We start from the raw sequence: 68,616 nt of genomic DNA, 5'->3' as shown, positions 1-68,616 counted from the left end.
TCCGGGTGATGCCCCGTCCGAGCACCTGGGTGGTAGAGTCACCCCCTGGCCACGCCTGCTTCTGTCACCAGGCAGAGAGCACTCGGGGCTTCCGGCAGAGGTGGAGGGCTGCTGGCCAGAGTGCTGAGGCCCCTGCTGGCCAGTGGGAGACCCAGCAAACGGGGGTGGAGAAGGGTCGAGGAGAGGACTGCCCTGCTAGGCAGAGGCCTGGAGCTGAGGCTGGGTGGAGAGTCAGGTGGGGGGGCGGGGCGGAGAATCGGGATGCTGGTTGTGTAAAGGATCAAAGTACATGTATTGGGTTTTGGTGCACACTCCTCGTGGGGTGAGCGAATGATCCAGGGCTTCTAGGAGGGGTCTTAGGCCGGAGATGGGCTCTGATGCTCAGCAAAGCCCAGGGAGTGGAGGTTGGGGGAGAGGACTGTCCCTGGCATCTCTCCCATGCTGGTGGGCAGACCCTGAGGACGCACCGGCTCCGCCTGGTCACAGGCCTGGGGAGCAGCCTCCCGCGCTGGGCGCTGGGCAGGGTGGGAGCTTGTGCAGAGCCGGTGGAGCTGCGGGATTGGGGGGGTGCCTGGGCACACCCCGTCCCTGTGTTCATCCTTCCCTTTGCCAGGGGCGTAGGGGGAGCCCTCCCCGACCCGGCCACCCCCTGCTGGACGCAAGGCTCCAGAATTGGCATTACCTTGTGTGGGTTACTCCGGTCACAGTGATGCTGCGTAACGAATCATCCAAACTCCGCAGCTCACCGCAGACAGCGTGAGCCTCTCGCTTACCAGCCTGACTGGGCCAGGGCTTGGCGGCTCCCAGCTGAGCGCATGCAGGGCTCCAGGCCGTGGGCTTACATCGGCTCTGGGCTCTGCCTCCCTCCCCGTCCAGCCCGGTCGCGCTCTCCCCTCAGCGGGTCTCAGGGGGTCAGACGACGCTCCCAATAGATAAAGCCCAGAGGCTCAGGGTCAGGACACACACTCCCCTCTCCACCGCCCTCCATCGGCCAGATTATGGGGGGAGGGTGCTTGCCACACGGTGGTGGTCATCTATATTCACCTGCCTACTCTAGGAAGGGCCCCCGGGGGTCCCCAAGATCTCGACAGGCCCTCCCTCTGATGACGTGTCACAGCCCCGCGTGGGGTGCTCATGGCCGTCTGTCCACGAGCCGGCTGTCCTGAGGGCAGGGGTCACCGTGATCCACAGTGGATGCAATACGCAATACGCTTTGCGAGGCGTGAGGGGGAGGTGGGGGGGACACCGGGATGGGGGACCTGCCCCTCTGCCCCTTCCCCGGGGGCCCAGCACTGGGCAGCGCCTGCTCTGTGATGTCCTCCTCCCCTGCTGGGACCAGCCCTTCCTCTGCGGCTCCTCGCACCTCGGGCTCCCTGACGAGAGCCTGGGAGGTGTGGGCGGGGTGAGAGGAGAGGGGAGGGGGCACCCCCAGAGCGCACCCGGAGCCTGAGGACGCAGCACCTGTGGAAGGGGGGGCCCGGAGCGCGGAGCTGCCCCCAGCACGGCTCTGCAGCATAAAGCAGCCAGCTTTCATCCCGAAAAACGGGGGCCCGGCTCGGAACACCTCCGGACGCCTTTATAGAGCGAGTAATTGCTTAACTGCAATTATTTTAGGAGGTTTAACGAGGCTGCATGGGTGCTCTTTAAGAATACCTCTTCAGCTTAAAAATTCCGCCCACGGCCCCCTGAGGATGGGGCCAAGCGGCCTGCCTCCTTCAAGACTCAGCTGTGCCCCAAGGCGGGGTGGTGGGGGGCGGTGGGGGGGTCTCTGGAGGGGCTTCTGGCAAGGCAGTCAGCCCTGCCCAGGGAGGCAGAAGGACCCTGTTGCCAAGGGAACAGCCTCCTTTGCACTCCGAGGAGGCTGGGCCCCTCCTGACGAGGATCCGCTGGACCAGAACTCAGTTGGGAGAGCGGGGATGAGGAAGAAGACGGAGGGACGGAGGAAACAGTGATCGCCTTCACGTCGGGCACTTTTCTGAGTCCCCACTTCCTTAGGAAAGAGCCTTTCCTGTGGTTCTCGCAAGGGTGACATAAGACACCACACGTGAGACGCCTGCGTGGGGACCGGTGCCTCCTCCAGGGATGCTCGCCAGCCCTCACCGGCCCGGGCCGGTTCATCTTCCCGCTCGGCCGTGAGGTTGGCGACACCAGCTTCTGGAAGAGATGCCCTCACCCATCGAGGTGCAGTAGACACAAGTGAGACCCGCTCAGCCGCCCCCAGAGGTCTGTCACCTGATGTGCGCGTGGGCAGAGGCCTGGAGAAGGCTTCTAGGGAACAGTTTATGTTTGCAGAGTCAACCCCCCAAACCGTGAAAGGCAGCGTGTGAAGCGACAAAAGAGATGATCAGTAAGCACGGTTTAGTGAAAGTTATTTAAAAACGTGTCACAACTGCAACATGTCTGCACAGGCTGGCGCGTCCTCACGTGTGGACTGCTGGCTGCAAAAGGCGTTTGGGGAAAAGGATGGCTCGGGGTCCAGCTGTCTGACCAGGGCTGTGTGGTTTGGGCTCTGTAGCGACCACGCTCCGGCCACGTGGTCAGGCCACGGCCGGGTGGGCCACGGCCTCGGAGAGCGCATCCTCTCTCTCCAGCCACCGGGGCCGCTTAGTAAGGACAACAGTGATGAGGGCAGCTGAACCGGGCTGGCGGGAGACCCTACTGCGTCAAGCTCCGAGAATAGCATGGTTCCCACTCCTGTTGGGGCTTCCCTGGTGGTTCAGACGGTAACGTGTCGGCCTGCAGTGCTGGAGACCTGGGTTCCATCCCTGGGTTTGGAAGATCCCCCTGGAGAAGGAAATGGCAACCCGCTCCAGTACTCTTGCCTGGAAAATCCCATGGATGGAGGAGCCTGGTAGGCTACAGTCCATGGGGTCGCAAAGAGTCAGACACAACTGAGCGGCTTCACTTTTTCATTTTCCACTCCTGTTTGATGGAGAAACCGAGGCACAGAACAGCTGAGCAACAGCGGAGGGGCTTGGCCTGTGGTCAGTGGCACAGACCGGCTTCAGGCTGCAGCCATCGAGCGCCAGGCCCACAGTCTACCCATCGGTTATCCTCCTTTGCTGACTCCCCCAGCCCCCACCAGCCAGCTCCCGTCCCCCAGGCCAGAACTCTCCTTCGAGAAGGACATGGCCGTGGACCCCAGAGTGAGGCTGTCGGGGAAGGCTCAGGACAGCCTCTGAGCGGCCCACAGCCTGGGGCAGCCCCTCCATGACTCTGCTCCTTATAGACGCCCTAGAAGGAAAAATACGCCTTCCCTCAGCTCCTTGACCCCAGGACGCAAAGAGGATGGCGGAGGATGGAATTAGTCCAGGCTTATGGCCTCGAATTAGTTACCGTGGACTCAACTACTCATCCCTCCCTTGGAGGGCAGAAAGGCCAGACAACACGAAAACCAGCCTCCAGGCAGGCCGGGTCGACAGGAGCAGGCTTCTCCCTGGTTAAGTGCTTTTAAATCAAAACACTGAAGCCTCGGCCTTAAGCCCAGCTCATGCGGCTTGAGTCTCTTTCCCTCCAGGGAGCGAGACTCGCGGTGGTAGCAGGAGGCACCGTTCTCCACGGCCGCTGACCCAGGGAGTGTCTTCTCTGGGTGAGCGCCATGTGCAGGCTTTGGGAACCCCTGCTCAGAACTGGGTCCTGGTGCCATCCCCCTGCCAGCCTGTGAGCTGGGGCAAGACCGCCCTCCCCCAGGCTGCAGACCCTCGCTTCTCCCCGTGAACCCAGAGGAGGGTCTCTGCAGTGGCCTATGCTCGGACCTCAAGGATGCTCGTGGCTTTGTTCCCAGCGGGGCCAGCTCTGGTTGCTGTCCAGGCTCACCCCACAGTGAGGGGCCCTGGGGCCCTGGCAGCAGGGTCAGCCACAGGCCCACACACTGGCCACGTGCCTCTCTGTCCCCCCACCCCATTGTCCCTGAAGGTGGCAGTAGGGGGGCCTTGCCACCGGAGACCTCTTGGGGAGTCCAGAATCTCTCAGCTGGTCTCAGGGACCTCACCTCCTCCAGCATTTATACCTTTCACCATGTAATTAGAGCCCAGACATGGCTTTTCCTTTCAGTCGTAGCATTGACTGGGGGCCAAATGGCCCATCACGGGTCTCAGGAGGCTCGTCCCCTCCCAGAGCCCGCCCCTGCTGTGTCCACGGCCACAGCAGCTCAGGGGGCGGGGGTCCTGATGAGCTTCACATTCATTGCCTTTTCTTATGTCTTCCACAACTTCTGCAGTGGGACCGGCTTGTTTTCACAATCAGGAAAGGAAGAAGCTGGACACAGCATCCTGCCTGCCCTGAGCTGTGCAGAGGAGGCGGGCATCCGTGCATGTTTCCTGCATCTCGAGCCGGTTAAGGCCCAGGGCTCCTCGCCAGCCGTGGTCTCAGGGCCCAGCCCGGTGTAGGGAGGACCCCCAGCCCAGGCCGAGCGGCTTCCCGTCTCCTCCCGGCCCTGGGGGCCGCCGCACTCCGCCTGGCTCCAGCTCCCTCCATGAACTCGTTGGAGGGAAGGGGGAAACCTGGTTCTCTGGCACGAGTCTGGCCGTCTCCTCATACCGCCGTGATGTCCGGGAAACACACGTGGGGCGCGCTGGCCTCGCCTGGCCAGCCAACTCTCCTCCTGGGCCCCCGTCTGCCCACACAGCAGACTGCCACATCCTGTCTCCACATTGACCCAGGAGTAGTGTCCAGCCTCTTGCGGGGGTCCCCGTCCCTCCACGGAGGAGGGCCCTCCCGCTCACAGGAGCCTCAGGACGGTCTGACTTCAAGGCCAGAGTCGGAAGTCATGTCCCTCCACCCCTTGCTTTCGCCCCAGCGCGGGCATCTGGGTAGCACCTCAGCTGTGTTCCCGCCCCCAGGCAGGGGTGGGCATTCATGAACGCGGGGGAGGAGTTTTATGATTTCCCCCCAGAAGAGCCCGTCTGGTCAGACTCCTGCTTCCACGGCCTTCCACCCTGTGCAGGGCTGTCTGTGCACACGCGCTCCGTCCCCAGCCTGCCCCCAAACAGCTTCTCCATGGTGGGACCGAACCAGCCTCCGCTCTGCGTGGACAGAGCTGGGATGCTCTTAATATTGTTGCCCCCTGCGGTGCCTGGGCTGGGGTGGGAGACCCCACCACATCTGCGGCCCCCAGAGGAGATCCAGGCAGTCACAGGGGCTCCCTGGGAGAGTTCTAGCATCACTGGATCCTCCGTTCACACCTGTGAGACAGGCAAAGCGAGCATCATCACGCCGTGAGGTAGTCAGCAGGCTTTACAGTTCAGTTCAGATGCTCAGTCATGTTCGACTCCCTGCGACCCCATGGACTGCAGCATGCCAGGCCTCCCTGTCCATCACCAACTCCTAGAGTTCACCCAAACTCATGTCCATTGAGTCGGTGATGCCATCCAACCATCTCATCCTCTGTCGTCCCCTTCTCCTCCTGCCCTCAATCTTTCCCAGCATCAAGGTCTTTTCCAATGAGTCAGTTCTTTGCATCAGGTGGCCAAAGTATTGCAGTTTCAGCCTCAGCATCAGTCCTTCGGATGAACACCCAGGACTGATCTCCTTCAGGATGGACTGGTTGGATCTCCTTGCAGTCCAAGGGACTCTCAAGAGTCTTCTCCAGCACCACAGTTCAAAAGCATCAATTCTTCAGCTTTCTTTATGGTCCACCTCCTACACACCCCCTCATTCATCCATCCACTCACGCGTGCTCACAGTCACTCACTAGCACTTACACACCCACCGTGTCAGGGGCTGGCCAGGAAAGCATGGGCCCTGCTCTCTCCCGAGGTCGCAGAACCATCTATGGCTCCCAGCTCCCTGACGCCTCCCCGCCCTCCGCGGTCAGTCTCTCTTGCGTGCTGCTTGATTCCATCCCTGGCGTTTCAATCGCTCTTTAACCTCGTCTGAAGCCTTGGCTTTGATGAAACAGATTTCAAAGGAGAGGGAAATAATGTTCCATTAAAGGCACTGAAAAAATTGATTTCCGTGCGATCTCCGAGGCGGAGGTGCCAACGACTGTTGGGACTGAATGTTCATCCTTCTTGCTGGAGGTTTAGCGTCAACCCCAAGCTGACGGCCGCTAAGAGCCGCCGCAGGACAGGAAGTCGGGGCCCAGGAATGTCCGAGGCTTCGGGATTCCTGCGTGGCCGAGCCAGTGTGCCTCTTGCCGAATTCCTTTTTGAAAAGCACGAAGCTCGATCACTGATGCCCTGAACACACGGCTCCCACTCACCCGGCCCTCAGGAGGTTGGGAGGGCCTTGAAGTGCGCGGGATGCGGGGGGCACCTGGCGCCTCATCTCAGCCCCCCGAGGCCGTGCCGCCCCCTGCGCTTGCCCTCCCACTGCCTCTCACAGCACCCCTCTCCCTCAGGTTGGGGTTCTTTCTTTCCCACCTCCAGGTCAGATGCTGTGACCCTCCCCCCACCCCAGCTTCTTGTGCTGCTCGGGTCCTCAACGACCAGCGGGCACACAGACCCTCCTCCCACCGAGAAACAAGTGGGAGTGTCGGGGCCCTTCCCCTCTGCCCCCTGGCTCTGGGGTGCTCCTGGGCCCCAGGGACTGCTCGCTCCCGCACGCCTGCATCCGCCAGGGGGACCGTCTTGCAGGACATCCTCGGCCCAGAGCCTCCAGGGCGGCTGGGGCTTGAGAGCACCACCCGAGACCGCCCCACACCCCGTCGGTCCTCTGTCCCCGCCTCCTGGGGTTCAGGGTATTTCCATCTGCGTTGACACGGGAGACACAGACAGGCCGTTTACAAACGTCACACCTGGCGTGGATGCTGGGGGGTGGGGGGCGGTCTACGGGGAGTCTCTGTGCTCACTTTGCCGTGAGCCTGACACTGCTCTGGAGAGCGAGTGACGTGTGTGCACGCAGCGGTGGGCGGCCCCGTGGAGGTGGGGGTCCCCCTCTCTCCGCCCCACATGGCTCCTTCCACCGCCTCGCAGGACACAGGGTGTCCCACACTTCCGGCCACAGCCCCCTATAGCAGAGCTCCCCGTGGCCACCCCGGGCTCCCCCCAAAACCAGGGGGCATCCACGGCAGGCAGGGGTGTGGGGCAGCAGGGGTGAGGGCTGAGGCCCTGGATATGCAGCTGGCGGGTAGATGGATGTGGGGGGGATGGTTAAACAGGGGGGAGGGTTAAGTGTGTGGGTGGGGTTAAACGTGGGCTGGGGGCTTACAGAAACCTTCCCACTGCACAGTGTACAGTAGGTGTCCCCTGCCCTCCTGGGGAACACCCACCCTCCTGGGAGCATCTCTGGGCAGAGATGGTGGTACACTCTGGGGATGGTAGGATTTGGCTCCCGGGTGGTCGGGGCTGGAGCTCCAGGGAGCAGGCCCACGCCCCGGGTGAGAACTGGTCCCGGCAGGACTGGCCAGTGGGCTCCGTCCTGGGGAAGGTGAGGCCGAAGCGGGGGCCTGGGCAAGCTGACAGCTGCAGGCCTCACCCATGTGCTGGGGGGCAGAGCCCTGGGTGGGTATACTACGTGTACCAGACAGGCTTGGCACAAAGGGGGACCACAGAGGTGCTTTGGAAACCAGAGCAGGGCCAGGCCCACCCCGGATTAGCAGTGGGAGCGGGCCAAAGGCCACCGGAGCCCCCTTCCTGCCGCCCCCACACAATCACGCTTCAGACTCAGCCCTGACGAGTGTCCCCGGGCCTCCGGGCGCCTCTCCACAGGGAAGCCTGCAGGTCCAGAGCAGACGGCTCTGTACCCCCAGCTCCTCCGCTGAGGAAAATAAAGACAGTCCCAGTTCGCTCTTTCTGAAAGCTCTGCAAGTGTAGATTTGGAGAGGAAATTCGTCAGCTCAGATAATTCGTGTGCCTCTCGAGACGTCTCAGGAGATCATAAAAAGCCCTTAGGAGCCTCCAGCAGAGGACTGTGGTGGAGACGCAGACGGCGGGGCTGAGACTGACCGGCGTGGTTCCAAAGCCCTCGATCCGGGCGCAGCAAGCTGCTCCAGCCAGAGCCAGTGGGGTCGGGGGACCCTCACACGTCTCGCCACCCAACATCCAGGTGAAAACCAGCCCCGTTCCCTGCCTTGCAGGTGGATGTCTGAGACAGAGCCCCTGGGAGAGACACAGGTGGGGTCAGGGTTCAAGCCCAGGGGAGCCTGCAAGCTTCGGCTCCTCACCTGCCTGAGGCCGAAGGGGAGGGGCTTTAGGGATCAGACGAGGTGAGGAGTTTCAGTTGCAGCCACAGAACAGGTCCCCACGAGGTGAACATGACAGCCATCCCGGCTCGTAGCCACAGCCGGGACCGCCCGTGGGCAGCTCTGGTTCCCACGGCACAGACCCTCGAATGGTCACGGGGGACCGTGGGTGACCACACTTGCTATTTACTGGGTGCCAGCCTCTCTCATGGAGGAGGGATTGGCAGCCCACTCCAGTATTCTTGCCTGGAGAATTCCCATGGACAGAGGAGCCTGGCGGGCTATAGTCCACGGTGTCGCAAAGAGTCAGCCATGGCTGAGTGACTAGCACACAGACTTTCTTGGCGCCCACCGTAGATGGGGACTTGATGAACTGGATCATCGAGCCAGAGAGTAAGGGGTCCCCGTGAAAGGTCGGGATGACTGTGGTCCCTGCGGGGGGCGTCCCCCAGCATGGTGTTCCCGAGCACGTGCCTACCACGACCGCTTGGCTATGAATGCCGAGGCCAAATGCAGCCTGAGGTTTAAGGGCTCATGTTATTGAGGGTCTGGGGACGGCACAGAGACTCTGTCCCAGTGCAGGCTGCTGTCCGCTTAGGACATGTGTGACGGTCCCCCCATCACCCCAGCTCAGCAGCCCTGGGGAAGAAGATTCTGATGGATCCACTCATGCTAATCACCTTAGGGGATGGAGGGTGAGGTCTAGGCCATGCACCCACTCAGAGACCACGGGGGCGTGGGGATCAGCCACCCCCAAACCAGGGGAGCAGAGGTTGGTGACCAGAAAAGAGAGCAAAGGCTACAAACCAGGTGTCCGTTCAAGAGCCCCCCAAGTGGGAACAGGGGCCACTCCTGGAGGTGGGGGGGGGTACAGAATTTCACCCTGTTCTCAACCACAGGTGTGGGACCTACACCCAATTGTTTTCATAAAACTTGGCCCAACAACCGGGCCCCAATTTTCCCTTGATTGAAGCGAAGTCTGAGCCTTCGATGACTTCACCGGGTTCTCAGCGGACAAACCCAACTTCCTAGAAACCAACCAGTTGGCAGATGGATTTTGAGCACCACTTGTTTGCCAGGCACTGCCCTGAGCTCCAGGAAGCCCCGAGTCGGGGCTGGTGCCCTTGCGGAGCCCCCAGTCCCCCTGGAGGAGAAGGTCCAGCTGTGGGCAGATGGCAAAGAGGAGGCACTGGGGAGGGGATGGGGGCAGACTCACGGGGAGAGACGTCGGGTGCCCCTGAAGCGGGGAGCCTGGCATGGACTCTGGCGCTGGGTGCGGCTTGAGATCGTGGGATGCGGTGGTGACCGGCTTCCCCTGGGAGCCTGGTGGCCACTGCGCTGGTGTGGTCCAGTCGGCCGTGAATAGTGACCGAACACCCACCTGTTCACAGACTTTGTGCAATGGCCCAGGCGGGAGGGAACCGGAGCTCCTCAGTGGGGCTCGTGTTTTGGTGGAGACGGAGGGAAGCCACCGACAGACAAGTGGACGGAATGGACAAGAATCTCTGTAAACTGGTGCCCCTGCTCTGTGTCCCCTTCTGCCAGCGACACGGTTTATTTTTACCCTGTCAAAGCAGTTGACGTTCACAGCAGACCCTGTGACCACGCCTGACCCTGGGCCGGGTTAGAAATGAGAAAACCAGGGAAGAACATTTAGACTGTTCTGACGGTGTAAACACCATTCAGAGCTGGCCTAGGCCTGTGCTGAGATGATGTCCCCTTTCCACCGGTCCTTTGTCACAGCCCCTGGATTTTCAAGGACCCTTCCTGCAATCCCGAGGCGAATGCATTCTTTCTCCTCATCATCCACTAATTGCTCAATGTCTTGTCACTTGTCAATTTTCCCCAAAGATCTATTACAGCTTTTTTCTTTTCCTGCAGTTTTCAGTGGCATTTGTTTTTAGACATGTGCTTTATTATATCACCATTTCCTCCCTAAAAATGGTCACTTTTGTGCCATCACATCCATTCTGCAAGTTGCTTTTTCTGTAGACTTTGCTCTCTGCTCCAGTGTAGACCGGCGGCTGACTGGGCCTCCTAGGACACAGTGCTGCCCTGGGCCTTGCCTCACCCCTGCACAGAGTCGGGCTCCCCGATCCTCAGCTTCTACACCTTTTTCTGTCTTGGTCTTACTCCCTGCTTTTGCTGGAGTACACCCTTGGTTAACTTTCTCACACCAGATGCATGAGAAACACACCTTTTTCTCTCACGATTCTGAACATGCTTAGGGCTCCTTCAGGGTCTCCGTTTCCTCTGGGGCCAGTTTTTCCCACGCCGGCTCTTGCTCCACCTGCCTGGCGATCCCAGCGATGTTCCCCGTTTAGGAGGGAGCACCTGGCTGGCTGGAGTGAGTTTCCCCTGCTGTCATGTCAGAGCTGTTTCTCCTCTGGGCAGATGAGCCATGTCCCCTGGAAGCTTAGCTTTAGGGGAATGACAAGAAGCTGCTTTGGGACTGGCCTTTCCAGGAGCTGGAAGGGATTTGTGGGGGACGACTGGTGTCCCCTGAAGGACAATTTTGTTGCTAGGACACCTCACCCAGGGAGTGTTTTATTTCCTGGGGGTCCGAGCAGCCTGCCTGCCCTCTAAGTGAGGGAATGGGTGGGGCTGGGGGACAGGGGTCCCCTCCCCCTTCTCCCCTGCAGACCGTGAGCCCAGCACTGCCGTGTGCTTCTGTCGGGCATGTGGGCTCGCCCTCCTTCTGCGGCCCCTCCTGCAGGTTTTAGGCTCTGATCTCCCTTCTGTACCATCCATCAACCCATGCGCCTCTCTTCCACCGTCCAGACATTTATCGAAACCTCCCGTTGGCTGGTGACCTGTGCCGCTCCTAAGCACTCTCCTCCTGAGGGCGTGTCGTTGTCACTGTTGTTCTGTGGGTCTCAGAGGGGACGGGAGGTGAACACAGGTTCTGGTCTGCCATCCGGAGCTGGGTGTCTCCTGGGGTAACAACGCTCTCATTTCAGAGGGGAGCAGAGTCCCTTGAAGGCCACTTGGAGAATGGTCTGGAGAAGGAGACAGCAGGTGGGAGGAGGGCAGGAGGGGCTACCCAGGTGTCCAGGGGTGTGAGAGTGAGGCTGACCATGGACCCTCAACCTATCAGGGACCAAGGATGGATTGAGGCTGAACATCTTCATCTGCCTGGTGCCCGGGGCGAGGCTGGGCAGGGACAGGCAGAGAGGAGTGAAGGAAGGAGAAGAGGGTGAGGGGGTCCCAGGCCAAGACTCCATGTGGACCCTCAGCAGAGAGAACGGTGGGACCCAGGGTCGGGGCTGGGGACCACACCAGTAGGTGATGGAGAGGATGGAGTCAGGAAACCAGCCGTGGACAGTGCGGGCCGCAGGGGAACCAGGACCTCCCGAGCCCCAAAGGGTCCAGGAAGGGGAGTGGTCGGACCCCAGAGGGAGGGCTGTGGTTGTGGCCAAGGGGCAGGGCTGCACGGACGTGCCGCAGCCTCGGTTCCCTGGCTTGGCAAGCCCGGGAATCAAGCTGTCTCTCTCACCTCATCCTGTTCTCTCCAGCGGCTTCCTATTGGCCAGACACGCAGAGAAGCTAGAGTTAAGGGGCCCCTTGAAGAGGCCACATGGGTCCGAGAGCAGGGGCCGGAAGGGGATGGGAGGGCCAGGGAGTGGGGGGGGGGTATGCCAACTGGCTGGCGGCCCAGGCCCTGCTCCACAGCCCCCCGGCAGGCAGCTTGAGAAGACATGTGCAGAGCCCATGTGAAAGAAACCATAAAACACTCCTGCGAGGCACGAAGAAGACCCAAAATAGAAAGGTTAGGACGTTCCAGCATCATCAAGATGTCAGTTCTCTCTAATTTAGGGTATAAATTTAATGGGCTTCTAATAAAAATTCCAATGAGCATTTTTTCACGGAGCTACACGGTTGATGTTAACATTCGTATGGAAAAATAAACAGGCAAGAATAGCTGAGGGCGGCGAGGAGGAGGGGCTCGGGGTGGGCATTATGACACGCTGTGCAGACTTCTCCTGGAGACAGCGGGCTAATGACACGGGGGAGCCACGGAGCCAGACCACGGTGGGGGAGTCCGGTGAGTGATGAAGGACGCGTTTCAGTTCCCCGCAGCCGTCAGGATCCGTCAAGTAAAATGATGCCAGGGGAGTAGATCATTGTTTGGAAAAAGATAAAATTAGATCCATTTCTCACACCAGGCAGAAGAATAAACTCACAAGATCAAAGCTCTGGAAGCACGAAGCTTAGATATACAAATACCAGAAGCAAACACAGGTGAATCCTTCTGTAAGCAGTGTGCAGAGAAAGGCTTTCCAGCTGTGAGTAAAAACCCAGCTCCAATAAAGAAAACAGCAACACATTTGTCTGCAAAAATGGGGAGTCTTGCATGAAAAATAAGTAAAGTAAAAGACACACTAGCAGAAAACATTTGGAAATTACCTCATAGATAAAAGGCTTGATATACGAAGAATTTTTAAAAGGTGAGAAACAAAAGTGCAAAAATCACATAGAAAAAAGAGCAAACTACACAAAAAATAGTTCCCCAAAAGGGCTTTAAAAATGGCCCTCGGACAAGTGAAAAGTCACTTTGCTTCTCCATATAAGAGATAGACTGAAGCCAGGCAAGGTGCCATCTCTTATCCATCCGACTGGCAAAAACACAAAAGTCTGACAACATGCTCTGCTGGCGAAGCTGTGGGTAAACAGACAGGCTCAGACGCTGCCAATGGCAACGAACCCGGTGTAGCCCTTGTGCGTGGACAAATCCATGCGTGCATTTACTCTTTGACCCAGCAACCTCACTTTGAAGAATTCACCCCAAAGATACGCTTTCAACATCACAAAATACAGAGGCACGGGGTGTTCACTCCATCAATATTCATCGCGGCGAAGTAGGGAGAGTTAAGGTGCAAGAGGAGGCGGGGACCGCGTACCCCACACCCTCGGCGGGGTGCGGCTGGGCCCCTAGCCAAAGGTCTCTGCCAAGCACTTTGGAGTGATTTCCAGGATGTAACATTGAGTGAAAAATTTCAAGGGCAACAACAGCACAACCACGTGCCAACTTGTAAGTCATAAAGAAAGGGAACAGGAAGAAGTACCCAGATGGCCTGTGTTTACAAGAAGACACTCAGGACAAGTAAGCAAGGAAAGAATGAGATCCATCCCCTGCCAGGAGAGGGGGTGGGGGGACTCCTCTGTGAAGTTCGCCTTTGGAAGCAGGTTCTTGTTCTACACATTCAAGTCAATTCAATCAGCGAGGAGGAAAAAGGGGAAGACAAAATTGAAAGCAAACAGGTAGAAACCAATCCCCATTGGTTCAGAGGCACCCTGAAAACCAAAATGGAAACAAAAGCAAATCCAGGTGACTTTAGAACAGAGTGATGGTCTGGACACCCCGAGTCTTGGATGGGGCTGGAGACGGGGCAGGGAAAAGTGGGAGCAAATTAGAACAAATTACAGCAAGATGGGCTCTTGTCCGTCTAGTCAAGGCTATGGATTTTGCACTAGTCATGTATGGATGTGAGAGTTGGACCATAAAGAAAGCTGAGCACCAAAGAATTAATGCTTTTGAACTGTGGTGTTGGAAAAGACTCTGGAGAGTCCCTTGAACTGCAAGGAGATCAAACCAGTCCATCAAGGAAATCAGTCATGAATATTCACTGGAAGGACTGATGCTGAAGCTGAAGCTCCAATACTTTGACCATCTGAGGCAAAGAGCCGACTCATTGGAAAAGACCCTGATGCTGGGAAAGATTGAAGGCAGGAGGAGAAAGGGACGACAGAGGATGAGATGGTTGGATGGCATCACCGACTCAATGGACATGAGTTTGAGTAAACTCCGGGAGCTGGTGATGGACAGGGAGGCCTGGTGTGCTGCAGTCCATGGGGTCGCAGAGTTGGACACGAATGCGGGACTGAACTGAACTGGACTTGTCGGGCTGCTGAGAAGCTAAGGGCACACCCCCGGGGGGGAACCCTGCCAGAAAAGAGACCTAACTGTGGGGTGGGGAGGGCGCCAGCCCAGGTCAGCAGTATGAACTGAACATCTCTACAGCGTCCAGGGGGCTTCGCTGGTGGCTCAGATGGTAAAGAATCTGCCCGCAGTGCGGAAAACCCAGGTTTGATCCCTGGGTTGGGAAGATCGCCTGGAGAAGGGAATGGCAACCCACTAATGGCAGCCCAGTGTTCTTGCCTGGAGAATCGCATGGACAGAGGAGCCCAGTGGGCTACAGTCCAGGGGGCCGCACAGAGTCAGGCACGTCTGAGCGAGTACGCCTTCACTTTGACATTTTCATGGTGTCCTCGCAGTGCGTTTGTACGTGTGCTTGTGGGCCTGTCTGCTGCATGCGTGTCCGGGTACACATGTGCGCACACCTCCTCCGTCTCTCTGCCGACGGGCCTGAAAGCCTGAGTCCATGACCCCTGGCACCCAGACACTTTCTGGTTTCTAAGCCACTTTCTACTAAAAGGAAGCAGGCTTCCCAGAGGAATGGCTGATTTTAGGGCTGCGGCAGGGAAAGCCTGCCCTGAACCTGGAACTTCTTGTCCACCAGAGAGTAAAGAGGTGCTAACAAAGGTGGGATGTCACAGAGACCCCCGAGCCGGCTTGGCAGGGCACTCAGGGCCCAGCATTTGGGGTGATCTGAGCATCAAACTAACGAAGGACCCCGATAGATTATAGATGTTCACGCTGATAAAAGACACCTACCTACATTCACAATACATAGATGGAGTGATGGATTGATCGATAGATGACGATATGGATGCATCTATCCGCACAAACATACCTACAAACCTGCACACCTACCTACCTACCTGACAGATGACACAGAGGTGGGGACAGACAGGTGGACAGATGGATGGACGACAGACGAGACGGAAGACTTACTGCTTTCCTTGCACGCTGGGTGCCAACTGCTACACGTGCCGCAACTGCTGGGCTGGAAAATCGACATTTAGCAACCTAAGATTGGATCAGCACTAATGGATGCTAAATCTAGGGGGACGTTTTGATGAGACGCAGACCATTTCCAGGGTCTTTAAAGACTCTGCTTTCCAGACTGCGTATCAGTTGCAAGGAAATACAGCAAGTGAATCAGACAGTTCCTTGAGCAGCTCACCAGAAACAGCCTCACCAGTGAGAGGCAGAAGCTTGTCGTGTGCTCTCGACGTGGAAGCGGGGAGGACACGTCATCCGTGCGTTATTGCAGCCAGAATCTAATAGAGAGGAAGGATCAGACAAACCCCAAGGAGCACCGTTCTATTAAAAAAAAAACAACAACTGTAGTCTTCAAAATGTCAGTGACATGAAAGACAAAGACTACGGAAATGTACCAGATGAAAGGAAACTAAAGAGACAGGCAGATAAGTGCAATCCCTGATCCCCAAGAGACCCTGGGCGAGAGAGAGAGAGAGAGAGAGAGAGAGAGAGAGAGAGAGAGAGAGAGAGAGAGAGGGCGAGAAAGGGCGTCATCCGGTCAATTGGCAGAACGGGAGTGTGAGTGGCAACTTAGATAAGGGTATGGGAGCTGTGTTGATAATCGCACTGATGTTATGTAAGAGAAGAGCTCTGTCTCGAAGGGTGAAGGGCTGCCGTGCCTGCAGCTCGGTCTCCAACGGTTCAGAGAAAAATTGCAGGTTCCCACGGGGGTGAAGGGGGGAGGGGGAGGGGGAGGGGAGAAGAAGGGGGAGGGGAGGGCAGGGGAGGGGGAGGAGAAGGGGGAGGGGAGGGCAGGGGAGGGGGAGGGAGGGAGAAGGGAGGGGGATGGGAGGAGGAGGGGGAGGAGCAAATCGATGATGAAATAAATGGGGTAAAACATTAGCAGTGATGGAATCCAGGTAAATGGTAGGTGGCATTCCTTGTGCTACTTTCATCCTCGTAACTTACCTGCAGTTTGAGATTATTTCCAAATGAAAAATTTAAAGACAGCAGCCACCTGCTCCCCACCCGTGTCTAAGTGAGGCGCCCAAATAATACTCTGCTGTTGGCAGTCACACACACTCCCACCCAGCAACCTCCCTCTTCTAGGAACCCCTCAGATAAACAGTGCCAGAACGCGCTACCCTCCTCAGAGTACTCATCCAGTAAAAACAATAATAATCCACCACAATAATAAACCCCTTCTGTGTATACAGCACTCTACAGTTTATAAAGCACTTACCAGACCCAGTACGATCTTGATAGCAATTCTGAGAGAGACTTGTAACAGCTAAAATTTGTGTTATATTAAATCATGGTTCAAAAACATTACTTTAAAAGGGGGCTTCATAATGTTTATTTTGCTGGGCTCTGATAAGGATGAAGTGAAATCAGACAACTGTAAATACTGGGAATTCTCAAGCAGTTTATCTAAAGCAGTCCCCCGGGCCTCTTGGGATTAGCTAGGGAGCTTATGAAATGAAGATTCCTAAAAAAAAAAGAAAGAAAGAAATGCAGATTCCCAGGTGCCACGCCCAGATCTCTGGACTGGGGGCTGGCGTCTCCACGGTAGCAGACTGCCCGGAGGAAACTGGTTCAGAGCAGACTCGTGGGCAGACACAGATATGGGGTGACCCTGCCCCCTGGGCTGGAGCTCAGGGCGGGGCCAACCTCGGGCAGGACCACACACCCTGTATCCCACTCCTGCGAGGGGCCAGGCAGGGCCCCCATATGTTCTTACCCCATTTCTCCACTGGGACGTTTCGGTCGGCCAGCTGGGGCCCTGCGCACCCGTCTGCCGGCTCAGCGGGGCTCAGCTGTGGGCTCCCTGGACAGAGTCTGGGACCCGCTGCAGCCCTGGTGGAGCCTGGCTTTTCAGAGAGGGTGTTCATATCACCTCTCACCCAAGACACAGGCACAGGGCCTTTCCTTTGTATTTTATTTTTAATTGTGGTTGAATATACATGAGTTGAATACACAGGGCTTCCCTGGGCACACAGACGATAAAGAATCTGCCTGCAATGCGGGAGACCCGGGTTCCATTCCTGGGCTGGAAGATCCCTTGGAGAAGGGAACAGCAACCCACTCCAATATCCTTGCCTGGTTAGAGAATCCCATGGACAGAGGAACCTGGCGGGTTACAGTCCATGGGGTCGCAAAGAGTTGGACACGACTGAGCAACTTCACTTCACACAGATGGACCACGTCCGCCCTTGTTAAATGTACAGTTCACCGCGGTCAGCATCAGCTCCAAGACCACGCCCTGCTCCCAGTCTCTGGGGTTTGGTTTCAGCGGCGCCAGCAAGCTGACACAGCGGTACAGAGTTGGGGGTCCCTCCGCACAGACAAGGGGTCAGGGGAGCGCCAAGCCGTAGGTGTGGCTGGGGAGTGAGTGTCTGATCACTCAGGCCGGAGTGAGGTCATCAAGGAGGGGGCGAAGGACTCGCCACGCCAGGGACGGGTGTCTGTGAGCCCTGGGGGCTGGGACAGAGGGGCTCTCTCATTAGAGATCGGACCTGAGCTTTCGGAGAGAAAACGATTCCACGGTCCTGAATTCTTCTGCGTCTCCCTAATGCCAAGGACTGACTGCCACTGGCTGATGTGTCCAAGGGCTGACCGCCACTAGGGGACGTGGCCAAGGGCTGACCGCCGATGGTGGACGTGTCCGGGGTCGCCCTGTTCCAGCTCATCCACTCGCTCTTCTGCTCAGCATTGATTGAGGTTTTTAGATTGAAGCACAGTTGACCTGGGCTTCCCTGGTAATTCCTGGTAAAGAACCGGCCTGCCAGTGCAGGACACGTGGGTTCGATCCCTAGATGGGGAAGGTCCCCTGGAGAAGGAAATGGCAACCCACTCCAGTATTCTTGCCTGGGACATTCCGTGGACGGAGGAGCCTGAGGGCTACAGTCCATGGGGTTGCCGAGTCAGACACGACTGTGCGGCTGAGCAGCGGCAACACTTGTCTGAGGATGTTGTGTTCATTTCAGACGCGCGGCACAGGGATTCAGCTACACGTGTCCATCTCACATCGGGTTTGGGGCCTTCCCTCACCTCCAACAGTGTCCGTCTTACCTGGAAGGTCTGCCATGTCCGTTCCAGTTGCTCTGTTCACTGGGGAGCTGGTTAGTTCTCGATCGCGGCATCCCCCTTCCTCCTGGTTCCTCCCCGCCGCCTCCTGACTTTGCACCTCTAACCACCATGGTGACGGCCGGCTCTGTCCTCACTGCCCGCTCCGGGGAGGGCTGACAGCTGTTAAGATGGACACACATCTCGGGGCCTTGGTGAGAGTGAGGTAGGAGCTGGGGATCCCAGGGTCCGGGGCTCTTGAGCAGGGGCTGGTCTTCTGAACCAGTGACCACTCTTCTGAACCAGTCTGAACCAGTCACTGGTCTTCTGAACCGCTGGGCAGGGGCCGCTCCGTTGCGCTTCCTTTTCTCCCCCTGCCGACCCCTCTTGGCCTCTGGCCCCTGGAGGCGAGCTCCGCCCTCCCCGCTGTGTGGGGAGGAGAGCTGCTGGGCGCCTGGCAGTTCCTGAAAGGGCCCCCTGCCCCCTCCCCAGGCGCCGTGGGGCGGCCTGAGCGCCCGGCTCACGGCCCTTCTCACCTGGCCGGACCTTCCTCACCTTCCCTGGTCCTCTATGGCAAAACCTGGAGGAGGGCTGAGTGCTGGGCGGGGCTTCCGCCCTCGGCGTCTGGTCCTCGCATGGGATGCACTCGCTTGGTGAAGGCAGCTTTGCCATCGTCTGTGAGACTGAAGCAGGAGGAGGCGGGGGAGAGGGGGTGCAGCCTGCTTCTTGAATCAGAAGTCCCTGGATGCCAAAGGGAGGAGGTCACAGCCGAAACACTTCTGTGTGGTCATTCTGCTCTGGACCTCCCAGTAAGGAAAAAAAAAAAAAAAAAGGGACTTCCCTGGCGGTCCAGGGGTTAAGACTCCATGCTGCCCATGCGGGAGGCATGGGTCCCTTCCCTGGTTGGGAAACTGAGATCCTATATGCCGTGCAGCGTGGCCAAAATGTGAGAACATAAAAGTAATAATAATAAACAGGTGTGCACACAGCAGTCCTAAGAGGTGAGCATTTTGATTCCTACTTGGCCCCCCAGTGACACGTAGCAGAGGAGAGCCTGTTGCTATAAGGAAGATCAGGATTTGAGCTTGGGTCTCACAGCGTGATGGGCCTGCCATGTGAGCCCAAAATCCATGGTGCAGTCTGCAGGGCCTGGGTGGGGCTACTGGTCTGGGCAGCCCTGGTCTGCCCTGTCCATCTTCCCAGCCGCCCACCGTGGACGTGATCTCGTTTCACACCGCTCAGTTCAGGTCAGCTTTCTCCGCCTCGACGAGCACGTCTCCTGGGCCGCCCTGTGCCTCACCGCGGCTGGGGCGTTGATGGTTGAGTGGGAGGTCGGGCTCTGCGTCCTGGCGGCTGCTCCCAGGCCAGAGGGATGGGCTGAAGGCGAGTGGACGTGTGCCTGTTTCTGAGAAATGTTGGAGATCTTGTCTGCTCTTCCTTTGGGGTCACCTCGATTCTACCCTTTCACCACCTGACTTGTCCTTCCTCAGACTGGTGGTCTCTGAACCATCCCTTGAAAGGGCAGCTGAGACTGGGATGCACAGGGCGGGGGTTGGTCCCCAGAGCAGGGAGAGGAGTCCCTGCTGGACACACGGGAGCGTCCACACCCACCTCTCCAACCACATGTCTGTCCCGAAGCAACAATGCCAGTGATGAAAGAGCCGGAAGCGGGTGAATAATGAGACAGTGGATTTAGTTCTGAGGCAGAAAGCCAGCCCTACACGGAGGCGCGGAGCAGCCCCCGTGGGCAGGGACCTGGCCGGGAAGGAGGTGGGGGTCCAACCTCGCCCACCTCCGGGGCTGTGGGCACGGCTCCTCAGGCACATGGCGCTGGGCCTGCTCAGGCCGTCACATGGTGATGAGGTGCCGTGTGCCCTGCACTGGGGGGGCCCCCACCCTGATACAGTGAGGGAACCACGGCTTCGGGCGGTGAAGCGGCAGAGCCAGGCCCCAGTCCTGCCCTGTGATTCCAATCTCTGCCCGGAGGGCCGCCAAGACCACGTTCTAATACATGAAGGGTACGTGTCTGTGACCCTGACCTTCCACCACCAGAGACAGCTTCGCACCAGAGACCCTGGTTCTGGAATCTTTCATGTGCCAAACGTCACTTTCTAGGTGGCGGGCCACAAAGTTAAAATGAATGCATTTTCCTTTAACGAAACGTAACCTTGGATCAAGGTCCAGGACGGAGCACCCCTGGTCCCTGGAAACGGGGCGCAGTCAGAAAGGGGGGATCCCTCCCTTGTCTCACAAGATTCCCCAGCGGCCAGGACCCACACCCCTGGATGGCGACCTGCTTCCCGTGAAGGAGACTGAGCCAGCCCTTGGGAGGCGATGGACGCACGGAGACATACAAACCTACAGCCTCGCGCGTCTCAGCCACATCTGAGCAGCGCCTGGGAAGCAGCGAGTTCCTCTGGGGGCACAGCCTGGCCCGGGCACCACTCAGGCCTGCAGGGGCCTCGAACTCTCTGCTGGTAGGAGATGGAATTTTCATGGGCGTTTCTGATGACTGGTCCCAGGCTGGGATCTCGCAGGACATTCTGTTCGGAACACGGCCACAAGTGCAGACTTGCACGTGGGCATTAAGTCTCACCCCTGGCCTCCACGTGCCAGGCTCCCCGGGTCCCCCCTCCCCCTGAGTACCAGGCTGTGCCAGGCCTCAGACATGCTGTGCCCTTTAACCCCCTCCCCAGCAGCCTGATGAGGTTCAGGCGTGGTCTGAGTGTCTGTTCCCTCACAACTCAAACGCTGAACTCCTACCCCCAGCCTGAGGGTATCTGTGGGTGGGCCTCGGGAGGTGGTCTGACTCTCCAGCTGTGGGTGGGATCCATGTCCTTGTAGAGGAGGCTGACAGAGCCCCTCAGTCCCCCAGTCTCAAGAGGACGTGGGGAGAAGGGCCAGCAGTAACCCAGGAAGATGGTCCTCACCCGGACGTGACTGCACGCGCTGATCCCTGGCTTCCAGCGGCCAGAACCGTGAGCAGTAAACGTCTGTGGTTCATGGGGCCACCACGTCTGTGGGCTTTTGTTACAAGCGTGCAGACAGACCAAGTCAGGGGCGGTGAATGGGATGACCAGGGCGTCCCTGGTGGCTCAGATGGTAAAGAATTCTCCTGCAGTGTAGGAGAACCGGGTTCGATCCCTGGGTCAGGAAGATCCCCTGGAGAAGGGAGTGGCAACCCACTCCAGCATGCTTGCCTGGAGGATCCCATGTACAGACCATGGGGTCACAAAGAGTCGGCCACGACACGACTGAGCGACTAACGCCTTCCCACTTTCACGGATGACCTGGAGGGCATGGGCAAGTCACGCCGCGGCTCAAGGCCACTCATCCTTCGTGTCAGGCTGTGGGGAGGAGCCCCACGTCCAGCCGGACCCTCTGGGGTTCACATTCATCCTCCGGACTCAGGCCTCAGCGTGTCCTCCCCAGAAGACTCAGTCCCCAGGACCCCCACGCTGGTCACTGCAGGAAGCCACGGTCTCCCCGGCACCCGTGCCCTGATCCTTGAATATATTCGTCTGTGTGGAGTCCCCCAGTGCAGTGGTTTCCATGGAGACCCACTCCAAATGGCTTAAATAGACACGGGCGCGGGTTTTCCAAGGCCTGCACGCAGGCCAGCGCGGACGCAAGCGTCCCCATCCACGGTGGGTCCTGCTGACCTCTCTGGAGACACTGGAGATGGGGGGCGTGGGGGGAGGGAGGAGGGGGCTGGAGGAGGGGGGCCAGGGGAGCCTGGGAGCCTGGGGTGGAGGTGAGGCACAGAGGAGTCGGTCCCCACAACGTGTCACTCTGGCGATGCTTGCGTCGAGTTTCTGGCAGGCAGCACGTGTGCTGTCCTGGACGCTGCCCGTCCACATGGGCTTCCACCGTGACCCCAGCACGTCCCGTCCTGAGAGGGTGAGGCCCCGAGCCCAGGCCTCCCACCACCATCACCCCAGCCGCCCCCAGAGCCACCGTGTTTGGGTGGGGGGCGGGGATCTACCTCCTTCCGGCCTTTGAACACTGTCTGAAGGGTTATCGCCATACACCGACCCGTCCTGTTCTGACCTCAGTCCTTGGCCCACCCTGGCTTCTCAGGCCAGGCCATCTTTGATGCTCTCTGCCTGGCTCCCAGCAGATAGCGGAACGCCTGGCGTGAGTTTGACGGTCAGTGTCAGGGACCACGGGATGGCCTGGGTGTAGGAAGGTGGGGCCTTGTGGTCCAGGGAGGCGTCCGGTCCAAACCGGCCCGAGGGCCTGCCCGCTGCTGCCCAGGGAGCAGCTATGGACCGCGCCCCTCCGCCCTGCAGCCCTTACCTAGCGGCTGGGCCTCGGCAGGACGCAGTCAGAGGCCAGCGGGGAAGGGCGGGCGTCCAGGGAGTGGACGGCGAGGTGCCCACAGACCTCGCACCCTGTGACCCAGCCCACACTGCACCGCCGTTTGCCCCTCGGGAGATGAGAGGTGGGAGGTCGAGGGTTGCCAGTGTGGACGGCTCCCGGGGCCCAGTCCGTCTGTCTGTCTGTCTGGAGCAGGGGCCGCGCCGGCCAGGAGCTCAGTGCTGATGCTGTGAGGCCTGTGTGCAGCTGGGGGGCCGGGCAGGCACCCTGGGTTGTTGAGCATGGATGTGGGGAGATGCCGCCCTGATTCCTCGCTGCCCCCAGCAGGCCAGCCAGCGTCTGTGAGAGCTGGCTTCCCCCACACTTTCGGGGACATTCACTCTGTCCACTCGGATGTTCACTCTTTCCGCTTGATGACTGGAGCCTGTGCACCGGTGAGCAGGCTGGTCATCCTCATTGACCCGCTCGCCCACTCATGTGTCCATCCAACAGTCTTCCTGAAGGATTCCACCCTCTAATGGGCCCGGGATGCTGCAAGTGAAGCATCTGGGTTCCTGCCCCGAGGAGCCCTGAGCTCACGAAGAGGCACCCAGGAAGACTGAGATAATGAGCCCCCGTGACGGGGCCTTGGCAGCCCTCCGGTGTCCTGAGGAGCTCCAGGAGGGCTTCCTGGAAGAAGTGGCTGAACTTGTTTTGACAGACGAGTTAGAGAGAGCTGTGAAGGGTCACGCTGGGAAGAGTGCTCTGGGCAGAGAGGTCCCAGTCACGAAGGTGTGGAGGTGGGGAGGCTCGGGGGGGGCGTCAGGGAGGAACAGAGCAGAGCAGAGTAGCTGGCATTCCTGGAGCAAAGAGTGTGAGGTCGGGAGGGATGAGGGAGGCGCCAGGGCCCAGCCACACTGCTGGGGGTGGGGGTTCTGTGTACCGGCTCAGACGCCCTCCTGCCCGTGAGGCCGCAGGGAGAGTGGGCTCAGAGTTCGACCTGCAAGGGTCCCTCTGGGTGAGGGGGAGACTGAAGGGCCAGTCCCACGGGCGGACAGTGGAGGGCGGGGTGAGGCTGGCCGGGCCATCGCTGCGGCTGACGTGACGCCCCTGTCCACAGCTGTGCTGCTATGGTTCAGCCCCTCAGTCGTGTCCGACTCTGCGACCCCATGGGCTGCAGCTTGCCAGGCCTAGCAGTCTGGAGGGGTGGGGCCTTGGATGTTGCCCCCTGCTGGACACCGGCCCACCTTGCAACCATACCAAGTGATGCCTTCAATTTCCAAAATGCACCTGATGTCGCCTTCACCTCCTCCAGAAGGGCCGTGGCTGTGAAAGTCGCTCAGTCATGTCTGACTCTTTGCAACCTCACGGACTATACAGTCCATGGACTCCTCCAGGCCAGAATGCTGGAGTAGGTAGCCTTTCCCTTCTCCAGGGGAATCTTCCCAAGCCAGGGATTGAACCCAAGTCTCCCGCATTGCAGGCAGATTCTTTACCAGCGGAGCCACGAGGAAGCCTAGACGGGCAGGGGCCACCAAATCCCCAGGGCCTCCCGCCTCCTTCCTGTTACTGTGGGGCTCTTCTGACATCAGGAAAGGGCGCCTTCTTGGGAATGAAAACGAGATACTTGCTTCCTCCTGGAATTTGTATATATATATTTTCTGCTGTAATTGAAACAATATCTGGAACGAGGCATCTAATTACTCCTCTTTCCTCGAAATCGAACGATAACATGTCCTGTCGATACAAACCTTTTGTGGAAGCCACACACACGGTTTCCCAGAGCAATTCTGATGAACACACGGCAGAAAAAAGTATTTGGGTTTTAAATAGTTTCTCTAAGTATAATACCAGAGCTTGACGCTATCATCTTCATCTTTTGTTCTGCTCTATTTTTGAAAGTATCTTTGTACTCCTGGGTTCCTGCATGACAATAGCTCATAATTCGAGCCTGGAGAGGAGGCTGCCTAATTAGAAATTTTAGAGCTGGGAGAGCCTTGAGGAAACCAGGGAGGAGCCACGCATTCATAAAGGTAAACTGAGGCCTGGGCAGTGGCAAGGTGTCAAAGGTGACGGAGCTTTGGATGAAGGTGAGGCTGGATGCTCAGGGGCCAGACCAGGAGAGCCACGGGGAGACGCAAGGTGGTCTCTGCAGCCACAGCAAGGGGCGAGGGTTCAAATCCAGCTCTGCCTTAACTCACCCCAGACAGCCCGCTTCTGACCCTCTCCTGCAGGCATGCACGCTTAATCGCTTCAGTCATGTCCAACTCTCTGCAACCCTAGGGACTGTAGCCAGCTAGGCTCTTCTGTCCATGGGATTCTCCAGGCAAGAATACTGGAGTAAGCTGCCATTCTCTTCTCTCGGAGCTTCCCTGATAGCTCCATCAGTAAAGAATCCGCCTGCAATTCAGGAGAACCTGGTTCGATTCCTGGGTTGGGAAGATCTGCAGGAGAAGGGAAAAGCTACTCACTCCAGTCTTCTGGCCTGGAGAACTCCATGGACTGCAGTCCAGGGGGTCGCAAAGATTCAGACAGGACTGAGCGACTTTCACTTTCATCCAGCTTTCCTTGTGGCCCAGATGGTAAAGAGTCTGCCTGCAAGCCAGGAGGAGACCTGGGTTTGATCCCTGGGTTGGAAAGATCCCCTGGAGAAGGAAATGGCAATCCACTTCAGTAATCTTGCCTGGAAAAGTCCCATGGATGGAGGAGCCTGGCAGGTACAGTCCATGCGGTGGCAAAGAGTCAGACACGACTGAGGGACTTCACTTTCACTTTTCTCCAGGGGAATCTTCCAGACCCAGGGATCGAACCCAGGTCTCCTGCGTTTCCTGATTTGTTTACTGCGGACCCATCAGGGAACCCAAACCCTCACCTGACCCGAAGCCTAATCCTGATCCAAACTGCATCTTAAATACTGGATCTGCCCTCAAGATTAACCCTAACCCATCCCAACTCCAATCCTATTTTTAAACTTAGCCCCAACCAAACCCCAGCTAAATGCCAGTTGAAACGCTCAGCACCATTGTTGTGTTGTTGTTGACTAAACCTTAAGTCCAACCTTAATCCCAACCCCAACCCTAACCCTGACCCCAGCTCAACCGCCTTCAGGCGGAGAGGAGCTCACATTTCTGCAGAGTCGGCACTTTCCCACCTGCTCTCCGGTCCTCCGCGGTTTTCTGCGTCCCCTGGTCCCCGACAGGCCCCGACACACTGGTCCCTGCATCTGGGTTCACTTGAGTGACCCAGCAAGGCATCAACGGCCACCTGGTGTGCAGAGGCTGGGCAGTACTCACGCAGGCCTGTCCTGTCCCCAGGGAAACTTTCTCCCCATTTGCCAGATGAGGAAACCGAGAGTCTGAGAGGACCCAGCGGCACTGCACGTAGACGGCAGCAAGGCGGGAGGGCCCTCTGACGGTGTGTTCCCGACACCGTCCCGCTCCTGGCCAGGTTCTCGGGGGTGTCAGGCTCGGCCTCTGGTGTGTGTGGCTGGACTTGTCCGTCTGGTCTGTCTTGCTGTCTCAGGGACCCCAGAGGTAAGGGTCTGGTAGATGTGCAGCCACTTCGTGTAGCTGGTCTCAAACGACAAGCTGAAGCCAGCCCCACAGGCCAGCCTGTCAAGGTGGGGGTGTGGGCGGGGGCTGCAGGAAGCCCCTCGCCCAGAGGCGCAGCGGCACTGGCCCGCTGAGTTGGTTCCCTGTGACTGCTGCGCAGAATACCACGAGCCAGGCAGCTTAAAGCAAGAGAGGCTTAATCTCACAGCTCTGGAGACCAGAGGTCAGATCAAGGTGCTCGGAGGGTGGTCCCCTGTCTGGAGGCTCTCAGGGCGGGCCCTTCCCGCCTCCTCCAGCTTCTGGTGGCCCCAGGCATCACCCCGACCTCGGCCTCTGTGTTCAGCTGGCCTCTTCTTCCTGTGTCTCTTCTTGTAAGGACACCAGCCCTGTTGAATCAGGGCCCACCCCATTCCAGCATGACGTCACTGAATGTGATTCCATCTGCAGAGACCCTGTTTCCAAATAAGGGCATCTTCACAGGTTCCAGGCATTGAACTGGAACATACCTTTTTGAAAGTGAAAGTGAAGTCGCTCAGTCGTGTCTGACTCTTTGCAACCCCACGGACCGTACCCGCCAGGCTCCTCCATCCATGGGATTTTCCAGGCAAGATTACTGGTGTGGTTTGCCATTTCCTTCTCCAGGGAATCTTCCCAATTCAGGGATCAAACCCAAGTCTCCTGCCTTGCAGGCAGACTCTTTACCATCTGAGCCACAAGGGAAGCTCTTTTTGGGGGTCACAATTCAACTCATAAAAACCGTGCAGCTTCTTTCACTTTTTAATTAGGTGTCATCAGTAAGGGCTTGCCTGGTGGCTCAGATGGTAAAGAATCCACCTGCAATGCAGGAGGCCCAGGTTCGATCCCTGGGTTGGGAAGATGTCCTGGAGAAGGAAATGGCTATCTGCTCCAGTATTCTTGGCTGGAGAATCCCATGGACAGAGGAGCCTGGTGGGCTACATTCCATGGAGTCATCAGTAAGATCTGAGGCTATTTCGCATGAAAAACTGGACCTGTGTCTTCTTCCTGCATGAGACCTGCCAAAGTGGACCCCAGAGGAAGCTGTTCTCTCTTGACGAGGCAGGCTTCATGCCCCACCCCCAGCCCCTCAGCCCCACTCCTGCCTGGTGCTGCAGACATAGAGATTGGGACCCTTGATTCGGCCCAGGGGTTCCCGACTAGGAGTGATTTTGCCTTGGGGACGTTTGGTAATGTCTGAGGACACTCTTGGCTGTCATGACTGGAAGATGCTACTGGCTCTGGTGCGAGAGGCCAGGGATGCTGCTAAACATCCTGCAATTCACAGGATGGGCCCCCTGACAAAGAAGTTCCCATCTCCAAATGTCAGCGATGCCCAGGTTGGGAAATCTTCAATACTTTAATCTTGGCTCATGGCTGCCCTGTTAAAGACTACATTTCCCAGTTTCCTTTGTGGAAGATATGGCCACGTGACCACATTCTAACCAACAGGGTGTTAGCGTAAGGGCTCTGGGCATCCTCCAGTTGAGGATGCCCTGTGATTGGCAGATGAGGCCCTCCCACCCCCACTGAGTGGACCACGGAGGTGATGGCAATGGCGGGAACTAGAGCAGCCAACGCAGACCTGGAGGTGGGAGCTGCTTGCTGGGAATGGCCAAGGAAAGGTGGAAGGCAAGGACCCTTCACCCCCATCAGGCCACCGTGTTGGTCCTGCCCAGACTTCTGTGTGCATCACCTCTGCCCTGACTTACTCACAGTTCTAAGTCCCGGGCAGTCCCCTTCCCTCCCGTGACGAATTACTAGTTTAAACCAGAGCTTTTCTGGGAAGGAAAACTCAAGAAGAAAACATAGCAGATCTTGCTGAATTCGAGCCTGCAGTGTCCAGGCTCCAACACAAACATTCCAGTGCTCTGGGCAGTGGTGAGGACAGCTGGGCCTGCCCCCCCGCCTTCTAGAAATACTTGGGAATCAGGGTCAACATAGGAGGCTGGAGCGGCTTCACAGGGTCAGGGTGGTGTGAGCGTTTCTTAGCTTGTTTTCCCAAACACGTCAATGGCTCTTCATTTTCCAATCTGAGAAAAATCAAAGCCAAACAAAACGGCAATCTCTCTAAACCCCCTCCAGCTGTGGAGCGCACATCCGCCACGGTCAGATTCACAAATCGTGGGCATGACATTGCTTTCATTTGTTTAACTTTTCCCATCAGGCACGTTCCCCAGACTCTAGAAGGGGACAACGCCATAGGAGGCGTCAGGCCTCAGGATGGAGAGAGAAGACCCTCAGTGAACACGGAGATGCTGACCCAATAGGATGCGGGGATACTCCTGGGCGTGGCCTGCGCGTTCCCCTCGCCCACGACAGCGGGCGGCATCCCAGGCGCCCGTCACCTCTGGTCACCATTAGGGACGGGATTTGAGCCCTTCTCTCGCCCTCTATGAACCTTGCACATATTTGGTGCTCAGAGAATGAAAGGCAGCAAAGCAGAGGGAAAGATGGGGCTTTAATAGAGAAGTCAGGCTCTCTGGGCCGGGACCATCTCAAGCAGGAAGCAGGAACGAAAGGGCCTTCCTTGTGGCGGGGTCTGCGGAAATCCCGTTCATTCCTTCATCCATCACCACGTCGGGGGCTGGGATTGAAGGGATGATGAGCACGCGGGTGCCCGTCCTGAATAGGCCACAGGGAGAGAGCAGCCCCCAGCCCTGGAGCAGACGTGGCTAACGGGAACTCCCCAGAAAGACTGCTCTGGGGGGACAGAAGGCCCCCACATGGATCCAGGGCCCCTGCAGCGGGGAGGGGGGTGTTTCTCTTGGAAGGGGTGGTGACCACAGAGGCGTCCACTGTGGGCAGTGAGGCCGGAGGGGGTAGGGGCCTGAGCCTGAGTCCTGGCCTGCCCCCATACTCTGGGGGACCGAGGCTGCCGTGTGCGCCCCCAGAAGCCTCCGTTTTGTCATCTGTCTGCAAAGCGGGGGTGTTGGTAGCGCCCAGCTCTCACAAGTTCCGTGAGCGTGAAGTAAAATGGGAGGCTTCGAATCTGCTGACTGATGGTCCTGACAGCTCCCGGGAGGGCTCCAGGCAGCCCTGGACAGGGGCCTGGGGGCGGGGGCGGGTGAGGGCTGGCTCCAGTGGGAGGCCCCGGGCCAACTCCAGGGTCGTGCTGGGAGCCACCTGGCTGAGGTGGGGCAGAGGCAGAGGCCTCCCCTCTGCTGTCAAGGCCAGGGACAGAAGCCCCCTCTCCAGGGACCCCCACACCGCTCGGCCCCTTCAGTAACCAGAGACCAGGCACCCTCCCAGGAAGGCAGCCTGGAGCCCACAGGAGCAGGCAGGAGGGTGATCTCCCTGTGTCCCCCCTGGGGCCAGCCTGGAATCAGAGCTCCCCTAAGATGAACTGTATTGTTCAGAAAAAGCAGTGAGCTCCCCGTTGCCTGGGGTGTGCAAGCACAGGCTGGGGACAGGCCTGAAGGGCCATTGCAAAGTGGGCTTGTTCAGCTGGGATAAGAGTGATCATCATGATGACAATGTCAATTAAAATGTACCCAGAGCTCGCTAAGCCCCAGCAATGGTAAAATCTTCGTTCTCTTTTGTTAGAAATTTTTTTTTTTTAATTTGCCGCAGTAACTCAAGCTCTCAGAACAAGCTAAACAATACAGAGATATATAAAGAAAAATCTAACATCAGCCCTCCTCCGAGGCCTCTTTCCCTCCCACAAGCCAGGTACCTGGGCTGACAGCGAAGGTGTCATCCTTCCAGGCACCCGACAGAGAGGATCCCTTGTCATCCTTCAGATGCTCTGAGGAGGCTCAGAGAGGGGAAGCCACTCATCCAAAGGCCGCTAGCTGCTCAGAGGTTGCAGACCAAGCTGGCTTAAGTTGCCTCTTCAGCCCAGATGCCCCCAGCTCAGCCTGGCTCCTCTCCTCTCTTCTCCTGGGAGCCTGACCTGTGGGGGACACAGAGCCTCCCCTGGGATGACCTGAGACTCCTGGGCCAGCTCATTCCAACCAGAACTGACCGGTCCTTGAGCCCCCACCTTCCAACTTGAATTTGGCAGGACTGACTTCTTTTCCTAAGTGATGAAAATATGGTAACACATTTACAGGAGACTTCCCTGATAGCTCAGTTGGTAAAGAATCCGCCTGTAAGACAGGAGACCCCGGTTCAGTTCTTGGGTCGGGAAGATCCGCTGGAGAAGGGAATGGCAACCCACTCCAGTATTCTTGGGCTTCCCTTGTGGCTCAGCTGGTAAAGAATCTGCCTGCAATAAGGGAGACCTGGGTTCGATCCCTGGGTTGGGAAGATGCCCTGGAGAAGGGAAAGGCTACCCACTTCAGTATTCTGGCCTGGAGAATTCCATGGACTGTATAGTCCATGGGGTCACAAAGAGTCAGACACGACTGAGCGACTTTCACTTTCACTTGGAAAATACAGAACAAAGTTACGTATAGTTTCACTATATATTATAGTGAAGATTCTTAGTAGGAGTTTCAATATCAAACGCTCAGAAATTAATGGAATGAATGTACAGAGAAGCAGAAGAATATAGTAGACCTGAAAATCATTGTGAAACAATTTAACGTAAGATTTATACATTTTCATAACAAGAGTAGGATACAGATTCTATTCACGTTCCCACGGACTGTAAACCAGGAGATGCTAGAACATATCTGGAAACATAAGACCAGGGGCAGAAATTTCATGGCCTAAAGGTATTGAAATCATAATGAGGCTCTTCTCTTATTACTGTGCAATTCCGTTAGAGATCAAAATCAAAAGGTATTTTAAAATAACCCACATATTTTCAAGAGCAGTGTGTTATTTACCAAGAGAGATCTCCGGCTTAGCCACCGAGAAAGCCTCGATAAAGTTAGACTGAATAAAACACAGAGGTTGATTGTAGAGAAGGAAGCATTCAAATGAGAAATTAATATCAAAGATACTTTAAAAACTCCCATGCATTTGGAAATGAAATGTCTGCTTTTAAATGAGGGCTAAGAAGCTGTAACAAGGAAGGCATTCTGATCTCCTTCTGTCAGACTCTCCCAGCTCCAACAAAGTCCTCCTAGACTCAAAGGGCCTGCAAGCGCCCAGGAAGACCCCTGAGTCCTATCCCTTAACTCACAGCTGGGGACACCGAGGCTTGGGAAGGGCAGGGGGCTTGTAACATCACACGAAGACTCAATTCCTTGTGCTTGATCCGATCACTTACGAAGTTCCATTGTCCATTTGAACCACTGCACTCATTCATGTCCTAACTATTGCACTCATTCATTCATTCATTCCCAAACACCCACGGAGCCTGCATGCATTTCCCACTGCTGCTTTACCAAATGAGCACAAGCCTAGGAGCTTGGAACAACAAACTGATGACTGCACAGCTCTGGCGTCCAGAAGAATGAAACGCCTGGCGGGGCTGGTTCCCGCTGGAGCCTCTGGGGAGAATCTCGTCTCCTCGTCTCCACCTGCTTCTGGAGGCTCCTGAATCTCTGAGCTCGTGGCCCTCCTCCCATCGCCCTACCCTCTGCCTCCGTGATCATCTCTCTTCCACTTAGAAGGGCCCTCGAGATGATGTGACCACGTGTAGGGATTGCTCAGATAATATAGGATAATCTCTCATCTCCCTAATTTAATTAAGTCCCTAACTTAATCTCATCAGCAAACTCCCCTTTTTGGTCACTTGGCCACGGGTTCTGGAGAAGAGGGTGTGGATGGTTTTCAGCGCTGTTCTGCCCACTTGCACAGTACTTCTCAAAGGAGGCAGGAGAGGGCTGTGCACAGCAAATCAGCTAGGACGCGTCCAGTGCACACTACGGAACCCTCCTCCCAAAGGGCCTTAAACAGTGAGGCTGCTTAGCGTCTCCCTTGGCAGAAGTCTGACCAAAGGCCGGCTCCAGGGTGGGTTCATTTGGAGGCTCAAGAACAACAGCATCAGGGACACAGACTCTTTTCCCCCGTGAGTGTTGGCATCATCTCCTCATGGCCCCAAGAGAGCTGCTGCAGCTCCAGGTATCACATCATCACACATCCATGACCAAACGGGAAGGAAGGCAGTGAGTTTTCTAGTGCATTTCTTGCCTGTCATTAGGGAGGACTCATGCGTGAGCCCGGGTCGTGTGACCTCTCTCCAGCCACTGGGGAAGGGTGTCCACCTTTCCAGGGCACATCACTGCTCCCCCATCAAAACGAATCAGGTATGCAAGTGCGTTCATGATCTCCACTGCATAACAAAGCACCATGAATTTATCAGCTAAAAGCAACACACATTTACTATCTCAGTTTCCATGGGCCAAGAGTCCAGGTGCAGGCCAGCTGACTCCTTGCTCATGGTCTGGAGGCTGAAATTACAGTGTCAGCTGAGACCAGGTTCTCACCCAAGGCCAGGGACCACCCCTCCTCTTCCAGGCTCACCCAGCTGTCAAGAGAGTTCAGTTTCCAGAGGCTGAGTGGCCAAGGTGAGCTTTCTTGTGGTTTTCCAGGGACCACTCAGCCTGTAAAGGCCACACTCAGGTCCTCACCCCGGGACTGCCTCTCTTCTGCGTGGCCAGCAGGGGAGCACTTTGATGCTTCTAAAGGCTTCACCTGATCAGGTCAGGCCCAGACAGGATAATCTTTAAGAGGATGAGATGGCTGGATGGCATCACTGAGTCAACGGACACGAACTTGGGCAAACTCTGGGAGGCGGTGAGGGACGGGGCGGCCTGGCATGCTGCAGTCCATGGCATCAGGAAGAGTCAGGAACGACTTGGGAGCCTGAAAAACAAGAAACCAAAAGCCACCCGGTTAGGAGCCTGGGTGAGGCGGTGACGTCCCACCCCGTTCACACAGGAGGGGGTGCGCCCCCGGGCCTGGGTCACTGCGGCCACCGGAGCACCCTGCCGCCTCGCCCTCCAGTCTGAGCGGGGCCCCTCCTCCTGCCAGGAGGTCCTCCCTGAGCCCCGGCAGGCCCCTGGAGGTCGGGGGCCTGTGCCCCGAGCCCTCAGCTGGGCCTGGGGGGTGCTGTGGTCTCTCCGTGGGCGCTGTCCACACTTGGCAAAGAGCAGGTGCCCAGGAGATGCCCACCGGATGAATGCGGAGCCCCCAAGGTGCTGGGAAGACCTTGAAGCTCAGAAAAAGTGATGGGGGCTGGGCCTAGGATTCTGGCTCTGGGAGAGCAGACTGGGGTGGGGGCGGGGGGGCTGGCTTGGGGATAGGATCATGCCAGGCCCTCAGAGCTCACCCCTTCAGAGAGCCCTTCCAAGGCCCCCCACTAACCGAGGCCAACGGCCAGGGAGGCACCGGTGAGCGGATGGCAGGCAGCGTGGAGACAGCAGGACAGGGGACCTGAGCTCGCACCCATGCGTGATCCGGAGCAACCCGGCCTCCACCCTCATCTACAGGATGGGATGCTACCCAGCACGCACCGTGAGGGGGATGCGAGGAGGGTGAGGGGGGCCCATCACCCAGGGACTGATCAGGACAGGACCTGGCCGAAGGGTGGCGGCTCGTGAGCGCTGACGGGCAGGGGCTGAAGAACAGGAGGGGCCGGAGGGGAAGCTGCAGGTGACGCTTCCCAAGGACATGACCCCCGGAGCTGCCAAGGGGCCCTGTGGCTGCCGTGGGCCAGGGACCCTGTGGGGGACTCCGAGGAGGAGCCCCCCCACCCCAGTGCTGAGGGGGCGTGGCGCTGTGCCTCCCACCTGCCCAGGTGGGTGACAGGCGGGGGCGGGTGCTCCAGGCCCAGGGAACACCAGCAGAGACAGGCGCTGCCCGGGCACCCAGGGCTGAGAGCTCTGTGTGCATCTTTCCGGAGAACCTGCTCGCCTGCTGCGGGGGGTGGGGGGCTCCATAGTCCCCATTCACGGGCTCAGACAGGGATGTTCACAAGGCGATGCCTGGTCAGCTCAAGCCCAGAGTCCAGATCAAGGCCAGGCCACGGAGGGCCCCGATCGCCAGGCTCTGGCGTCTGGGCAGCAGCAAGGCCCGGGACAGAGGACCGGTCAGCCCGGAGCGGCGGGCAGAGGGGAGCCCTGAGCAGGCCCCCGTGTGATGGGTGGATGTTAGCTTGAGCCCCAGCAGGCCCCGGGCTGAGCGAGGCGCAGAGCAGACGCTCCACAAGCATGCCGACTCGCAGCCTGAATCTATTACACTCCCTGCAAGTCCAAGACGGTCCCCAAAGCCGTTCTTCCCCCAGAGGGCCCCATGCCAGCCCTGGAGGAGCTCAGCGGTGCCAAGTCCATCACTGTGATCGATATCGCAGTGGAGTTAGTGCATGCAGATCCCGGCCGCGTTCTGACAAGACAAAGCGGTTCTGGAATTCTTCGAGGAGAGGCGGGGAGAGGAAGCAAGCTGCCTTTTTCCCCCTGCCTCAGCTTTAAAAATGAAATTACAAGTAAAGTTGGGGATACAATATCCTCAGACCAGTTGGGGACAAATCAAGTCTTGAGGTCCGAGACTGGAATGCCGGGCTGGCCCACCCCTGGCCCCGCACCAGCCAGCGGAATGCAAGGGCCCTCCCCCCTCCCTGCAGGCACCAGCTGAGGGCAAAGACCGCAGACACAGCAAAACTCCCAGGGGCTGGAGGCCCAGCTGGGGAGGAGCTGGCGCGGACCTTACACCATCCAGTCAATAGCCCCACTTGACAGATGGGAAAACAGAGGCCATGGGAGGCAGGAGGTTCTCGGGCTGCCAGACAGAAGGTAAGGGGATAAGCAGGAGCGTAAATCCAGGACCTCCACAGAATGGAGCCAAGAAGGGCCCGCCGGGCGGGGAGGCCGGGTCTGGCTCTGGGTGAAGTGCTGCTGTGTTCCGCCGACCGCCACCCGTACGGGCGACCCCACCGGCATCCAGTGTGGCTGGGGAGGATGGAGGTCACCAGGCCCCTCGGACCACCCATTCCTCCTGCATGCTTCCACCGCGAGCTGAGTGAGGCCTCCCCCCAGGCAGAGGGACAGAGATGTGGCCCATCTGCAAGAGCCCATGGCAGAGATGAGGTCTGATGATGGTTTGCCCCGAGGGGCACACAGGAGCCCAGTGAAGCGGGCTCCCCGCCAGCCAGCTGGGGAAAGCAGGCAGGCCTCCCGGGGAGGAATCTCAAGCCTCATGTTTTGGAGGAAGAGGAGAGCGCGCAGGATAGAGGGGCAGAGCTGCCAGCCTGGAGAAGGGCCTGTGACGGAGCCCCAAGTCCACGGCAGGCAGGGACAAAAGGGCTCCCGCAGAGGCTGAGGAGGCGAGGTGGAAGCCAGCCCGACGCCTGGAAGAGCTGCCCGCGCTGGGGCACCAGAGATACAGCCTGCCTGCAGCTGGGAGGGTGAGCGAGGCCACAGGCACGTGTGCGTGTGTGGGTGTGCACACGTGTGCCAGCGCATGGGTGGGTGTGTGCAGGAACGTGTGCGCACATGTGGACAGGCACGCCTGTGTGCTGGATGCTTGTATGTGCACACAAATTCCTGCATGTGAGCACACAGTATGTGTGACTGGACGTGTGTGGATGTGTGTGCGCACACATACATGTATGAGCATAGCGCGTGTGACCTGTGCATGCGTGTGTGGGTAGGTGTGCACACATGGTGCTTGCAGGTACACGAATATGTGTGTGTGTGCATCGCTGACACACAGATGCTTCTGTGAATGCATGGTCATGTACGTGGCTGTGTGTCTACATATTCCTGGATGCGTGTGAGTGTGTGTGAAGATACAAGCCTAGGTGTGCGTGGATATGTGTGCACACGGATATGTATGTGTGCATTTGTGCACACACGGCTATGTGTGCATGTGTGCACACGCATACCTGCGCATTCAGGGTGCAGCTCAAGGAGACGCATCCCCCCCTCTTTCACCTGAGGTGAGGCCACTCGAGCACAGACCTTACAGAGATACCGCACCCAGATCCCCCCTCCCAGGAGCAGGCCCGGGACCCAGCGTGCCATGGGTCACAGGGGATGAAGGTGAGGACACCCTTATAGCCCCAGCATGATCCACCTCCACAGTCTGCTCCTGAGACGCCCCCAACGCCCCCTTCCCCAGCAGCGCAGCCTGACTCTCCACAGCACCCTCCTGGCACCCACCCTGTCCTGCCAAGCCCGGGCCCGGTGGGCATGACCCCCGGGACAGGCAGTCTCCCAGGGCACAGGAGGTTCCATCTGCTCCAGGGCAGCGGGGAGCAGTCTGTCAAGCCTCACGCTCAGTCTCAGGGTGAGAGGCCTCTCCAGCCCCGCGGCGCACAGCCGAGACCCCGGGGCCTCCCTCCAGCGCACGGAGCAGGCCTGCACGCGGTGCCATCCAGGCCAGGGCTCTCTACCCCAAGGACTCCGCAGGGACCAGGCCCTCTGCCACCCCTCGCCTCTGGGCCTTGGACCCTCAGGAGCGGCCCTTCCTCCTGCCTCCTCCCAGTTCGGCCAGCCAGGCACTGTCTGCTGTCTGAGGTCAGAAGGCCGGCCCAGTGTCCGCCAGGGGCCTGGGTCACTCGGCCGGCCAGACTCTCCAGAAGTTCCCAGCCTGGCCGGGCTGGAGAGCCATTGCCTGGGCGGTGGGATGTGCTGTCTGCTCTGGGGCCCCTGGAGCTCCGCGTTGCGTTTCCTTCAAATCCCTCATGCTAGGCTGGCCTTGCCTGTGGACACGTAGGGTGTCGCATGGAGCAGGACCCTTGGACGCAGCCCCCAAAGTGCTTCTCGAAAGATAAGACTCCCTCAAGGCCAGGAGGAGGCCCACATGGCGGTCCAGCTGATGGCAGGGCAGACCTCTCCAAAACCTGTATGTGACAACCACCGTGTCCCTTCCGAGGACATGCCCACCAGGACAAAGCCCAACCCCACCCCAAGGAGCACAATGAACAGGGCCCTCTCACTTCCTAATAACTCCCCTCACTCTCCAAAGGCAGCTCAAGAGGTCACCTCCTCCAGGAAGCCTTCCCTGATAACCCCACTCCCAGGTTGGAGGAGCCGCCCCAGGGCACTGATGGCATTCCCTGCACCCATCTCAGTGCGTGGCACCATCGACCCCAGACAGCCAGCATTCAAGACAGAAGGTCTGATCCAGACAGAGCCAGGGCGAGCCAAAGATGGAGGCGCAGGGGTCTTCCCTGCAGAGTGCACCCCTCAGCACCCTGACTGGTGGCACCTTTCAGGCTCCAGGACCAGAGGACCTTTCACAAGGATGGGGCCTCTATCTTCCCTGGGTCACACGCGATCATGGCTTTGCTCCCCAAACTGCATAAATGCCAAGGACTGGCCCAGGAGGGTTAACCTTCCTCCGCAGGTCTGCCATCCGGACGATCTGATTTCCAGCCTGGCCCTGGCCTGACCCTGCCCCGCCCCATCAGTGGAACCATGTTAACAAGGACGTCGGTGCTCCACGTGAGCCTCTCCGCTGAGACAGCCTGCTCTCCGGGGAAGGCCTTTGAGCTTTTCCAGAGCTCAGAGCAGAGAGAAGCAGCCCTGCACCAGGGCACAGTTCTAGGCATCATGGTGGGGTGTGTGTGTGCGGCTCCAACCCCTCTCTGAGTTACCCTCCTAGTACCCTGGGGCATCCCCCTCCCCCCTCCCCAGACACAACCCCAGTCCCCTCCGCCCCTTGAGAATTCGAAGAGAGCTGCAGGCCAGCCCGGGTGTTTCTGCTCTGCTGGGAGCAACGGTCTTACCGTTAGTCCGAGTGAAAAATGCCTGGTCTGGACCACGGTCCTCCCCCCAGGCTCCGTATCTCACAGACCTCGGGCTGCCTGGAGGTGGGGGCCAGCACGCAGCAGTGTACAACTGCAGAACAGATGCACACGGGCGTGGGGCAGGGGTCGGCGGGGGTTACACCAACACCTCACCCCTAAGCAGAAATGTGGCTCCCACGCCAAACAGCCCCTCATTTGGCAATTCAGTTTGGGGCTTTTGTCAGAGGCAGAGATACAGAACATCCCCCAGCCTTTAAAAAGCAGGGCTTATGGAGCTAAGAATTCAACTTCGGGAACTGCCAACAAGGGTGCAGAGCCTGGGAGCCTGCCCAGGGCTTCCACGGGCACCGCCGTCATGATTCACGCTCCAGCAGAGGCCGGGGTGGGGAGGCGGCTTGGCCCCCGAGCATCCCCCAGAGACGGGAGTCGGCCCTCGCAGCGAGGGCGCACCCTAGCCGCGTCGCGTACTCCGCCGGGCTGCGAGTGGCTGGCTCTCCGGTCAAGCCGCGGACCCCCCGAGCCGACACCGCTGCGGCGAGCGCGCGCGTGTACCCGGGCAGGTGAGGAGGCGGCCGTCTTAGAAAGAGCAGGGTTCTAGAACTCACCGCCCAGGCCAGCCGGCACTCGGCCCCGGAGCGCAGGCTGCGGACGGCCCTGGAGGAGGCGCCCTTGCCGGGCGCGCGCGCCCCGCGCCACCGCCCCGGGCTCCTCCCCGGCGCCGCGCGGGCAGGTTCGCTGAGGCGGCCGCGGGCTCGGGCTGCCGGGCCCGCTCCCCTCCCCGGCCGGCGGCGCTGGCCTGCCCGCCAGGCCGCCCCCGCCCGCCCGCGCCCCGCCCCGCCCCGCTGCGCAACTCTACCCAAGTTGGAAGCCGAGCCGGAGCGGCGACACTCGCGCCGAGCGCACGGCGGCGGAGGAGGCGGCGGCGGCGCAGCTCCCGCGAGCCGAGGCAGGCGAGGCGGCGCCCGCACGGCGGAGCGCGAACCGCGGGGGGCGCCCGCGCCGGGAGCGGCAGGAGGAGGAGCCGGTGGAGGACGCTCGGCGGCGCCGGCGCCCTGCCCGGGAAAGTAAAGTTGGAGCCGGAGGCAGCGCGCGGGCGCGGGGGCCCCGAGCAGCGGGGGCCCGCGCCCCGGCGCGCCGAGCCCTAGCCGGCCGGATGGGAGGCGGAGCGCCCGGGCCGCCGCCGCCGCCTGCAGCCTGCGCCCCGGCCGGGTGCCGGGGCCGCGGGGCCGCCCGGGCACGCCCGCTCGGGCGCCGAGTCGCCGCGGGCTCGCGGCCCGGGCGCTCCCCGTGAACCGGGCCGAGGGCGGGGCCGCGCGAGGACCCCGGGACCTGCCCCCTCCCCCTCGCCGCCGCGTCGCTGCTCGCTCCGGGCGCCTCCTGCTCTGCACTTACGCGTGCGGCGGCGGCGGCGGCGGCGGCTGGGAGCCGGGCAGCCACGCTCTCCGGCGCGCCGCTCGCTAGCCGGGCCGCCACGGCCGAGGGCCGGCTGCGGGGCGCCGCTGTCCCCGGCGGGCGCGCCCTAGGCGCAGGCGGCGATGCGGGCTCCGACCCGGGCTGGGGGGCGCCCGAGCTGCCGCGACTGCGCCCCGGCTCCAGGCGGGACCGCGTAGCTTGCGGGAGGACCATGGCGTCCCCGGCGCTGGCGGCGGCGCTGGCGGCGGCGGCGGCAGCGGCGGGCCCCAACGCGAGCGGCGCCGGCGACTGGGGCAGCGGCAGGGTCGCCAACGGCTCGGGGGCCCCCTGGGGACCGCCCCCGGGCCAGTACTCGGCGGGCGCCGTGGCGGGGCTGGCGGCCCTGGTGGGCTTCCTCATCGTCTTCACCGTGGTGGGCAACGTGCTGGTGGTGATCGCGGTGCTGACCAGCCGCGCGCTGCGTGCGCCGCAGAACCTCTTCCTGGTGTCGCTGGCCTCTGCTGACATCCTGGTGGCCACGCTGGTCATGCCCTTCTCGCTAGCCAACGAGCTCATGGCCTACTGGTACTTCGGGCAGGTGTGGTGCGGCGTGTACCTGGCGCTAGACGTCCTCTTCTGCACCTCGTCCATCGTGCACCTGTGCGCCATCAGCCTGGACCGCTACTGGTCCGTGACCCAGGCCGTCGAGTACAACCTGAAGCGAACGCCGCGCCGCGTGAAGGCCACCATCGTGGCCGTGTGGCTCATCTCGGCCGTCATCTCCTTCCCGCCGCTCGTCTCGCTCTACCGCCAGCCCGACGGCGCCGCCTACCCGCAGTGTGGTCTCAACGACGAGACCTGGTACATCCTGTCTTCCTGCATCGGCTCCTTCTTCGCTCCCTGCCTCATCATGGGCCTGGTCTATGCGCGCATCTACCGGGTGGCCAAGCTGCGTACGCGCACGCTCAGCGAGAAGCGCGAGCCCGCGGGCCCCGACGGCGCGTCCCCGACCACGGAGAACGGGCTGGGCGCCGGCGAGAACGGGCACTGTGTGCCCGCGCGCCGCCCGCGCGCCGAAGTGGAGCCGGAGGACAGCAGCGCGGCGGCCGAGAGACGGCGGCGCCGGGGAGCGCTGCGGCGGGGCGGGCGGCCGCGCGGGGCCGGCGAGGGGGCCGCGGACGCCGAGGGCGCGGGCCCCGGTATGGTGACGGCCGAGCCGGGCGCGCTGGCCGCCGCGAGGTCCCCAGGCCCCGGCGGACGCCTGTCCCGCGCCAGCTCGCGCTCCGTCGAGTTCTTCCTGTCGCGCCGGCGCCGGGCGCGCAGCAGCGTGTGCCGCCGCAAGGTGGCCCAGGCGCGGGAGAAGCGCTTCACCTTCGTGCTGGCGGTGGTCATGGGCGTGTTCGTGCTTTGCTGGTTCCCCTTCTTCTTCACCTACAGCCTGTACGGCATCTGCCGAGAGGCCTGCCAAGTGCCCGGCCCGCTCTTCAAGTTCTTCTTCTGGATCGGCTACTGCAACAGTTCGCTCAACCCAGTCATCTACACCGTCTTCAACCAGGATTTCCGGCGCTCTTTCAAGCACATCCTCTTCCGACGGAGGAGAAGGGGCTTCAGGCAGTGACCCGCGCGCCCTTGCTGGGCGTGGACGCCCTGGACAGCTCCTGTTGGAGGCGGGCAAAGCCGGCCTCCCAGGGACTCAAGGATGGATTGGCTTTCGGGGTGCAGGGGAGGGTACACAGGGCCCAGAGACTGCAAGGCCCCCGGGGAGGGGGGAAGGAGAGAGGGGAGACCCCTCTGCCTTCCTGTCTCAGCAAGGGGCGGCTTCTGGGGCTCTAGGCCTGAATCCAGCTCCCAGGAGGGGCCCCCGCCCAAGTGTGGTCGTGGGGCCAGGTGGTAGACCCCACTGGCACTAGGTTTATCCTCCCAAATTGACGAGAAAGGAGCCTTCCCCGCCCCCAACACATGCCACCCTACCCCCCTCTCCACCTCTGAGCAAGGGCTGACCTCCCAGGACCTCGTGGGTGGCTTTCCAGGGGTGGGGGTGGGGGAGGAACCAAGGCACTGGCAATCTTTGGTTACCCAAAGTATTTAACTGTTTGCCAAAAACGACTGACAGCCAAAACAACCAAACTCTTTTTCTAAATAAACCTTTGTAATCTAAGTGGTGGGTGCCATGTCAGTCCTTCAGCCCTGGGTGTGGGGGGCCTTCCAGACCCTCACCCTACCCAACACCCCCCACCTCCCACCTTTTCTGGCATCAGGTTGGGGTGGGTATTTGTTTAAAGGTAACTGTCTTACAGATGTCCAGAAAATATGCTCAAAATGCTTGTGTTGTTACTGGCCCAGAGACCAAGGAAATCAAGAGACCCCAGATTAACTGCAAATACAGGTGCTGGAGAGCGGTCTTCCATCCATACCCACCCCTCTCTGAATCTAGGCTTCCCTCAGCGCAGCCAGCCTCACCCATGCCCAGCCCTCAACAGCCCCCAGGGAGTCTGGCCTCATCCCGCGCTAAGGCTTGGGGAGGGGCGGCTAGAAGAGAGGAAAGGATCAGAGAGGGTCTCCCCCTGGCGCCTCCAGCCCCCCACACAGAGCCTGGGAGCTCCTGGGATAGCTGTGGGAGAGGGACACGAGGCTGACCTCTGAGACAGACGCCCGTGTGCACACACACGCACACACACACACGCACACACGCACGCACACACCCGCACACATGCACGCATGCTCAGTGAGCGGGCGGGGCTCAGTGCCAGGGGTCCCTGCTCTGACCACCCAACTCTCCCGTCCCACTCTGCCTCTCCCGGCCTTCCTATATGTCCCCTCCCCTGCCCAGCCCTTGTCTGCCAGCCCAGCTCTGCTGAATCACCACCCACCTGCCTTTGGCCTGGGATGGCTGTCTCCGGGAGGGGTCAGCCCTGGGTCCTGCTTTTTCAAGCCCCCTTCCCCTGAATCCGGAGCCAGAGCAGGCCCCTTTCCTGGTCCGACATGCCAGGGCGGACCCTGTGGGGAAACTCTGCAGCTATCTGGACTCATCACCCCAACTTACGGGCCCTCAGGATACCCCGCTAGGAAGAGCTCTCATGGACTGGAGTCACGGTGGGCAGAGGGGCGCAGGAAATGGCTGCCCAAGGCTGGTGGCAACCTCCCTAACCTCCGCATCACCCAGGCCTGGACGGAGTGTCCATGTTGTAGGCCCAGCTCTCACCAGGACTGCTGAGCGAGCCCCCGGTAAAGCCCTGCCCCCTCTGAGTCTCATCACTGCTCCGCTCCCGTCAAGTGGGGCAGGGCTGGAAGCTCAGGCCTGTTGTCTGGGGGCCAACTTACCGGCTGAATGGGGGGCGGGTGGCTCAAGAGCGGGGACCTTCCCTTGGAGAGAGCCTGACGGACAGAGGTATTGCCTCCCCAGTGCAATGGGGTGATACCACACCCTCCCCCTGCTCCTGGGGGTGAACCCCAAGACTCTGGCAGGAGTATGTAGCTGGGACACAACCCATGGAAGAGTGTCGGCAAACCCTTCCCCTTCCTGGTCCCTAATCCTGAGCATTGCACCTTCCAGGGCTGTGGCTGGGAACGCAGGCGTCCGGTGTTAATGCCCCATTCAGCCAACAGATGTTCACCACTTGATCATAATTGCTGCCTGGAGAGGCTTTCTTTTCAGCTGGATAAACAGAGACAGAACCTGGCTTCTCACCCTGCCTGCCGCAGGGAGATGGGCCAGTCGCCCTGCTCCCCGTCTCCAGCTCCGTCAGTGAAGCGGGGGTGCTGACACTCCCCGAGGGTGCCCGAGGGTGCCCGCGTGGAGAGAGGTTTCTCTGCGATGCAGAGGCGGGTCCCGCCCTCGTCCAGCGGGCCCATGCACTGCGCATGGTCACGGACGCAAAGATGCCCTGAGGTGCTTGCCTCTCTCCGGGCACCTTGGTGTCTGCTCCATGGCACCGTCACTGTCCACCCCCGTCTGGGGTTGAGAAAACGCAGGCCCAGAGCTGACTGTCTGGGCCAAGACCCACAGGATGGGGAGGGCAGAGCCCGCCACGAGCCTGGAAACGTACAGGTCAGGAGATCTCTGCCTCGAGCACCCCAGCTCCGGTCCCGTGAGCAGGGGCGACCCCTGGGCTTTGCTGCTGGAGAAGTATGGCCCTCCGCCACCTTCCTGCCCCCCGCTTCCTTCCCCTTGGCTCTCCCGAGGTTTCAGGCAAAATCAAAAAAACACCCACAAGCAGGTTAAAGGAAAACAGGGTGCTGGATGGGGGGGGTTGGCTTCAGTGCTGTCCTGGACAGAGCCCACCACTGATGTAGTTAGTTCTCAGAGACAAGCATAGACGTACATTCGTTTAAACAATTCATTCCTGTATTTTAATTCAACTGATGAGTTTGTAGAAGGCGGCAGGGGGGAGGGGCGGGGGGCGGGGAGAAGAATAATCCAAATATTCCCTCACAGCTCAGTATGGAATTAAAAAAAAAAAAGTCGCTTGGAGCAGGCAGGATTGTTCACACTTCAGAAGAGCAGCTCCAGTCTTTGAGTCCTGCCCCCAGCTCCGGGGGTGGGGCCTGAGGGCTGGGAGAAGACTCGTTGCCGGGGCGCCCGCTGGCGAGGAAGCCGTCCTTCCCGGGTGTGCTGGCAGCCGGCTGTATTTTTATATCACATCCGTCGGCAGGGCTCAAATATTCCAGTGCAGCCTGGGATCAAAACACCCGGCGCCTGCAGGCCCGTCTTGAGTCTGCTTGGCCAACTGCGATGCTTCGCGGAAGCAGAACCTGGGCCTCCAGTCCCGGCAAGCCCCCGCAGCCCCCCACCACGTGCAGCGGGTAGGAGGGGCAGGAGGCACTCTGGCTGAAGATGCCTTGCGCTTGCGGGGCTGGAAGGGTGTGAGTTCTGTGTTAGTAGAAGCCCGGCTCATCGGAGCTGAGGAACAGATGAGAATTATAGGGGAGACCCAGGTGAGAGTGTCCCACCGTGAGGACCCCCAAGTTCCCTTGAGCACTGCCAGGGGACCTCAGCATGCCCTTCCCCGCTTCACCACATGACAAAAGGTCAGGCCGCCATTCGACCTGCTGGACTCTTGAGATTATCAAAGGGGCAAGGAGGGCTTCCCTGGGGGCTCAGATGGTAAAGAGTCTGCCTGCAGTGCGGGAGACCCGGGTTTGATCCCTCGGTTGGGAATATCCCCTGGAGAAGGGCATGGCAACCCACTCCAGGATTCTGGCCTGGAGGCTCTCATGGACAGAGGAGCCTGGCGGGCTGCAATCCACGGGGTCACAGAGTCGGACACGACTGAGCGACTGAACACGCAAGGGACAAGGAGGCTGAGGGTAGGAGCATCTAGTTTGCTTGAGAGGGACCCCGGCAGGCACCCTAAGTCCGCTCTCTGTGTGACCCCACCCCATCTCGCACCATCTGTAAACAGCGGGCACATCCTCTCCTGCCTCGGTGCGGTTGGGGGGCACGCATGTGAGAGGACCGCTGACCTCCAGGCGGGGCACAGCGCCTCTGAAATCTGCCCAGGGAGCAGAGTCACGGGCCAACCATGGGCCAAGGGAAAGCCCTGGGTCCCCAAGGCTTTTCTTCCTGCCAGAAGGATTTATGGCCACTCCCAGGAAAAGCTCGGGCACAATGGGACCATCCTGTCGAGCTAAGGGACAGCCATGCTGGGCGGAGAGGGAGCGCTGGCCCAGAACGCCCCGCGTAAGGGCGTCCGCTCTCCTGGCTGAGCACGCAGTGTGCCCGAGCTGCCTGGCAGCGAAGGAGGGAAGGGAGACAGGACGCACACCTGCCGCCTGATGCTGAGAGCGCTGGGCCGGCCGCCGGAAGCCCACCCGTCATCCCGCCCGTGCTGGGCACTGTCCCGCAGGCCTCCGCTGTCTGTCTCCAGGGCTGGGGGCTTCGGGGGACCACACAGGGAACCCTGGAGGGGCATTCTCGCCATAGTGCCTGTTGGGGATGGGCGGGAGGGAATGCCAACTCCCACCCTCCCTGGTGCATCAGACAAGGCCATCTCCAGGTCATCCCAGCAGACTCTGAGCCTGCGCCTCCCTGGGCCCGGCCCTGGCTCTCGGGTCCCCTGGCTCAGAGCGGCGAGGGCTGAAAAGCAGGGCAGTCACGGGGTGGCGCGGGGCGGGGCGGGGGCTGCCTGGGTCTGAGACCGCCGCCTCCTGGCCCCGGGGCCGGAGTGAGCCGTAGGGGAGGCAGAGCCGACATGGTCCAAGCCCCCCGCCTGGACTGTCGCCCCGCTGGGCATGAACTCCGCTGTCTCTCGCCCCCACCCTGCTCCCCTGTTTTGTTGACACTCTGCCTTCAGCCAGGAGTGCCTTTCCCGAGACCCAGACTAGCCTTCGCCTCCAGAAAGCCTTCAGGAGTCTCCTCCCACCCCCTCCCTACCCAGCTGCAAGACCCCAAGGCTGGCCAGGCCCGGAGCCCAATGGGGGCTGGGGGTGGGGCGTGGACGGCCCGTCGTCCTGGCCAGGGGGCCGGCCAGCAGGCCTCCCGTGCGGCTGCAGGGCTGTCCTTCCTCTCCCCCAAAGATGCCGCTGAGGAGCATCCCTGGACGCCAAACCCAAGAGCCTCCTGGGGCACGTCCACCACGCGGCCAGGACAGCATCCCATGGGTGGTGCCGGGAGCCCCAAAGTGGACGCCCCACACCTGCCCTCAGGCCACTGGGGAGAGACTTCCCGCAGCAAAGGCAGGTGAACTGGTTGCAGCTTGGGCCGGGCTGTGGGGCTGCAGGGGACCCACAGCTGCACATGCAGGCCAGCTGCTGAAGTCCATTCAAATACAGCTGGGCGGGTCCCCCCTCCCCATTTAATTAGCTCTTAACTGACTGTGCTGAAGCTTCAAAAACAGGAGACTCTCCATGGCCTTCAGGGGTGGGGTTGGACTCCTCCAAGAGCTCTGGGTGGAAGCTACCCCGTGAGTGGCCTGGTTCAGTAGCCCCCTCCTCATTTTACAGAGGGCCCCAGAGAGGGAAGTCATGACAGAAATAATCACACAGAGCAGACGTGATGGTGAGTCCTGGCCAGCGTTTGCTGCCTGCGCTCTGCTTGACGGCTTTGGGCCGGCGTTCTGTATGATTGATTCTGCCAGGAGGTGGGGTGCGTGCTAAGTCACTTCAGTCGTCTCTGACTCTCTGAGACCCTATGGACTGTAGACTGCCAGGCTCCTCTGTCCATGGAGATTCTCTAGGTAAGAATACTGGAGTGGGTTGCCATGCCCTTCTCCAGGGGATCTTCCCGACCCAGGGATCAAACCCGTGTCTCCTATGGCTCCTGCATAGAAGGTAGATTCTTTACCACTGAATCACCAGGGAAGCGTGGGGTGGATGGGCCCATTTTACAGATGAGAAAACTGAGCTCCAGAGAGGGAATGCCATGACAAGATGCCGCCTTGAAGCCAGACACTGGGCTGTTCGCATTAATAACCCAGCCCTTGTTGAATCCCCCATAAGCCCTCTGCATAGATATAAATTAGCCTCGTTTCATGGAGGAGAAACCCGAGTCTTGCATGTTCTGTACACAGACCCCGCCTTTGAGCTGTTTCCCATCCATTTCCTAAGATTAGATGTTAGGCCAAGAGGATCCAGCAGGGCCCAGGAATCACAAACCTTCCTTACCTGTGATGGGATCCACCCTCTGAAACCTCGGTTGCCCTGTAAAAACCTCCGCATACCAGGTTCTTTGTGGTGTGAATGAGGGGCTGGCTTTGTTTTTATTCCGTCGTCTCAGAAATAATGCCGAATAATGAAGCCTCTTTTGAAGATCACCCCACCCAGGATATAAAAAATGCCAAAATGTTTGTGGTGAAAAATAATCCAGTTACCCGTTTCCTAGAGTGTGCTGCCATCGCAAATCGAATTGAAAGCAAAATCAGTCCTCTTTTAATTGGTTCAAATGAAGCTGTTATTCAAAATCCGATTGTTGTTGCTGCTTCCTCGAGGATTCAAGTAGGAGGCAAAACAATGGAGCAATTCTCTCGCGCTGGGCGTCGCTCTGTAATCGGCAGGGCCCAGCTGCCCGGGGCCCAGGGCCTCGCGGCTGGGGTGGGACTTGCCCGTCTCGGCCCTGGGTAACTGCAGACGTGCCTGGAGCCGGGTCGTGGGACCCCTGCCTGGCATGGGGGAGGTGTCCCCCCCGCCGCTCAGTCTGGGCACAGAGTGATGTCAGCTTCCCAAGGCCCCGACTGGGCTTAGAATCTGACTGAGCTGTGCGGTCCCTGAGCCTCAGTTTTCTCCTCCGGAAAGTGGGTACAAGTCACAGAGCCCCCTCCTCTCACCTCCCGTGGCTTCTGCAGGGAACCGCCGAGGACCCGGAGGCCCCAGTGGCGACTGTACCACGCGGGAGTTCAGAGCCTGCCGGGCACTTCCCTTGGGCAGGCCTGGCCCCACTTTAGGCCCAGGGTCCTTCCCCACTGGGCTCTGAGGGACGGCCATTGAGGGGGGCAAGGGGTTTCTCAAGCTCTGAGCACAGGGCTGGGGGGTGTCAGGTTCACGGGTCCTCGCCGCCAGGGTTGGGACCAGCCCCTTGGTGGCACAGAGGGGCCCCGGGATGGCAGGGCCTCTGGCCGGGACACTGGCCTCCTCCAGGGCTTGTGGACATGCCGGTCACACACAGGAGCATGGCAGGGCTTGTCTCTGAAGGCGGCAGGAAATCCAGATCTGATGCTAATCCCAGCAGGATTGACCCAGCCTGGATCTACCCAGATCTGTGAGGTGCCCGAAGTCACCTCTGTCTCTGGTGCTCTGGGGGAGGTTGCTGGGGAAGGGGGCATTCATTCATTCATTCATTCGTTGGCCCATCCACTCACCCATTTCACTCATTCAGGAAGCATTTACGGGGACTTTCCTGGTGGTGCAGTGGCTAAGACTCCCTGCTCCCAATGCAGGGGGGCCTGGGTTCCATCTCTGGTCAGGCAGCTAGATTCCACATGCCTGCAACGGAAAATAAGCCGATCCCCAACGAAGATGGAAGATCCCGCCTGCCACAGCTAAGACCTGGCGCAGCCAAAGAAAGAATAAATCTTTAAGTGAAAGTGTTTGTTGCTGTCCTGTCTGACTCTCTGCCACCCTTTGAAGTGTAGTCCTCCAGGCTCCTGTCCATGGGATTCTCTAGGCAAGACTACAGGAGTGGGGTGCCATGCCCTCCTCCGGGGCACCTTCCGGAAATCCAGGGATCCAACCCACGTCTCCTGCATTGCAGGCGGGCTCTTTACCGTCTGAGCCACCATGAGAGAAGCACTGATGGACTCGAGCTGGACGTGGCTGTGTGGGGACACGCCAACGAGATCCTACAAGCACTTAATGCCCTCCTGCAACGAAGATGGTCATTATGGCACAAACAGGGCACACTGATCACCCTTCTGTCAAAAAAGATCTCTACTGAGAGCCCACAGCCCACCAGGCACCAGCTTAGCCTCGTGAAGACCCCCGCCGCCTCGTGGAGCTCACAGTCCTTGGGAGGATGGGCAGCTGGCCGCAGAAGCGCTGAGGCAAACACGACTTTACAGACTCTGGTGTGCAGTGTGCGGGGACCTGACCCGGGGTGAGAGGTGGGGCTGGGGGGCAGCTGGGGGTGAGCCGCCCCCTCCTGGCGTGTCTGTCTGGGACACGGCCTTACCGGGGGATGCAGCGGCTGGAGTGTGCGCTCTGGGTTTAGGCCTGTATCTGTCCTGGAGCTGCCCTAATGCGTATACCCGAGATGAGCAGAAGTGTAATTCCTGGCGGTCCTGGGGGCGCGGAGCCTGAGATCAAGGTGTCTGCAGGGTGGGCGCCTCTGAGGCCTCTCCCCGGGGTGTGTACACGGCCGTCTTCTCCCTGCATCCTCTCGAGATGGTCCCTCTGGGTCCTTTCTTGTAAGGACACTGGTCAGATGGCACCAGGGCGTGCCCCAAAGACCTCACGTTCCTTCCTCAGCTCTGTCAAGCCCTTCTCTCCAAAGCAGCCCCATTCCCAGGGGCCGGGGACTCAGGCCTCAACACATGAATTTGGGGGAGGGGGGACGTAGCTCCTTGTAGCTCCATTTCCGGGCTGCACACAAGGCAAGTGACGTGGACAAGTCCCCCCAGCCTCCTGCCTTGGTTTCCCCACTTGCAGCCTGAGAGAGGACTGTTACCGCCTGTCCCATGGGTTTCCTAGAAAAAAACACTGGAGGAGTGCTCGGGGTCGGTCAGCTCCCAGGGGAGGTCAGGGTCCCAGGGCAGCTGCTCTCAGCCTGCCCACCAACCCCGAGGGGTGGGGGGGTGTCTTTGGGGTGCTTCAGGCAACCCCCCAGGGACTTGCAGCTGCAGGGAGGCAGGGCCAGGAGGTCCCAGGCTAACATTCCTGGGCTGGCAGGAAGTCTTGGCGGGCCTCGCAAGTTGTCACCAAGCCAAAGAGGCTCGCTGAGTGTGGAGCTGGGCCCTGCAGCCTGCCACCTCTGTGACCCCTGGGCGGTTTAAAAAATATGTTTATAACAGTTTTATTTATAATAGCCAAAAAACTGGAAACCATTCAAAAATCCATCAGCTGATAAGTGAACAAATAAATGGCTACATCTGAGCAGTGGAAAACTGTTCAGCGGTACAAAAGGGCCAGCTCCGGATGTGTGCAAAACGCGGCGGCTCTCCCACGCCTTACGTGAGAGGAGGAAGCCAGGCTCAGAAGGCCACAGACTTGAGGGTTTCCATTTACACGCTTTTTAAAAATAGACTTTATGTTTTTAGGGCAGCTTTAAGTTCACTGACTCAATGGACTTGAGTTTGAGGAAGGTCCAGGAGTTGGTGATGGACAGGGAGGCCTGGCGTGCTGTGGTCCATGGGGTCGCAAAGAGTCGGACACGACTGAGCGACTGAACTGAGCTGAAGCAGGTTCATATCACGACTAAGCAGGAATCGCGGTGAGTTCCCACATAGCCCTGGGGCTTCAGCTGATTCCTCCAGGATCACAGGGGGAGACTGACATGGCGCCGGCAGGGAGGCTGCGAAGGTGACCAGCTGCTTGTGCTCAGCCGTGTCCGACTCGTCCTGACCCCACGGGCTGTAGCCCACCAGGCTCCTCCGTCCATGGGATTTCCCAGGCAAGAATGTTGGAGTGGGTTGTCATTTCCTCCTCCAGGGGAGCTTCCTGACCCAGGGATCGAACCCATGTCTCCTCCATCTCCTGCATTGGCAGGCGGGTTCTTTACGCCACCAGGGAAGGGCGTCAGGTGCCACTCCCGGGAGGTTCTCGGAGGCTTGATAAATGCGTGGTGGAGGTGGCTGGCTGGCTGGCCAGCCAGCCGGCCCCCAGAGCTTGCAGATGGTGGGAGAGGCAGGCTCCGGAAGGTCCTGGAAAGCTGCCCCCCAGCCGGGCTGCTCAGAGCCGGGAGGAGGGATCCTCCAGCCCCGCGTGGCCTCCTGGGAGGCTGATCACTTGCTCTAATGATGGAAAACTACCAGCTTGTCCTCTAGGCTTCTGCGGGAGCCAGCTCTTATCTCACATCAGCAGCCCGCCGAGGCCCGGGGGGCTGAGGGGACGCGGGGGCCCCTTTCTGCTCCTGGAGACGCCGGGCGGCGAGGCTGCACACGAGTCCGGCGGCGTCTCCACCCATCAGGCTACAGCCCTGCCAGGTCCCCACCCAGCTCGGCAGCGGTCAGATGCGGGGGCCTGCACCAGGGGATGATGGCCTGTCTGTGGGGACGCGGCTCAGGTCCCAGCTGTCACCGCCCTGCTGTGTGACCCCCTGAAAGAAGCCCCCCAACAGGGGCTCTGTTCTTTACCTGCCACCTGCCGACGGCAAAGAGACCAACCACCCGCCCTGCCGCCGGGGAGCCTGCGGCTCAGGCAGAGTAGGGCCCGCCAGGGGCCGCAGGCGCCGAGGCTGGGCTTGAACTGCCGTCCCAGGGCCTGGGCTCCTGGGAGGGGCACCAGGACCCCTGCTGCCGGGGATGCCCTGCTTGAGAACCTGGAGGTGCCCCTGGCTCCCCTCTCCCTCTCCCCTCTCTAGTGACTGAATGAGTGAGTGAATAAATGAATGAGTGAGTAAATAAGTGAGTGAGTGTGTGTGTGAGGGAATGTGTGAGTGAGTAAATGAGTGAGTGAGTGAGTGTGTGAATGAGTGAGTGTGTGAGTGAGTATTTGAGTGAGTGAATGAGTGAGTGTGTGAGTGAGTGAATGAGTGAGTGAGTGTGTGTGTGAGAGAGTGAGTGAGTGTGTGTGTGAGAGAGTGAGTGAGTGGGTAAAGTGCGTGAGTGAGCAAACGAGTGAGTGAATGAACGAGCAAGCGGCTGGTCTGGGGGGTGAGGACGTCCCAGGGCTGCTAGCAGAGTGCCGCCCTCAGCCGGGCTCCCTGCAACCACCCCCCCCCCTCCCTGGCGTCCACTGTCCTCTTCCCTGGGGACTGGGGTGTCCTGAGCCCCCCTCAGTCCAGGGAGACGGGGCCGTGCGCAGTGGGGGACAGGGGGCACCCGGGCGGGAGTGGGGGCTGCCTTCTCAGGGGCAGGGCTGGGGGCAGGCGTGCTCAGGACAGCGTGCGGGACGAGAGGGGGGCGCAGGCCCTCGGGTAAGGGGATGAGCGGAAGGATGTGGGGCCCGGGTGCGGGCATGAGCGTCGGGTGGGATCGGGTAAGGGATGAGCCCCTGGTGCGGGAGCGGGCGCGGGGCCCTCGGGTAAGGGGATGAGCGGAAGGATGTGGGGCCCCTGGTCGGGATAGCGGGGGGGGGGCGGGCCCTCGGTAAGGGGATGAGCGGAAAGGATGTGGGGCCCCTGGTGCGGAGAGCGGGGGTGCGGTGGAGGCGGCCCCGATGAGCGGGGGGCACGGGTAGTCGGAATGAGCAGAAGGATGCCCCTGGGGTGCGGAGAGGAAGGATGTGGCGCCCCTGGGTGCGGGATGAGCGGGGGGCGCGGGCCCTCGGGTAAGGAGATGAGCAGGAAGGATGTGGCCCCTGGGTGCGGGATTGACCGGGGCGCGGGCCCTCGGGTAAGGGGATGAGCAGAAGGATGTGGGGCCCCTGGGTGTGGGATGAGCGGGGGGTGCGGGATGAGCGGGGGGCGCAGGGCCCTCGGGTAAGGGGATGAGCAGAAGGATGTGGGGCCCCTGGGTGCGGGATGAGTGGAAGGATGTGGGGCCCCTGGGTGCGGGATGAGCGGGGGGCGCGGGGCCCTTGTGTAAGGGGATGAGCGGAAGGATGTGGGGCCCCTGGGTGCGGGATGAGCGGGGGGCGCGGGGCCCTCGGGTGCGGGATGAGTGGAAGGATGTGGGGCCCCTGGGTGCGCGATGAGCGGGGGGCGCGGGGCCCCTGGGAGAGGGGACGAGCTGGGGGGTGCGGGCCCTCGGGGAGACACTGCCCGTGTTGGCCCCCGGGACAGATGCAGGTGGCCGCACGCCCTCCCCGCTGCCGCTCAGACGTGAGCAACAAAAGCTTTGTCGTTGCCTTTCCAGCCTAGACGAGATCAATAAGTTCTGGAAACCGGAGAACAGCTGACCTTTGAGATTTCTAGCAAAACTTCAGTTTGCTTTGGGCTCTGGCTCAGGGCCGGGGGCAAGTCTCAAGGTGCCTGAAAGACCCTCCTGCCCCGACATGGTCCCCCCACTCGGGGGTCCGGCAGAGGTGAAGGGGCAAGACCAGGCCCACACAGGCCCCCGAGGGGCGGGCCCTGCGGAGGCACGGATCCGGCAGGTTGCATAGACTAGCTGCTCCCTGGGGGCCACGCTGTGGCTTTGACGCTTTGGGGGCGCCCTGGGGGCTGGCACCTGATGCCAGGTCCACTCTGCTGCCTGCCTCAGCGCCCCCCCACTGGCACGCGGGGCACTGGGGACCGTGGATGCACCCCCAACATACACTGGCTGCAGGCCACGCCGTAGATCGGGAGCCCCGGTGGCCTCTCTGCTCCTGGAGCCCGCGGGGTTACGGGCTGGGGGAGGGGGGCAGCAGGCCGCCCAGCGGGTGTGACAGGGCCCCGCCCCCGGCCGGCCCAGCCGCCGTGGGGTCTGCGGAGCTGGACGCTGCTTGGAGGGGGTCTTTTCAACCTTCTTAGAAACAGCAGCATCTGGCCTGAGCTTTGGGAAATGTGTAAACCATCTCTGGGATGGACTCGTCTCTCGGGCAGGACCTCTGGGGAGAGCGCGCGAGCTCCGGGTCAGTACCTGCCGCCTGCAGCCACGTGGAGCACGTCCGCGGTAGACATGTCGGTAGCGGACGTGAGGTGCTGGCAGGCTGGGGGCGGGGGGAGGAGGCCGGGGCGCAGGGCTCACCCCTCACCCCTGGCTTCTAAACGCCTGCCTCACTCGCTATGTCCTCCGCCGCCCCCTTGCCCGGCTTGCTGGCTCTTCTGCGAAGGGTCCTGCTTCTCCTGAGTGTGTGTGCTAAGTCACTTCAGTCATGTCCGACTCTGTGAGACCCCGGGACTGCAGCCCGCCAGGCTCCTCTGTCCGTGGGATTCTCCAGGCAGGAACACTGGAGCGGGTTGCCCTGCCCTCCTCCAGGGAGTCCTCCCAACCCAGGGATCGAACCTGCGTCTCTTACGTCTCCTGCATTGGCAGGTGGGTTCTTTAGAGCCAGCACCACCCAGAAGGCCCACACCGAGGGCCCCACCCCCTGGGCACTGGGTCCCCTGATGGGTTTGGCCCCAGACAGAGCTTTTTGTTGCCCAGACAGCTGTGGCCCCGCAGGTGGCTCCTCCTGCCCAGAGGCTCACATCCCCGCCTCTCCTCCTCTCGCGGCCCCGCGTCCAGCCCCCAGTCTCACTCGAGGGGACAGCGCGGGGCGCTGCTGATGGGTCAGGTGTGGCTTCCAGAGCGGTGTGGACAGCTGCCCCGGAGGGAAGGCTGGCTGGTGGGACACGGGCATGCTTGTCTTACACGCGGTGTGAGAGCCGGGCGTGAGGGGTGTGTGTGTGAATGCGAGGACGACGGGGCTGGGCACCCCTATGTGGGAGCTGAAGGCACGGTGGGGAGAGGGGGTCCCTGCGGCAGATGGAGGATCAGCCTCACAGTGACCCAGAGGGTCCCCGGGAGCTCCACAAGAGCCAGCAAGGCCGGCACTGCTGACCAGTGTGGACACAGGCCTGGAGATGGGACAGACCTGCTCATTGCCACCAAAGGAGGGGGGCCCAGATTCCTCGGGCTTCTAGCTACCCTTTGTAGGAGCTGCCCGTGCCAGCAGGGGACCCCAAACATATTGGCCAGTTACTAGGATGAAAGGAGAAGCCCCCCCTGAAAAATAGATGTGAGGTGGCAGCTGTCTCCTGCAGCTGAGCTGCTGGCCCCTTGGATCTCAAGGTCTCAGAACAAGCCTTTTTGAAGAGCACCAGGTCTTGCCTGCATCCAGGCCAAGTCAGCTTTCCCTGCCGGTTTTGGGAGAGGGGTGGCTTTTTCTTGGGGCTTCCCAGGTAGCGCTAGTGGTAAAGAACCCACCGACCAATGCAGGAGATGAAAGAGACCCAGGTTTGATCCCTGGGTCAGAAGATCCCCTGGAGGAGGGCATGACACCCCGCTCCAGTATTCTTGCCTGGAGAATCCCATGGACAGAGGAGGCTGGTGGGCTATAGTCTGTGGGGTCGCAAAGAGCCAGACGCAACTGAAGGGACTTAGCAAGCAAGCACACACGCTCTTTCTCAGACATCCCATCTCTCCAACTTCAACAGGAAGAGTGGCTGTTGTCATTCAGTCGCTCAGTCATGTCCGACTCTTTGTCCCATGGACTGCAGCACGCCAGGCCTCCCTGCCACCTGGGAGTCTGTCACCAACTCCCAGAGTTGACTCAAACGCACGTCCATTGAGTCGGTGATGCCATCCAACCATCTCATTCTCTGTTGTCCCCTTCTCCTCCTGCCCCCAGTCTTTCCCAGCATCAGGATCTTTTCCAATGAGTCAGCTCTTCGCATCAGGTGGCCAAAGTGTTGGAGCTTCAGCATCAGTCAGACGGCAGCTGTGGATTTCAGCTCAGACGAGGCTCAGATGCTCGTGCGTGTGTGTGTGTGTGGGGGGTGGTGAGGGGCCACGTGCGGGCCTATTGTGTGTGTGTGTGTGTGTGTGTGTGTGTGTCTGTGTGTGTGTGTGTGAGCGCACACGGTGTCCCGGTGGGCATTCTTATTAAGAAAAGCGTCTCCTTAGGTTATATATACAGAGGCAAGCTGCGGGCAGCATTTTTGTGTGTGTGTGTGTGTAATAAAGTTTTATTAAAGTATAAAGGAGATAGAGAAAGCTTCTGACATAGGCATCAGAAGAGGGCAAAAGAGTACCCTGCAGGCAGCATTTTAAGTTTCTCTTTTCTTAAAAGGACTGAAAGAAACACCTCTCTCAGCGACCAAGGAGTGCTTGTGTCAGCAAAACAGGGCTGGGTTGCTTTGGGGATCTCATTAACTCCCCAGCATAGCACAGCTGACTTCCCCTCCGGGGGACAACACGGGCTCTCCCGACTTTTTTCTGATTTTTCCCGAGTGTCAGGCGTCGGGCGTCTGCCTGCACCCTAGGGAGGGGGGGACTCTCCATTCTCAGCCCCCGCCCTTCTCACCCCTCTCGTTTCCCTGCATGTGGTTGAATTTGGTGTGCGTGTCGGGCCTACAGAGATGCAGGGTCCAATCAGCCTCTCTCCTGGGCCAGCTGGGTCAGCATCCCCTCTGGGAGGCGAGGTGACGCGGAGAAGACTGTCCCCCTCGTTCCTGACTTCTCATGGCTGTACAGTGAGGTTTAAATGAACTTCTGGGGCAGCTGTGATGGGAGAGGAGTCGGGCGGGGGATGGTCAGCAGGTTTCTGATTCCCCGCCAGGGAACCCGAGGCTGCAGCTGTGGTCTGTGGGGAGGAGGATGGTCATTGACCTGTGACGCCTGCCAAGGGCGGGTGCAGGAAGAGGGGGCAGAGGTCCCGTGTACCGAGCAGCGCTGAGCTGCCATCGTGGGTGTGGCTGTGAGGAGTGAGGGCGGCCATGGTTCCTGGTGACAGCCAGCTCTCCTGAGCGTCACTAGAGCCCGCCCAGCATCGGTGCCTCAGGGCCTTTGCACCTGCTGCTCCGTCCGCCTGGAGCGCTGCCCCTCACCTGTGACCTCATTCATCCTCTGTGGTCCAGCTTGAGCGGGTTCTCCACCGTGCCACCACCTCACCCACCCTGTCCCAGGCAGGCACCCGGCCCCTCGACCCCACTGCTCTGTCTTCACCCTGTCTCTCCACGCCCGTGCTGGAGAGGGGCCCTCCCGGTACGCCTCGGTGCCCAGTGCCCTCCCAGGAGCCTGGCGTCACACAGGGTGCCCGCCTTCTGCAACTGGTGCCGACTTCTAGCTCTGGCTCCGGGCGGGCAACCTCCCTTGGCAAGAGCCCCCAACCTGCCTCAGAGGAATCGGGTCTCGCTCCAGGGTCTCCATTGCACTGGTCAATCATTTCTAGATATTTGAGAGTCACTTCTTCAGCTAGGTTGTACGTTTTCCCCTGGGCGCTCTGGGGAGGCAGGGGCCCAGTGATGACTGATTTTGCAGTTCCCTGGGGGCGCCTTGAATTCGTGGGAGAACTCCCTCTGGCCTTGAGAGACCATAGTCACGCCCCAGGGCTTTGAGATGCAGAAGCTGATGGCTGGTGTGGAAGGGCTGCTGAGAAGGGGACTCCCGGGGACCCCCAGCGGCCAGAGTGCAAAGAGCTTGGGGTAGACTGTGCAGAATGCAGGGAGCAGGTCTCTTCCTTGGGGGCAGAGCAGCCTTGCAGGGAACAGACAACGCTGACGGCAAAAGGGCCTGCGATTCAGCCGGGTGGGGGCAGGGCGGCTCTAGGAAGCAGGAGGTGTGTACGTGGAGTGGGGGCGCTGAGCCCCGCGGAGGGAACGGGGTGGGCAAGGCTGGCCCCTCTTGGAAGCAACAGGGGGAGGGGTGCTCACCAGGGTCGTCCAGCTATGGGGAAGAACAGGGACCTTCACCCAAGCACTGCGGAGCGTGATGGAGTCAGGCGGCCACGCTCATGTTCCCACGCGGCTATTACTGTTCAAACACTCACTGTCTTTTCCTACTATTCATGGGTTCTCAAGGCAAGAATGCTGAAACGGTTTGCCATTCCCTTCTCCAGTGGACCACAGTTTGTTAGAACTCTCCACCACGACCCGTCCGTCTTGGGTGGCCCTAGGCATGGCTCATAGTTTCACTGATGTATGGATGGGAGAGTTGGACCATAAAGAAAGCTGAACGCCGAAGAATTGATGCTTTTGAACTGTGGTGTTGGAGAAGACTCTTGAGAGTCCCTTGGACAGCAAGGAGATCCAACCAGTCCATCCTAAAGGAAATCAGTCCTGAATATTCATTGGAAGGACTGATGCTGAAGCTGAAACTACAGGACTTTGGCCACCTGATGTGAAGGACTGACTCATTTGAAAAGACCCTGATGCTGGGAAAGTTTGAAGGCAGGAGGAGAAGGGGACGACAGAATGAGATGGTTGGATGGCATCACCGACTCGATGGAGAGGAGTTTGAGTAAACTCTGGGAGTTGGTGATGGACAGGGAGGCCTGGCTGGCTGCAGTCCATGGGGTCCCAAAGAGTCGAACACAACTGAGTGACTGAGCTGAACTGAAGAGACCTCACTGTCTGGTCGCTCCCCCCGCTCAGGAGTGCGGCCCGGGTCCCTGTGGCCAATGAGAGGAGGCTGGAAGTGACTTGTCCCCCTGGGAGCAGAAGCTTGGCTTCCTCTCCTTCCCTCAGCAGTGCCCCCACCCCAGCAAACTGGGAGCTGGAACAGAGAGACAGACAGACATGCAACCTGAGGAAGAGGCAGACTTATTTCTCCAGGTCCCGGGGTCTGGGGGGCAGTTTGTCCTTGCAGTGTGACTCAGCCTTCGCTGCCTGAGACTCCCAGCTTCACTGTTATATGTGCAGTCTGGCCTCAGTTTTCCCAGCTGTAGAATGGGGTAATGACAGGCCCCCTCCAGGGCTGTGTGTGAGAATGAGCTACTCCTTACACGTAAAGCACTCAGTAAAGGCACTCAGCTTGAAGTGAATGCTCTTAGCAAGAAGTAACAGCAAGAAAAATTCTGATTTCTATCGAGACCTCAGCCTTGATTCCGGTCACCTCAGTCCAGAGACCCATCCACACAGTAACTTCCCCACCTGGAGCCCCACGGAACACTGGTCCTTAGCATGCTGACAGATGGGCCATGAAAACTGCAACTTGGAGAACTGAAGGTTAAACCAAATTAAATTGTTGATTTTGATGCCCGGCTTCTTGGAGCCTTGCATATGCTAACAGGCCTTTGACTTTCCAAGAGTCTGCTTCCCCACGTGTGATCAGGAGAGTGTGACGATATGCGTGTGTGCGTGTGTGCATCCTGGCTGGTGGGAGTGGGCCTCGGAGTCGACCCAGGGGCAGAAAGAGGGAGGCGCAGACCGCGGTGGGGAGGGAGGGAGGAGGAGCGTGATTGAGGGGGGGGATCCCAGGGCTGGGGCACCTGAGCCTTTGTCTTTAAAGACGGAGGGGAGACGGAAGGCGACCAGGACTGCTTGATGGCTTGGGGCACCTTGGGTTCGGGGCTGGTGTCTGGGAGACGGGAAGGGGAGGGCCCTGGGTTCAGACCCTGCGGGGGCTCTCAGGGCCAGGCGGCTGCAGGGGGCAGTGGGCGGCTGGGTCCCGCCTTGGGGTGCGGGTCCATCTCCGGCTGCCTGGAGCCTGAGGCTACGGGACTCTCAGAGTCTGGCCTGCTCCCTTGCTCTTGGCAAGTGGCTCGGGCAGAGGCTAATTGGATCTGCAGATTTGGTGCGGCTGTTTACAGAAAGCTTTTAGTCCCCAGGACAGGGTGGAAATTGGATTTCAGGCTCCTGGCTTAAAGACGCTCCCTGATTCCCAACGCCCATCCTTCTGTATGTCGGGGGCTCGGGCAGCTGCCTCCGTCCAGGGGAGACGATAAATTATGCGTCCATTTAATACCAGCTCAGGCCAGATGGATGCCAGGGGCTTGAGCCGTCCAGCGTGTCTCATCTCTGAACAAATCCATTTTGCTGACATGAGCACAGAACTCCGGGCTGGCGGTCACTCGAGAAGTTTCCTCAACGAGAGCACTAGGCTCCGGTCGTGTGTCTGGGTCTGCGGGACCCTGGGGAAGGGCGGCCCTCTGTGCCCCGGGCTACCTGGTGAGACCCCTGGGAGGAGTGATGCATCTTTTCTTCACAGAAGCACCCAGCGGCTCCTGGGCAGTTAGTCTTGGCAAAGATGCTGTAAATGTGCCGGCCGGAGTGCTGGGGGCCGTTTACACTCCTTGTGTGACTCTGGGACGGTGGCTGTGTGCCCACCCTGTTCCCGTCCATCTCAAGCTGCAAAGCCACCTCCTTCAGGAAGCCCTCGATGCGTTTTCTCACTTCTCTGACCTGTCACTGCTGAAACCACTACCTGGCCCAGATGCAGGCTGCCTGGGGTAGCCTTTTTCAAGAGTGAGTCTCCCAAGGCTTGTTGGAATCCTCTTCCCTGGGGACGACCTCTCTATCTCTCTGGAAAACCTTCTTGAGCCGAGAGAGGCAGAGAGAGGGGGTCTCCAGGGAGAACCGGGACTTGAATAGAGGGGAAAGAGAGATGGGGCAGAGCTGCACCCCGCTGTCTGCGTGGAGGGCAGGGCCTGGCCACGCTCTCCCTGTTTCCACGAGAAGCTTCCAGAAAGGTGTGTTCTGTGACTCTGTTTGGAAAGGGAGGAGACCAAGGCCCAGGAGGGTGGAGGCTTGACCAGGATGAGCTCTCTGCTCCAGGGGCCTCCCAGACACCCCTGCCCCGGTTCTGTCTCCCCCCCGGGGCCAGCCCTGTTCCTGTCCACGCGGGGCACCTCACCTCCCAGGTGCAAACACGGAGTGGACAGTGACGTGGGTCCCGGGTTGTGGTGGGGACCCAACCCCAGGCCTGCAGGGACTAGGCCCTCGGATATGCTCAGAGGCAGCCATGTCCACATGCGTGTTCACAACGCAAGGGCATCGCGTGCCAGCTGGGATGATGCAAACGTGCGTGACGATGTTCACATGATCGGCTTCGCTTGGTGAGCAGAGCTTCAAACAGCCGAACTGGGGGCAAGTGGCTTTGCCTGCCTGGCTTCAGTCTTCTCCATGGACCAAGCTTCGGAGCAGCTTCCCCTGAGCTGGCAGCAGCAACAAGCATATGAGGAAGGGTGTCAGAAGCCAGACAGGCCAGGAATGTGGAGGGCGGGCCCTTGTGTGTCCCCATCAAGGTGGCCATCTGCTAAGCGCCTGCTGTAGGCCCAGGGCTTGGCCGGGAGCCAGGAGCAGAGAGGACATCCCCGCAGCGTCCAACGGTCTCCTGATGCCGCAGGGTTTGTGATCAGGGGTGTGGGGGGGAGGGGTGCCCTTGTAACCCCCAGACTCAGATTCAGCTGCGAGGGAGGGGAGCGCAGAAGAGGGGCCAGGTCAGTGGGGACGACCACCGCTCGGTGCCACGTGCCCTCCGCCAGCTGGGGTGTCAGCAAGACGGGCTCCGTGGGGAGAAGGGCTGGAGGCTGCTCGCTGATTCCTTCGTTCCCGCCACGCTGCCTCTGCCAAGAGCACAGCCCGGCCCTCCCCTGCAGGAGGTCCAGGTCCCCTCACTCCAGGGGAACCAAGTGGAGGGGTAATGGTGTCAGTAACCCAGCGTGGAGAGGTGCCCGAGACGACCGACCCAGAAAAATGGGAACGTGAGCCTGTGAGAAGAGAAGCTTACAGAAACGCATATGCTCCTGGCAGAGGCCAGAAAGCGATGTTTTTAAAGGCCGAGCTGGGGGCAGTGAGACCTCAGGCACCTGGCTTCTCACCCCTTCCCCGGCCCCTCCACCTTCTCCCGGCCATGGCGGGTGTGTTTCCGTAAGAGGGACGAGAAGCATCATTGCAGGGTGGTGGAGGTGAGCCGCGGGCTTCGCCTGGGGTGGGAAGGCTCGCCTGGGGTGGGAAGACCTGCCCCGCTGGGGGCGTCAGGCGCACTGGGTGTCCCAGGCTGGTGGAAACATCAGAGACAGAAGAGGAGGGAGCTTCTCTCACAAGAAATTAATCCAGAAATTAATCACCAGGAGAGGAGCCAATTCCCACCCCCCCCAAAAAAAAATTGTTAGAAATGGAAGATGCTTGCCACCTGGAACTGGGCGAGAATGATGAATAATAAATGTCACTCTTTTTCTGGAAGAGACAATGCGAAGCTGTGATTTAGTAATTACCCACATGTCTTTGTCAAATCCTTCGAAGGGTCCCCCAGCATGCTCACACTGTCGTGTTGGGTTTTCAGAGGAAGGAGGAAAAGTGGAGGCCCAGGTGGGAAGGGCCACCTTGGCTGGGGTGGGGGGTGCTCAGACGGGTCCGGTCCCGAGTGCTGGGTCCCACCGACAATTCTTGCATCACTGCTCACCCAAACAGTGCTCCTTTTTAGAGATGAGGACACGGGGGCCCAGAGAGATTGAGTCACCTGCCCAAAGATCCACAGCAAAAATGCCAACCCAGGATTCAGTCCTAAGACCGTGTGACCCCCCCAAACCTGTGTTCAGCCCTTTAATTTAGTCCATACAAGAGGAGGGGGTCCAGGACAGCACCGCCTCCCTGCCGTCCACCAGACGGAGCCCCTGCTCAGCACGGGGTCCTGGGAACAGAGGCTGACCCTGGGGTCAGCAGGACAGTGGGATGAGCCAGATTCACCAGGTGAAGAGACAGGACTGTGGTCAAAGTTCAACCTCAGAAACGCGATGACTAAATCTGAAGTATATCCCACGCGATATTAGGAAATACACTATGAACACAGTCATTGTTTATCTGAAATGGAAATTTAAGTGGGTGCCCCTTTTTATCTGGCGATGCTGTTAGGAGGGAGGCCAGAGCGGGCATCCACGCAGGCCCGCTTCTCGGGTGGCATGAAATCCCCGGGGCAGCTGAAGGGCCGCGTGCCAGGCACCCTCTGTCCCTGCGGCTCTCTGCTCCTCTGCTCCAGCTGCTGCAGCCTCTGGCCCTGCCCCGTCCCCGGGCTGGGCGTGGGGATGACCAGTCCCTCCTGGGGACCCTCACTGGCCAGGATCTGGAGAATGTCCTTGTTTCCGCATCACTGCTCTTAGCCCAGCACAACCTGGGGAGCCCCATTTTTACGCCACTGTTAGTTTCACCACTTTTTTTTTTACAGACAGGACACCAGAACCCAGAGGCAGATGGTATGACTCTCACAACATCCCACAGTGGGGAGCGGGCACGTGGTTATGCCCCCAGAGCTGAGGCCTCTGCATGGGCGCCTGGCTGGGAGGGAGGCCGGGTGGGCCACGTGGTCCAGCCTGGAGTCGTCCCGCAGTCACTGTTTTCTGGGGTACCAGAGTCCTGGGGTGTGTGGGGGGGAGAGTCCTCCCCGGCTGCTGACTCTGGGGTGTGGGGGCGCTCCTGGGAGCACTCCTGGAGCGGCTTTCACAGTGAGACGCCGCTCTGATGGGAAGGTGGCCGACTCCACGGCCAGAGAAACAGGAGGCAAACAGCAACAAGGGACGCTCCCCAGCACTTCATTCTACAAAACAGACGCCCATGGCAGTAATGGTGTAAGAGTAGGCCCCCGGGCAGGGGAGGTGAGCAGGGTCCCGCCTCTGGAGGCGTCCCACCCCGGCCCCTGGGGAGAGCGGCAGCTGTTTTGTAACCTGTGTTCCCCCGCCCCTCGCTTCCACGCCCTTTGGGGGAAAGGAAGACCAGGTACTCGGAGCCGACAGATCCAGGGCCGCGCAGGTGCACCCCCAAAGCTCTGACGGCCCAACTCTCCTTTCTGGTCTTTCCCTTAGTCATCCATTTGGTGGCAAGACCCGTCCCGAGCCGACTCACGGACAGTTGTCTGTTTCTGAAGCTCTCGTCTTGCTGCACGTCTGTGATGCGTTTGGTTAACGAGGGTCCCGGCCCCTGCGGCACCGTGAAACGTGCCCAGAGTGTGCGGTGGTCTCTGTAAAGGCTGAGTCCCCAAGCCCACCTGCCCAGGGCCTCCTGGGGGGGCCCCCACGCTCTGGCTGAGGGATGGAGCCCAGTCAGAGGCCCGCCACCCCCACCCCGCTTCTCCTGGGAGAACCCTGCCCGTCCTGGTTCAGAAGCCCGCCCCGCCAGATGGTGCTGGGCACGCAGTAGCCAGGGCACCTGGGCCACTGGGCCACAGGCCTGGGAGGGATGGTGCGGTCCCCCAGCTCATAGCTCCCAGCTTGGGGCTCCACGCTCGGCAGTCCTAACGGTTTTATCCTTGCCTGTGTGTTCTATGAGTGAAGGGTGGGGGGGTAGTTCATGGGGTCCTGCCTCCCACCCCCTCCAGGCTCAGACTCGAGGGAGGGGCTCCAGGGGCCCCTCTGCCCCGCCCAGCGACCCTTCCCTGCTGGGCAGAGCCTGCACCTCAGTCTCAGGGTGGAGCTCCGGGGTCTGCACGCACCCCTCAGAACCCCTCACGCCGGCGGTGCAGAGGACACGACAGGGCAAGAGAGAGGGGCAGAGAAAGGAGCGGGGCTCTTCCTGCCTGTTTCTTTTTTAACTGAGGTCACATTGGTTGGTAAGTAATCCCGCCCTGGTGGCTTAGACGGTAAAGACTCCACCTGCAATGAAGGAGAACCAGGTCCGATCCCTGGGTCGGGAAGATCCCCTGGATAAGGGAATGGCAACCCACCCCAGTATTCCCACCTGGAGGATCCCCATGGAAGGAGGAGCCAGGTGGGCTACAGTCCATGGGGTCGCAGAGAGTCGGACATGAGTGAGCGACTCACCCTTTAGTTGATAACGTCATATGTTCCCGTGACAACATTGTGTTTCTATTTCTGTGTCCATGACAGCGTTGTTATTCAGTCGCTCAGTCGTGTCCAAGTCTTTGCGATTCCCGGGACTGCAGCTCACCAGGCTTCCTTGCCCTTCGTTGTCTCCAGGAGTTTGCTCAAACTCATGTCCCCTGGTCCATTGAGTCGGTGATGCCATCCAACCATCTCATCCTGTGTCATCCCCTTCCCTTATCCTCACTCTTTCCCAGCATCAGGGTCTTTTCCAATGAATCGGCTCTTCACATCAGGTGGCCAAAGTATTGAAACTTCAGCTTCAGCATCAATCCTTCCAATGAACATTCAGGGTTGATTTCTTTTAGGATGGACTGGTTGGATCTCCTTGCTGTCCAAGGAACTCTCAAGAGTCTTCTCCAACACCACAGTTCGAAAGCATCAAATCTTCTGTGGTCAGCCTTCTTTATGGTTCTGTTTTCACATCCATATATGACTACTGGAAAAACCATAGCTTTGATTACACGGACCTTTGTCAGCAAAGTGATGTCTCTGCTTTTTTATACACTAAGTTTGTCATAGCTTTTCTTCCAAGGAGTGAGTGTCTTTTAATTTCGTGGCTGCAGTCACCATCCACAGTGATTTTAGAGTTCAAGAAAATAAAATGTGCTCCTGTTTCCACTTTTCCCCCATCTATTTGCCATGAAGTGATGGGACCGGATGCCATGATCTTAGTTTTCTGAATGTTGAGTTTTAAGCCAGCTTTTTCACTCTCCTCTTTCATCTTCATCAAGAGGCTCTTTAGTTCCTCTTTGCTTTTTGCCCTCGGAGTGGTATCATCTGCATATCTGAAGTTGTTTATATTTCTCCCAGCAATCTTGATTCCGGCTTGTGATTCATTCAGTGCAGGATTTTGCATGTTGTACTCTGCATATAAGTTGAATAAGCAGGGTGACAATACACAGCCTTGACCTACTCCTTTCTCTATTTTGAACCAGTCTGTTGTTTCATGTCCAGTTCTAACTGTTGCTTCTTGACCCACATACAGGTTTCTCAGGAGGCAGGTCAGGTGGTTTGGTATTCCCATCTCTTAAAAAATTTTCCACAGTTTGTTGTGATCCACATAGCCAAAGGCTTTAGCATCATCAGTGAAGCAGAAGTAGATGTTTTTCTGGTATTCCCTTGCTTTTTCTATAATCCAATGTCGTGAAGTCAAGTGGGCCTTAGGACGCATCGCTATGAACAAATCTAGTGAAGGTGATGCAATTCCAGCTGAGCTGTTTAAAATCTTAAAAGATGATGCTGTGAAAGTGTTGTCCTTGATATGCCAGTAAATTTGGAAAACTCAGCAGTGGCCTCAGGACTGGAAAAGGTCAGCTTTCATTCCAATCCCAAAGAAAGGCAATGCCAAAGAATGTCCAAACTATCATACAATTGCACTCATCTCACACGCTAGCAAAGTAATGCTCAAAATCCTTCAAGCCAGGCTTCAGCAGCTTGCAAACCGAGAACTTCCGGATGTACAGGTCAGTGTTCCTACCACCAAGAGCAGTTCCGTCCGTCATCGTGTAGCTGACCCCTGTACCCACCCTGCCCTCCCTGAATCCCCCCTTAGGCAACCCCTGCTCCGCTCTCTATCTGCGTGTTTGATTTGTTCGTTTATTTTGTTCTTGTTGGTTTGATTACTTTTTTCAACTCCAAATGTGACTGAAATCCTACAGGATTTGCCTTTTTCTGTCTGACTTATTCCACTTAGCATAGTGCCTTCAAGGCCCCTGTCTTCCTCAAGGCCTTTCGAGAGAAGGACCGGCTCTTCCACTGATGCTGGGCCTGCCATCCCGGGGCCTTGCTGCTCTGCAGAGCTGGGCGGGGTTGGGTGTCTTTCTTGGGCACCCCACTTTCCCCTCGGCCAGCCGGGCTCAGCTTCCACTTGGACCGCACCTCCTTGGAGCCCCCTGGGACCTGTTCTGGTCCTCCCTCCACCTCACACCTCCTGAAGGATGTTCTCCAGGCCTCCGAGATGCGGCCTCTTTTATTCCCATCCCCCTGGGGTGTGGGCCTATTGGCATCCCCTCAGATCCACAGGTTAGAGCCCTGAGCCCCGGAATGAGACTGTACTTGCAGAGAGGGCCTTTAAAGAGGGGAGGATGGTAAAAGGGGGTAGTTGGGATGGCCCTAACCCAGCCTGACGGGTGTCCCGACAATCGGAGGTCAGGACAGGGACACTCAGGGGGCAGATGGCTGTCTGTGGCCGAGGAGAGAGGCCTCGGGGGGAACAAGCCCTCACCCCGAGCTTGGATGTCCGCCCCCAGGACTGTGAGGAACACGAGTTTCTGCTGATGACACCGCTGGTCTGGTGCTTTGCTGGGTGGCCGACAGGCTGGTACAGTTGGCAGGTCGGCCTTGGACCTGGGTTGAGGACCTCTCCCAGGGTTCCCTCTTGGGGACCGTCATGGTGAAAGTTGGCATTGGCTCATCCATGCCACTGTCCATCACCACGTCCTCCTCCCTTCCTTCCATGCTGCCCAGGTGCCCTCTAGCCCGGAGGAACGGGGTGGGGGGTACTTCCTGGGGCCTCCAACTGGGTCCTATGAAGCCAGGCGCTGCCTACCTGACTTTGTGGAGCCCTTGCTCTCAGAACCCTGGTGCCATCCCAGGAGAAGCCCCAGCCACATGGAGAGGTGATCACCTCGTGGTCAGCAGCCCCGGCTGAACCCCCATCCTCTGCCCCCTGCAGCTGCGAGCTGTGTGAAGGGCCGACCTGCTCATCCAGCCCAGCTGACCACATCCCCCAGCAACCACGTGGAGACCCAAGAGAGAACCTCATAGCCAACCCCTCTCAACCACAGAGCCGTGTGAGATAAGCCAGCGGTTTAGGGGGCGGTTGCTACGCAGCAGCAGATAAGCAAAGTACCCCCCAAGTGGCCCTGGCCCTGCCTTTGGGGCCACACGACACCGGTCTGAGTGCCCGGGCAGCCCTTTGGAAGTCAGACAGTAGTGACCCCCGTAGCCCCCTCTCCTGGTGAGCAGCCCTGACTCCTGCATGCCTTCCCCCAAAGATCCAGCCTCAGGCCGCCTCTCCAACCTTCTCGCCGCTGACAAGCCCCCTCTAACCTGCCAAGACCCAGGTTACCCAAAGGGACCCACCACCAGCCGTAACACCGCCAAGGATGTGCGACCCACCCAGAATGCTGCAGAGCCCTCACCTCCTTTATTCAGGACGCTCTGCTCCTATTATTATAACCGAAGGCGAAATGTTCTGTCTAATCACGCTCATCTTATCACCTGCTTAAATGAACCCTGTGTCACTTACAACCTCTGGATCCTTTTTAACCAAGCAGACGCCTAGGCAGTTTCCACACTTTTCCTGGGAGCACCGGGAGACCAGCTGACCCCTGGCATAGAGGTCACCAACCAAGAGCTCTAGGCTGTTGTGTGTACCCTCTGCCAGCGGGCATGCATCGTAAGTCACTTCAGTTGTGTCTGGCTCTGTGCGATCCTATGGGCGATAGCCTGCCAGGCTCCTCCATCCATGGGATTTTCCAGGCAAGAATACTGGAGTGGGTTGCCATTTCCTTCTCCAGGGGATCTTCCCAACCCAGGGATCGAACCTGCGTCTCTTATGTGTACCTGCATTGTGAGGCAGGTTCTTTACCACTAGCGTCACCTGGGAAGCCCCCCGTCTGCTAGCAGGGAGGTGCTAATGAGTGAGTAGGGAGATAGAGGATTCATGCTTCGGAAAATTGCACTCCCCTGCCCCCCACCCAAATAAATCTGATGCAACCAGACGAAGCAGTTTGTCACACAGAGTGATGTACATTTTTAAAAGAATTTCAGGTTTAAGAAATTCAGTGATTTTTCATCACCCGTTTCAAAAATACCAGAGGAAAAGAAAGAAAATACAGATCCCATCACTTAAAAAAATCAAAATACTTTCTCTTCCAGGGTTTGAATCACCAGTCCCCAGCTCACACGTGGGTTTTCTGAGAATGTCTCGTTCATTTAACTATTTTCCAACCTGGAGGAAGAAATTGTCAGTCAGACGCTATTTCGAGAACAGAAGCAGATTCTATGGAAGATGCCGAGGAAGCTCCGAGTGCTGTGGGCAGGGACCGAGCTCACCCCCTTGGATGTGTGGCTCGGCCGCGGGCCCGTGGGAGACCCCCACACCCTGCAGAGGTTACTGACTGGTTGGGCTGACCTCTGGGGACCCCGAGTCCCCACCCCACGGAGCCTGCGTCGTCCAAGTCTCTGAGCAATGAAAGAAGAGTGTTTATTACAACCACCCCCCGTGACGGCCTCGTTTCATTTTGGAGTCTCCAAATCTCCAGCCACTTAGCGAGGAGACAAAGAAAGGACGTGTTTCTACGGGGGAAAGCTTGTCGGTTTAATCTCAGAGCTGTAAGAGACGAGGCTCAGAGCAGATTTAAGTGGTTTTCACATATGCCGCTCTCCGCGTGAGAAATATGAACGTGACCACCCAGGCGGCTTTTCTGGGAGTTTTAATGCATTATATAAGCACGTTTACATAAATGTTTTCCTGGGTTGGATAAACAGTGCCTTTCTATTTAAATTTTAATCTGGGTCCTTGGCAATGAAGTTTATGATCTTTTCGTAACCCTGGAGATTTATCCTTGATGCAGATTTCAAACGTGAAGTGAAATGTCACTAAGTTCGCGAGTCTCTACCCAGACCCCTGGGAAGCAGTCAAGAGGGAGGATGGGAGGGTTCATCCCACGGATGTGTTTTGAGTGGGTGCTGTGTCTGTACGTCCCGTCCAGGAGGAAACGAAGGACCCAGCACCTGCCTATGCCCTGGAGCCTCTGCTGCAGCGGGAGGGGCTGACCCTAAACCCGCAGAGGGTGGTGTTGGGAGGAGCCGTGTGCTCAGGGGGAAACGGCGCCCGGCTGTGAAGGGAGCAGAGGCTAAAGGAGGAGACGGTGAGCTATGGTGACGTCTCAGGGGGTGCGCCAGGCAGAGGGAGGAGCAGGCGCAAAGGCCCTGGGGCAGAAACTGCAGCAGTCAGTCACGGAGTAGCAGGTGTGAGCAGGGAGGGGAGGGACAGCAAAGTCAGGTC

General features: G+C 59.3%; 3 protein-coding genes across 3 annotated transcripts; 1 reads left to right on the top strand and 2 right to left on the bottom strand.

Moving 5' to 3' along the window:
• Nucleotides 1–19,684: 19,684 nt before the first annotated feature.
• On the bottom strand, nucleotides 19,685–39,152 carry LOC122428166 (collagen alpha-1(I) chain-like). The gene is made up of 8 exons (XM_043447974.1): nucleotides 38,383–39,152; nucleotides 38,132–38,322; nucleotides 33,292–33,395; nucleotides 32,552–32,641; nucleotides 28,620–28,855; nucleotides 28,457–28,564; nucleotides 25,498–26,103; nucleotides 19,685–20,545 (listed from the first exon to the last, which is right to left on the bottom strand). Exons 1-8 carry the CDS (start codon nucleotides 39,150–39,152, stop codon nucleotides 20,248–20,250), a joined length of 2,403 nt encoding a protein of 800 aa, XP_043303909.1. The 3' UTR covers nucleotides 19,685–20,247.
• Nucleotides 32,606–35,829, bottom strand: LOC122428359. The gene is made up of 2 exons (XM_043448334.1): nucleotides 33,292–35,829; nucleotides 32,606–32,641 (listed from the first exon to the last, which is right to left on the bottom strand). Exon 1 carries the CDS (start codon nucleotides 35,470–35,472, stop codon nucleotides 34,480–34,482), a length of 993 nt encoding a protein of 330 aa, XP_043304269.1. The 5' UTR covers nucleotides 35,473–35,829; the 3' UTR covers nucleotides 32,606–32,641; nucleotides 33,292–34,479.
• ADRA2C (adrenoceptor alpha 2C) lies at nucleotides 38,999–41,076 on the top strand. The gene has a single exon (XM_043448333.1). It carries the CDS (start codon nucleotides 39,151–39,153, stop codon nucleotides 40,534–40,536), a length of 1,386 nt encoding a protein of 461 aa, XP_043304268.1. The 5' UTR covers nucleotides 38,999–39,150; the 3' UTR covers nucleotides 40,537–41,076.
• The last annotated feature ends 27,540 nt before the right edge of the window (nucleotides 41,077–68,616 follow it).

The sequence above is a fragment of the Cervus canadensis genome, chromosome 26, assembly GCF_019320065.1.
Source record: "Cervus canadensis isolate Bull #8, Minnesota chromosome 26, ASM1932006v1, whole genome shotgun sequence".
NCBI classification, from domain to species: domain Eukaryota; kingdom Metazoa; phylum Chordata; class Mammalia; order Artiodactyla; family Cervidae; genus Cervus; species Cervus canadensis.
This window is presented reverse-complemented; position numbering and strand designations above follow the sequence as displayed.

Excerpts from the sequence above, each read along its gene's own strand:
- ADRA2C (XM_043448333.1), top strand. The coding sequence starts at position 39,151 with ATGGCGTCCCCGGCGCTGGCGGCGGCGCTGGCGGCGGCGGCGGCAGCG.
- LOC122428359 (XM_043448334.1), bottom strand. The coding sequence starts at position 35,472 with ATGCACACACACACATATTCGTGTACCTGCAAGCACCATGTGTGCACA.
- LOC122428166 (XM_043447974.1), bottom strand. The coding sequence starts at position 39,152 with ATGGTCCTCCCGCAAGCTACGCGGTCCCGCCTGGAGCCGGGGCGCAGT. Across the intron at positions 28,856-32,551 it reads GCCTCCCAGAGTTTGCCCAA|ACAGATGACAAAACGGAGGC; the intron begins GTTCGTGTCCGT and ends CCCGCTTTGCAG. Across the intron at positions 28,565-28,619 it reads AGTCTTTCTGGGGAGTTCCC|GACGGGCACCCGCGTGCTCA; the intron begins GTTAGCCACGTC and ends TGGCCTATTCAG.